Raw genomic sequence first — 72089 nt, forward strand, 5'->3', positions numbered from 1 at the left:
ACTCTAAAGATAGTAAAGACACGTAATCCTTTGTGCACTGGATAAAAAGCAAGATCTAAATCACGTGGCTTCAAAATCAGGAACATTCGGTAGTGTTGTGGTAAACAAGTACGTGATGTCTGTCTGTCTGTCTGTCTGTCTGTCTGTCTGTCTGTCTGTCTGTCTGTCTGAAAACTCTGTAGATTATAGAAAGCTACCAAGATCAAGTTCTGCTTAATGCTACCTCTAAATATATGACTTAAAATGATTTTCTGTACTTTTCAACATGATCTCTATAAGTCAGTATAATAATATCTATAATACACATCCATGTTTGGTCATGAGAATAAATAAAGTGATCTAAGTGTTAAATGACTGGTCTTTACTTGTCATCATTCCATAACAGTTTATTACCTGTACAGTGAACTGACATGTTCTAGCTTTACAGTTTGGAATAAACAGCTTTGTCTAACAGCTATAACTAGTTATTGTTCCTTCCTTTACGCAGTGGGAAAGCCTGCATGTCTGAACAGGACTAGAAATGAAACTTTAAGTGCAGAGCAATGATGAGATATGAGAGGATATACAGAAAATTAGTCATAAGTCTTTAAAAAGATATTAACAGTTTATAAAAAATATACTGAAACAGTGGCACTAAGAACCATTTTATAGTTAAAGTCACTCATGTGATACTTTTCCTATTCTCATCTTTAACTTTTTTTTAAAGCTTTTTCGACTGTATCTGGTTGCCTTTGTTCTTACTGCGCTGCAGATTTCCTGTCTAGTTGCAAGTTAGGAATTTTCATCTGTTAAGAATCAAATAAATAAACAGTGAGTGTTCAAACTGCAGTAAGTTAAAGTGTTTCAAAACTGTGTATAAATGGTGAACATATCACACTATAACACCTCATCAGTATTAACTGACTCTTGCTTTAATCACATCACAAGTATTTCAGGTTCATCCGTATGTCAGCATGAGACCACGAGCAGAGCTGCAGGTGACCTTGTGCTCCAAATCTGTTGCTGGTCTCACAGTAACTTCATGAACGTTTCTCAGTTGCAGGATCACAAGGCTTCATTATCGTGCAGCACTGCAGAACTGAGCAAATAATTGATGGTTGATACTGATAGCCACTGTGGGACTAGCTGACCTTGTGATTTATCAGCTGAACACTGCACCAAACATTCAGTGCCTTACACCTGAGCTTGCAGTACACTCTTACAAACAGCTTGACCTGGCTGTATATAGTCCATTCTAAACCGAGCTGATCACTTGGGACTGTGTAAAGCTCTATGTTCAGGCCAAAGCATTAAACGACACTGTGGTGCTCGGTCTCATGATGAATGGAGCTTAATATAGATAAAGAATGTTCTTTGTTGTACATGCAGCCTTCACAGGTAGGCTTACCAACAGGTTCACAGAAAGTGAGGCTACTTGTTGTATCAGTGTATCTGCCCAGTGGTCTCACTATAGAGAAAACGCATATTCATTTCAATTCAGTTTTATTTCTATAGACCTTTTAACAATGGACATTGTCATTAAACTGTTGTGCAGGAATCAGATATGAAATTTAAATAGAAATAGTAACTAGTAGAATAAAGTTTGGGAGGAGCCAGACTCAAAAGGGGACCTCATCCTCATGTGGGTGGCACCAGATTAATGCCCAGAAAAGTGCCCTAAACCTGTTTAAACTTTAAACATGTTTGTTAATTTTGAGCATGGAATTCCCAACTAGAGCTGAACAGCCACCTGTATTACACCCTGGGAAAGACCATGTCTGATGTCTCAGTAAGGAAATGGCTCAGTGGTTAAGATGCTGTGTCACTGATCAGAAGGTCTGGGGGAAAAAAACAAAAAAAAAAACAACAACTTTGACACCTTTTCATTGTAACTCTGAACAATGTTTTAAACTCATGGTATCTTAATTATGTAACCTAGTGAGCCAGCATTAATGTATTCAGTGATAGAGATTTAAGCGCTTATGTACGTCGCTCTGGATGCTGTCACATGCTGTAAATATAAATGTAAATGTCTGATTCCTGAGCAAGGCCCTTAACCTTACATGCTCCATGGGCTCTGTATCATGGCTGACCCTGTGCCCTGACCACAGCTTCCAAAGCTGGGATATTAAAAAAAGTATTTTATTGTGCTGTAATGTATATGTGACAAACATACTTCTTGACATACATAAATACAAGTGCACTTCTGTTTCTGAACATGCATGACAAAAATGCTGCAGAGCAGCTGCCTACAAAGTCAACCACCCAACACTAAAGAACAAACAGAGAACCATGTGACAGAGGAACAAGAACAGCTCACAGCCTTTACAGGAAAACAAAACCACAGCTATCATACTTTCAGTTCCTCCTGCTCTGACAAACAAACTGCTAGTTTAAGAGTTTGTCTCTGGATTTTTCACAAATTTTTAATCACAAAGTCACAAACCCAGTAAAGTTGCTAATAACATCATATCTGAATATATCATATATTGTTAAAGGAAACATTATCTAATGCCCTGGCAGTTATAGTGTGTAGACATAGAGTCTTTAGACATCGTCTGAAGACTCAGACCAGATCAGAGAAGATCTTTGGTGTGATTTTTATATTATAAAAAGCATCTGACAAACAAATCCATGTAAATCTAGGTCTCAAATTACAGTAATCTTCAACTGCAGAAAAGCCATGAGCTTCACACCTGGATAAACATTGGGAGGATGCTTCAGGAACATGTGTCTAAAACGTGTGTCTATAACATGTGTCTAAAACATGTGGTCTAAAGCATGTGTCTAAAACGTGTCTATAATGTGTCTAAAACATGTGTCTATAACATGTGTCTAAAACATGTGGTCTAAAGCATGTGTCTAAAACGTGTCTATAACGTGTCTAAAACATGTGTCTATAATGTGTCTAAAACATGTGTCTAAAACATGTGGTCTAAAGCATGTGTCTAAAACATGTGTCTATAACGTGTCTAAAACGTGTCTAAAACGTGTGTCTAAAACATGTGCCTAAAACATGTACCTAAAACATGTGTCTAAAACGTGTGTCTAAAACATGTGTCTATAACATGTCTATAACATGTGCCTAAAACATGTGTCTAAAACATGTGTCTATAACATGTGCCTAAAACATGTGTCTATAACGTGTGTCTATAACATGTGCCTAAAACATGTGTCTATAACATGTGTCTATAACATGTGCCTAAAACATGTGTCTATAACATGTGTCTATAACATGTGCCTAAAACATGTGTCTATAACATGTGTCTATAACATGTGCCTAAAACATGTGCCTAAAACATGTGTCTATAACATGTGTCTATAACATGTGCCTAAAACATGTGTCTATAACATGTGTCTATAACATGTGCCTAAAACATGTGTCTATAACATGTGCCTAAAACATGTGTCTATAACATGTGTCTAAAACATGTGTCTATAACGTGTCTAAAACATGTGTCTAAAACATGTGTCTAAAACGTGTCTAAAACATGTGTCTAAAACATGTGTCTAAAACGTGTCTAAAACGTGTGTCTAAAACATGTCTAAAACGTGTCTAAAACATGTGTCTAAAACATGTGTCTAAAACGTGTCTAAAACGTGTGTCTAATCATATACCCAGATTGGATTATCCACTGCTTTGTCCCCAGACAGGAAGCAGCTGAAAGAGCAACATATAACTCCAGACTTTTTAGTGATAAAATTATTAAACTTGATGCATTTTATCACCAACTGTTCATCTTTCTACTAAATATCTTACATGTGGAAATATAAATATAGTGTACAATAAATAAGGTACATTATTGGACCAGTGCGGAACTCATCTACATTTCCAAATTAAAAGTATGACACAGTCACTGAAGTCACAAACCCAGTTAAGTTCCTAATAACATCATATCTGAATAGATCATATATTGTTAAAGGAAACACTATCTAATGCCCTGGCAGTTATAGTGTTTATGTCACAACGCTGTGTCAGATCAGGATTGCACATCAACTAGATTAGTTTTTTATCCTGTATCATCCATCCATCCATCCATCTTCTACCGCTTATCCGGGGCCGGGTCGCGGGGGCAGCAGTCTGAGCAGGGACACCCAGACTTCCCTCTCCCCAGACACTTCCTCCAGCTCCTCCGGGGGAATACCGAGGCTTTCCCAGGCCAGCCGAGAGACATAGTCCCTCCAGCGTGTCCTAGGTCTTCCCCGGGGCCTCCTCCCGGTTGGACATGCCCGGAACACCTCCCCAGGGAGGCGTCCAGAAGGCATCCGGAACAGATGCCCGAGCCACCTCAGCTGACTCCTCTCGATGTGGAGGAGCAGCGGCTCTACTCTGAGCTCCTCCCGAGTGACCGAGCTCCTCACCCTATCTCTAAGGGAGCGCCCAGCCACCCTGCGGAGGAAACTCATTTCGGCCGCCTGTATCCGGGATCTTGTCCTTTCGGTCATGACCCAAAGCTCATGACCATAGGTAAGGGTAGGAACGTAGATCGACTGGTAAATAGAGAGCTTCGCCTTGCGGCTCAGCTCTTTCTTCACCACAACAGACCGGTATATCGACCGCATCACTGCAGAAGATACACCGATCCGCCTGTCGATCTCCCGCTCCATCCTTCCCTCACTCGTGAACAAGACCCCAAGATACTTAAACTCCTCCACTTGAGGCAGGAGCTTTCCACCAACCCGAAGGGGACAAGCCACCCTTTTCCGGCTGAGAACCATGGCCTCGGACTTGGAGGTGCTGATTCTCATCCCTGCCGCTTCACACTCGGCTGCAAACCGTCCCAGTGCACGCTGAAGGTCCTGATTTGAAGAAGCCAACAGGACAACATCATCTGCAAAAAGCAGAGACGAAATCCCGTGGTCCCCAAACCGGACTCCCTCCGGCCCCTGACTGCGCCTAGAAATCCTGTCCATATAAATAATGAACAGGACCGGTGACAAAGGGCAGCCCTGCCGGAGTCCAACATGCACCGGGAACAAGTCTGACTTACTGCCGGCAATGCGAACCAAACTCCTGCTCCGGTCATATAGGGACCGAACAGCCCTTAGCAGAGGGCCCCGGACCCCATACTCCCAGAGCACCCCCCACAGATCACCACGAGGGACACAGTCGAATGCCTTCTCCAGATCCACAAAGCACATGTGGACTGGTTGGGCAAACTCCCATGAACCCTCCAGCAACCTGGTGAGGGTATAGAGATGGTCCAGTGTTCCACGACCGGGACGAAACCCACATTGTTCCTCCTGAATCCGAGGTTCGACTATCGGCCGAATTCTCCTCTCCAGTACCCTGGCATAGACTTTTCCGGGGAGGCTGAGGAGTGTGATCCCCCTGTAGTTGGAACACACCCTCCGGTCCCCCTTCTTAAACAGAGGGACCACCACCCCAGTCTGCCAGTCCAGAGGCACTGTCCCCAGCCGCCACGCGATGTTGCAGAGGCGTGTCAACCAAGACAGCCCCACAACATCCAGAGACTTGAGGTACTCAGGGCGGATCTCATCCACCCCCGGTGCCTTGCCACTGAGGAGCTTCTCAACCACCTCAGTGACCTCAGCTTGGGGGATCGATGAGTCCTCAACTGAGCCCTCTGCCTCTGCTTCCTCAGTGGAAGACATGTCGGTGGGGTTGAGGAGATCCTCGAAGTACTCCTTCCACCGTCCGAGAATGTCCCCAGTCGAAGTCAGCAGATTCCCACTCTCACTGTAAACAGTGTGAGCAGGGCACTGCTTCCCCTTCCTGAGGCGCCGGACGGTTTGCCAGAATTTCTTCGAGGCCAACCTATAGTCCTTCTCCATGGCCTCACCGAACTCTTCCCAGACCCGAGTTTTTGCCTCTGCAACCACCCGGGCTGAAGCTCGCTTGGCCCTCCGGTACCTATCAGCTGCCTCCGGAGTCCCCCGAGCCAACCAGGCTCGATAGGACTCCTTCTTCAGCTTGACGGCATCCCTTACTTCCGGTGTCCACCACCGGGTTCGGGGATTGCCGCCACGACAGGCACCAGAGACCTTACGGCCACAGCTCCGCGCGGCCGCGTCGACAATGGAGGTGGAGAACATGGTCCACTCAGACTCAACGTCTCCAACCTCCCTCGGGATCTGGTTGAAGCTCTGCCGGAGGTGGGAGTTAAAGATCTCTCTGACCGGAGACTCTGCCAAACGTTCCCAGCGGACCCTCACAGTACGTTTGGGTCTGCCAAGTCTGTCCAACTTCCTCCCCGGCCATCGGATCCAACTCACCACCAGGTGGTGATCAGTTGACAGCTCCGCCCCTCTCTTTACCCGAGTGTCCAAGACATACGGCCGGAGGTCAGATGAAACAACCACAAAGTCGATCATCGACCTCCGACCTAGGGTGTCCTGATGCCATGTGTACTGATGGACACCCTTATGCTTGAACATGGTGTTCATTATGGACAAACTGTGACTAGCACAGAAGTCCAATAACAGAACACCACTCGGGTTCAGGTCGGGGGGGCCGTTCCTCCCAATCACGCCCCTCCAGGTGTCACTGTCGCTGCCCACGTGAGCGTTGAAGTCCCCCAGTAGAATGACGGAGTCCCCGGTCGGAGCACTTTCCAGCACCCCTCCCAGAGACTCCAAGAAGGTCGGGTACTCTACACTGCCATTTGGCCCGTAAGCACAAATAACAGTGAGAGGCCTCTCCCCGACCCGAAGGCGTAGGGAAACGACCCTCTCATTCACCGGGGTGAACTCCAACACATGGCTGCTGAGCTGGGGGGCTATGAGCAAGCCCACACCAGCCCGCCGCCTCTCACCGCGGGCAACTCCAGAGTAGTAGAGAGCCCAGAGTCTCTCAAGGAGTTAGCCCAAGCCGTGCGTGGAGGTGAGCCCAACTATATCTAGTCGGTATCTCTCGACCTCCCGCACCAGCTCAGGCTCCTTCCCCCCCAGCGAGGTGACATTCCATGTCCCTAGAGCCAGATTCCGTGTCCGGGGATTGGGTCGCCGAGGCTCCCGCCTTCGACTGCCACCCAATCCACATTGCACCAGCCCCTTACGGTTTCTCCTGCAGGTGGTGGGCCCACAGGAGATCGGCCCCACGTCACTCTTTCGGGCTGTGCCCGGCCGGGCCCCATGGGGTAAGACCCGGCCACCAGGCGCTCGCATGCGAGCCCCAACCCCGGGCCTGGCTCCAGGGTGGGGCCCCGGTTGCGCCATACCGGGCGACGTCACGGACCTTGTTTTATTGTTCTTCATAAAGGGCTCTTATTATTATATAAGATATATGTATCATATCTTATTCATTATTAGACATTTCTGAACAAGATGAAATGAAAATAGAAACCCAGTACACAGGGACTTTCAGAAATGAAGACACGAAACTGTGGCAGAGAACATTGTGGCTATGTGGAGCTGATTTTAACATTTATGCAGAAACGTGGTCATAAATTCCCTCCTCACTTGATCTTTAAGCAGCGATTAGGTGATAGAGTGTTATATAGAGTATATAGAGTATTATATAGAGTGTATAGAGTATTATATAGAGTATATAGAGTATTATATAGAGTATATAGAGTATTATGTAGAGTATATAGAGTATTATATAGAGTATATAGAGTATTATGTAGAGTATATAGAGTATTATGTAGAGTATATAGAGTATTATATAGAGTATGTAGAGTATTATGTAGAGTATATAGAGTATTATATAGAGTATGTAGAGTATTATATAGAGTATATAGAGTGTTATATAGAGTATATAGAGTGTTATATAGAGTATATAGAGTATTATATAGAGTATATAGAGTATTATATAGAGTATGTAGAGTATTATATAGAGTATATAGAGTATTATATAGAGTATATAGAGTATTACATAGAGTATATAGAGTATTATATAGAGTATATAGAGTATTATATAGAGTATGTAGAGTATTATATAGAGTATATAGAGTATTATATAGAGTATATAGAGTATTATATAGAGTATGTAGAGTATTATATAGAGTATTATATAGAGTATATAGAGTATTATATAGAGTATATAGAGTATTATATAGAGTATGTAGAGTATTATATAGAGTATGTAGAGTATTATATAGAGTATATAGAGTATTATATATATAGAGTATTATATAGAGTATATAGAGTATTATATAGAGTATATAGAGTATTATATAGAGTATGTAGAGTATTATATAGAGTATATAGAGTATTATATAGAGTATATAAAGTATTATATAGAGTATATAGAGTATTATCTAAATATAGTGTACAATAAATAAGGTACATCACTGAACCAGTGATTATTATTATTGTGTTTTTGTATTATGTGTTTTTCAGGAAGAGGAAGAACTAAAGATCTGTTATTGCTTCAGGAAGGACGTGTATTCTAACACTAGGTGGCGGTGTTTGGAGAAGTTAGGTTTCGTTTCAGCTTCTGAAGGTCATCAGTTTCTGCGTGTTTTTATGTGCGGTTCGTCTGAGACGTGGATTTTAGTCGGGTCTTTATTCCGCCTTATTGGAGGTAGGAGTCTGTTTGTACATCATATAAATATCAATACAACATGATTTAGTACACTTTAAAATATGTGCTGCTTTTTATTCTAGACTTTTTAATATATATATATATATATATATATATATATATATATATATATATATATATATATATATATATATATATATATATATATATGCTGTGTTAATGTGATCTTTTTAGTTTTAATAATTAGTGGTTTAATAGTTTTTAACACTGGATGTGTATTTATTTATTTGTTTCTTTGTTTGTTTGTTTGTTTATTTATTTAATTATTTTTAAAAAACCACTGGGCTCCTGGTTAAAAGGTGTTATAGTCTCTATAGTAAAGTATTTAGTTTATACTGTGTTTAATTTCACCTTTATTTTTGAGACTATACTGTATTAAAGTCTATAGATTTAATCACTAAACCGCGTTTTTAACTGCTGCGTCATTTGAAGTGGAAATGTTTCAGAGAGTCACGTGGTTTATTTCCTCATACAAAGCAATGGGGTTTATTTTTAAAACCTAAAGCCTGTTTCTGTTGTTTCTACTGTCTACAGTCTAATACAGTTTAACTACAGCCATGGAAAGACAACACATACACAGTAGAAAACAGATCATTAAAAAAGAAATAGTGTTGTTCCTTATAATACACTAAAAACTGTACAAACAGGAAGTAGGTGTTGTTCAGAGGAAACAAAGGCCTGAGTGTTCAGACCTGAAGAAACTCCCTTCAGTTCAGTCAAATCTAAACTAGGGCCTAATTTACACACTAAACCTTCCTGTCTCTTTTTTCTTAAACAGAACTTTTTGAAGAACTTACAGTTGTGTAATTTAGTTTAATAACTCCAGGGTAATAAAGTTCCTCTGTACTGACGGTTAATTGCTGTCGATCTTTAGACCTGGATAAAGTTTACTCTTATAGCAAACGTGTTGTAACCTGTCTGAATATCACACAGCTTCGTGCGCCTGTGGATCACGTTAACTTTTGTGTAGTGTACCGGTCTGGGATAGTGGACGTGTGTCAGGACGAGCTGTTTGTTCTGTTCACATAGTCTACAACATGCATTCATGTTTTACGGCCATGAGCGCATTATAGGCGTCTTACAATACACTTGAATTCGACTCTGTGACATTTAATGTGTTCGGCTGCTTGTTGCAAAGCGGTTCTTAGAGTCTCAGAGATCCAAACACAAGCTAATCATCTGCTTCTGTACTAAAAACAGCACAGTTTAATTGGATAAAGAGTATCTGCAGTATACGTTACATATCCCAGCAGAACTACTGTATCTATGAGCAAGCCACGTTTGTTCAAATGAAACATGAAGGCCTCCTACTGGTCTTGTCTTTCCTGCCTCTCAGCATTCTCGTGTTTCATAACAATTACAAGGGCGTTGTAAAATTTTCTGACACAGGACAGGACATGATTGTGTTTTCTCCGTAAAAATGTTAGAAAATACATAAATAAGTAAATAATATCTAAATAAATAAGTTATTTAGAAAGTGTTTACATTTATCTGTTTTGAACGGATCTTTATAACCAAAATACGTGTGTATATTTTAATTGGATTTCAACATACATAAGACAACAAAGATTCTGTTTGTGTAATGTTTCAGTATCGAACTATCACTAGTCTGCACGTTAGATAAAGATTCCCATAAGAATGCAGATGAGTTCCGCATTGCGAACAATGCGGACTGGAAGGAACGGTAACTGGTAATTAAATACTGCACACGTAGGCTAAAGGTTTTCTTGATAAGAAAAGAGCTGCTTGATTAGAAAACCTTAGGGCTGGATGTTTGGACTCATTTTACACTTGAAACCATTAACACTGGTACTTTAACTTCTGGCTTTGCTTAATTTTTTGGTTGCTTTCTTTGTAGGCAAGGATTTGTGTTGTTTAATCTAGAATTAGTATGTAATTAAACAATATGGTTTGAATTATAATATAATTAAATAGTATAATAAATGTTTATGAGCATTTATGGATATAAAATCTGTAAAGTTTCACTGTATTACACTGTTATATTTAATTTTATACATTTCTCTGTTAAAATCTGCCTTTTATATGTTGTAGGTGTCCTGCACACACTGTAAAGACAATAAGAGAGGCATCATGAGCTCCTTTTTTTACATTTGCATTGTGTGCATCGCCATCTGTATCGGTAAATACCTCAGATTTTAATCAAACAGATAAAAAAATAAGTTTCCTAACATACAAGCGTTGCCTGGAAGGTGTAAAAAATAATCTAGAGTTGAATTTTTCCCTTTCTCAGGCGTCCTCGATGCAGACGTTTTGGTCAGTGTGTCTGGTCTTGAGAAGTCCACAGTTATCCTGCCGTGTAAACTGAGAGTTGCGAGTGAAACGCCGTATATTCGGTGGAGCACCGAGAAGGACGTGTTTGAGCGGAGTGGTAAGGAGTCATTTCAGGGTGAAGGATATGAAGGTCGCGTGGACGTTCCTGAGGACCAGCTGCTTAAAGGGGACTGTTCCTTGAAGTTAAAAAATCTGACGCTTGCAGATATGGGTGTGTACAAGAGCTACCAGGCAGTGAGACGCTTTAAAAGATCTGCTCTTGTGCAAGAGAAATGGGAGCTGCTCAACAGCGTTGAGCTCTCAGTAAATGGTAAGTGCGTTTGTCTCAATAGAACACACAAGAAAGTGTGGAGAGTTAATACAGTTGCTGTATAAGAAAATCTGTGTATATAACAATTTAATGTTGTTTTACAATCTTAGTTGTGTTCTAAACTATGCAGACAATTAAAGGAAATACACGCACAGTTTTTAATTCAGAATGTGTGCTCGGCATGAACGAGGCTCAAAGCAATGAAGCTGCAACCCACTGGGTACAAAGTGGTAAAAGTCTGAATGAACTGAGATACAGAATTCAGATTGTAGGTTACAAAATAACTACATGATTAAAAAATGTGAAGAAAGAAGACTGTTCAGCATCTTTACCTCCTTGGACACTTAAGGAATTTTAAACTGATCTCTAAAGTGCAAAGGAACGTCTGCTTCTGCACCATTGAGAGCATCATGATGGGAAGCATCACAGCCTGGTTTTGGAACAGCAACAAGCAGGACAGGAGGGTGGTGCGAGCAGCTGAGCGCAATGTGTATCTATAGCAAGCAGTGCTGGACCATGGATGGATGGATGGATGGATGGATGAATGAATGGATAGAAAGACATGTATATGAATAGAGCATGATTAATTTTAAAGAAGAAACATGTGGCTTAGGTAATATACAAGAAAGCTTATGTTTAATGCCAAGTGGTGTTTGCTGCATTGGAAACCATGAGGTGAGCTGAAAGATGTAATTCGTAACAGGATGAGAGTCCTGGACTTGTCATAATGTCCACATGTGGCAGGGGGAAATGGAGGCACAAAAGGAGCAACAATGATGGAGGAGGAGGAGGCAGCCTGACCAAAACGTACTCTCCTCACAGGCTGGCTTCCTCCATCCTACATCCTTCCATGAAGGGACACTCCCTACGGATCTGGGGAGCATCTTGTGTGACAAGTTGCTGTGGTAAGTTGGTAGAGACTTTCTTGTTGTTCGAGGATTCATTGTTGTTGCTGCAGCAGATGTTGTCCCACTACCACATCCTCCAAACTGATTGTCGTAAAAATAAGGAGTACATTTAAAAACTGTACAGAAGTTGTAGTAGGAAGACCATAAGAAGAACATACAAAGACGAAGCCACAGTAACATCTTTAAGCACATGTCAGTCAATAGCACTGAAGATACACCACTGTGATGAACTAAATATGGAGGACAGAGAGGAGATTTACAGGATCCTGGTCGTGTATAAAGACCTAAGGACGTATTTCAACACTGAACACCACCTAGCTTCCAGTAACCACAACCTTATACAAACTCCACCTTCTTCTAAACAGATAAACTCCAGACGTTTCATGTTCTTTACTAAACAATGTTTTTGGAAAACAAAATGGTGCAATGGAAAAAAAGAGCAAACCAGATGAACCATGTTTGCTGCCATCTAGTGTAGATCCAGAACTTCCACTGCTTATGGAACACACACACATTCTACTGAGCATCATCATGAAGATTTATATATTCTGATCATTTTCCTGGACGAATATAAAATTCAAATGGGAATAAGCCGAAACATTTATGTAGGCGTTTTCTTCCAGATATAGTATTGTACAATATCACACCAGCTTTAACCACTGCACTGATCACACAGACCTGCACTGAGCTGTTCACACGTGTATTTCCTTTATTTCCTTTTTTTTCACTTTCTGTTTAAATGGTAGTCAATAATTTATGATGTTATTTCTTTTCAAATGATGTGTAATTTATTATATGGTTAAAAGATAAAGGATTATGTTAATAAATTAATCTTTTACTCCATCAATCTACAGAAAAGAAAACAGCTGAAAAAACGTTCCATGAAATATTAGTTCCCACAGGTCAGTCAATACGTAATTACTTGGATATTTAACTTTCTGCAAAACAGTTTTAATTTATTACAAAACCGTTATTTAAATAAGTTAAGGATCATGTTTTTATTCTATTCTTGCTCTTTAAGATCCAAACCAGAATTAACCATTAAATTGTGTTTTTTTTTCCAGATGATGCAGGAATGAACTGGCCTCACTCGCTGGTCCTGGTCCTGTCTCTCCTCTCTTGTTTTCTCTTCTATTAGTCTGAAGATACATGAGTGTGAGCTGGATTTGTTCACAATATCACTAGAATTTCTCGAGGGGTCCAGAGGAACTGTGGAAATTCATTAAAAGCAGTAGCTCTGATGTGATCTAGAAAACTGCATGACTGTCACCATCTGGTCAAAAAGTGAATAGATTTCTCATGACCTTTTAAAGTAAAGCTCTTATGGGGTATAAAATCTAGTGACTGTGTCCCCAAAAGTGCAACACTGGTGACCAATCAAGGCACGTGTTTGATTCCTTTTAGCGCACTTTTTTTATAAAAAAAAATGTATTCATAAAAAATTGACTTTGTGTGCTGAAGAGTCGTGTCTGGTTCACGCAACATCAGGGGATTTCTGTCACATCTTAATGCCCTTACTCAGTACCCTTATATAATAAGGCTAACTGTGCTCTGAGTGGGGTAAATCACCCAGAACCTCTTTCTGGAAGCAGCACCAGGGCTCATTACGGCATGGTGATAGGAGTCGGACGGAACACCAAATTATAAACCATGAATCATTAGTATACTGATACTGTATTATTATATTATTATATTAGTATACTGATGTCTCTGTAAATTGTTGTAACAAACAGATTTGGTGTTTTTATAGACTACATTTTTGTGTAGTTATGATTTGTATAGAACATCTCGCTTACATTATATGATAACAAAATCATACAAAGCGTAAACTCTTCTATCATGAAGAGTTAAAATAAAAATGTTGAAAAAGTGAACAGCCTTATTGCAGACCTTCTTGCACTTATAGTATAACACACAATATCTAAATTCTAAAAAAAAGAAGAGATATGATATTTAGTTCTGGTAAAAGTTTAAAATCATTTCATGCTTTTGACATTTTCACCTGGTTCTGCTGGATCCAAGTTCTGTTTGTACAAATGTTAAACAGCTTTCTGCATTTTACCAGTGGCTCTAACACAATCTGTGTAGTACATCAAGAGGGTGGACATATCTATATGTATCTACTGCAATGGTATTGATCATTTTTTATGTTATGTGTCATGTATATGTAATGCACTTTAGTACGTCTCTCTGAATAATGACGTCTGCTGTATGTTGTAAATGCAATGTAATGTAAATGTTGTAAATGTAAATGTTAATATGTGAGTCAACGAGCATTGTTCAAAGCTCTTTACAAATAAAAACTAATTGAATAATAAATGCATTTTTCTGGACAATTATTAAGGGATAATGTGCACAAGCATGTGACCAGGATTTTATTAAACACCACCTGGAATTAAATGTATAGTATAAAATAACGTTTATACTTTTTCTGTGAAAGAAACTATATTCAAAAACTACAGTACTATATCCTGACTTTATACACAGCCTGGCCAAAAGTATGTGGACACCTGACCATCATCATATAACCCGAAGTTTGGAAACACTTCTAGAGAACGTCTCTGCGTGTAGAATTATACATATTTTCCAGAGAAGACCAGGAGACTTGGATATCCTTGTGCAGTAGTCTTTATTGTAGATACACGATTAAACGAGTCTGCAAGTCAGAGCGTACACTCTTAACCCGAATTAGTTGACATTACTAGAAATTTGCGAGGAAACCGGTTGCACGAAACCATTTTAGTTTTTACACAGGATAAAACTAAACAAATTAAGTTGTTTGAACATAGAATCTCAAGTCATGTGATAGACAAATCAAGTTTACAGTAGTAGTCTTTACTGAAAGTCTTTAGTTCACATTACTAATGTTTTTGAGCATGTTTTATAAAATAACTATTAATGTCTTATAATTTAAATTATACTACTTAAATGAGATTTTATATATTAATTTAATAAGAAATTAAACAATAACACCATTTCATTTTTTTTATTGTTTACAAAAAACAGGTAACACTGCAATGTACTCAAGTTCACAATGTTAACAATACAGTGTTTAGAGGAAAAATACAGTATTCAACAATAAAGCATTAAACTGGATAAAAATAAAGGGAAAAGAGCACATGCACACACTCCTGCATGCACTGGCGACAACTTTTGAGTTGATGATATCAATAGAGCAACAACATGCAGTTTTAACATACAGTACACTATAAGCGCAGAACACTGGTAACTGTTAAGAGCACTTACTGCACTGACTGGACAATCAGAACAAGAATCTGTTCAAAGATTCACACTGTGCATGTTGAGAACAAAAAACAGGCATGGCTTCTGAAGCTAGCTTAGCCCTGATGGTAGTTAACTATAATGTTTTAATAGGTAACCTCGTTTGTCACATATAAATTCACAAAACCTCCACTGCATCTTCAAAAGAACCTGTGAAAACAGCATAAGAAAACGTTTAGATTAGCAAATCACTTTCTCTGTAAAATGTTAATGAACATCTGCTAATAACTACATCTTTTAAACTGTTAAAGTTTCTACTACAAACAAACAAAAAATAAAAGTTTCAAAAGAGACTTTAAGAAACTTTTGAATGGTTATTGTAATACACATACCTGCAAACTCACAAGAGGTGAAAAAGGTGACAAGGTTCGAAATATACACCCCCCCCCCCACACCCCCTTGTCACATCCTGTTTCAGGCCCCGCCTCCCTCTCTCTCCCACTCTCGCTCCATCCCTCTCTCTCTCACTCCTCCTTATTTATTTTTTGTTTAATTTTTTTTTATTTAATTTTTGTATTTTTTTCTGTTGTGCACATGTGATAAATAAAGTAAGCAATGATACTGCTTTAATCGTCCATTCTGTATAGTTTGATAAAACAGAACAGAATGAAACATGGTGGCAGCGGTCGTGAATTCAGCCGAAGCGAATATCGAGCCGTGAAGAGTGAAAAGTGCCGCTAGCTTGTTGTAGTTAGCCTAGCACGCGAGCTCGAGCTAGTGATAACACAGTTACAGACCTCGTTACGGAGTCGACGTCACGATGGATGATCTCAAGCCGCCTCCAATACTTTGTTTGGATTCAACCAACTTAGCGAAAAGTTGGAAGGAGGAGTTTACGTTGTATACGGACCTCACTATGCCCGATGCAGAAGAGACAACTAAAGTTAAGTTGTTTAATTACCTCCTCGGAGAGAGGCAACGCTGACAATCGGTGATACATCTGCGCGGAGGACAGTGAGTACAACGATGACACAGTTTGATAAACATTGCAATCCGCAACTGAATGAGACCGTTGAGCGATATAAGTTTTTTGTTAGAGACCAAGGACAAGACGAAAATATTGACAGATGTCACAGATTTGAGAGTATTGGCCAGCACATGCAATTTTGGTGACATTAAGGACTCACTAATAAGAGACCGTATTGTGTGTGGTACACAGAGCCCTGTGATGAGGGAAAGACTGTTAAGGGAAGAAAACTTAACGCTGGATAAGTGCATGCAAATATGCAGAGCTACTGAACTGTCTAAAGAGAACAGCAAAACCATACAAGGTAAAATGGTGGAAGAAATACATGCAATGAAGAAGAATCCAAGGAGAGACAAAAAGGAGGAGATTAACTGTAACTTTTGTGGCAACATACATGAGAAAAATAAACACAGATGTCCAGCCTATGGAAAGAAGTGTAAGAAATGTGGAAAGGAGAACCACTTTGCTGCAAAATGCAAGTCCAGGTTTGAGAAAAACAAGAAAGGCAGACCGGTACACACAATTTCAGAATCAAGTGAGTCGTGTGAGGACATCATGACAATAACAGATGTCAGTGAAAGCCAAGAGACAATAAATCAAGTGAAAGAAGCACACAGCAAAAGTCAACCTCTCTTTGCAGGTATGTTGTTGGACAAAAAGCTAGTTGACTTTCAGATAGACTGTGGTGCTACTTGTAATGTTATCCCAATGCAACTGTTGAACCCAAATATACAATTGGATAACACAGAGAAAATACTTGTCATGTACAACAAAAGCCGATTACGACCACTTGGAAAATGTAAAGTCAAACTCCGAAATCCGAGAAATGATAAACAATATAGACTTGAGTTTCAAGTGGTGGACCAGGAGGACAGGATCCCGCTACTGGGAAGAAAAGCTAGCGAAGCCATGAAGTTGATCAAAGTACAGTATGAGAACATACTGGCGATTGACAGTATAGTGAAAACACAATATACAGACAAAACAACTGACAACAGTGAGCAGCTGACAAATATGGAGAAAATAAAAACAGAGTTTGGAGATGTTTTCACAGGCGTTGGCTGCCTAGAAGGCGAGTACTACATTGAAATAGACAAAAGTGTACCACCAGTAAAACTGCCTAAATGCAGAGTGCCTGTTGCAATGATGACCCCACTCAAAGAGGAACTAAAGAATCTTGAAAGCCAAGAAATCATAGCACCTGTGGAGCGCAGCACTGACTGGATAAGCAGTATGGTGTCAGTGACAAAACCAAATGGAAAGCCAAGGATCTGTATAGACCCCAAACCACTGAATAGAGCACTAAAAAGGAGCCATTTTCCTCTACCAACCATTGATGATATCCTGCCAGGACTCTCAAAATCCAAGGTATTCACTGTTTGTGATGTAAAGCATGGATTTTGGCATGTCAAACTGGATGAAGAGTCCAGTTACCTCGCCACGTTCGCAACCCCATTTGGACGGTATCGTTGGCTCAGGATGTCAATGGGCATAAGCCCAGCTCCGGAAGTTTTCCAAAGGAAACTCATGCAAGCATTAGAGGGCTTACCAGGTTTGTATATTATTGCGGATGATATACTGATCACGGGGGAGGGTGACACACAAGAGGAAGCAGACAGAGATCATGAGGAAAAACTTGAGATGTTTTCTAATGAGGTGCAGACAAAGAGACATTAAGCTCAATGCAGACAAGTTTAAACTGAGGAGAGAGTCTGTACCCTACATTGGACACTTGCTGACAGCAGAAGGCCTCCGCATTGACCCTGAGAAAGTGCGGGCAGTGCGGGAGTTGCCGAGGCCTACAGATGTTAAGGGGGTACAGAGACTTGTAGGTATGCTGAACTACCTTTCAAAGTTTTGTGATCATCTTTCTGATGACTGTGAAGTTTTGAGACAACTTACACACAAGGAGAACATGTGGGAATGGACTGAGGTGCACGAGACAGCTTTTAAAAGTTTGAAAGACAAAATAAATAATGCACCACTGCTCAAGTACTATGAACAAAATGAGGAGTTAACCCTACAATGTAATGCCTCAGAGACAGGACTAGGAGCAGCCCTGACACAGAAAGGTAAACCTGTGGCATTTGCGAGCAGAGCGCTGACACCCACAGAAAGGGGTTATGCACAGATCGACATTAATGTGATCTATGTGCCTGGGCGAGACATGATACTAGCTGACAAGCAGAGCTTACTTACCTGACAGCAATCAGGGAGACACAGAGGCAGATCTAGAGACTGTCAACATGATTACCTACTTATCAATCTCTGCAGAAAGACTATCAGCTATTCGTGAGGCTACAAGGGAAGACACAAAGTTGCAGGAAGTGATTAAGCTGATTCTTACAGGATGGCCTCAGAACAAAAAAGACATTGAGCAAAACATTCAACACTATTTTGCTTTTCAGGATGAGCTGAGCTTTCAGAATGGCATAGTGTTTAGGGGAGAAAGAGCGGTTATTCCTGACACACTAAGAGCTGACCTGACCAGCCGCATACACTCTACACATCTGGGAGTGGAAGGTTGCCTCAGACGAGCGCGCGATTGTGTGTACTGGCAAGGGATGACTGAGCAAATAAAGACCTTTATTTCCAAATGTGACATCTGCAGGTCAGTTGACCCCAAGCAACAAAAAGAGACATTACATCCCCATGACATTGTTTATAGACCTTGGGCTAAGGTAGGAACTGATTTGTTTTCTTGGCACAATAAAGACTACCTAGTAACCGTGGATTATTATTCAAATTTCTGGGAGGTTGATTATTTACCGGACACCAAAAATACCACAGTGATTCACAAATTGAAAGCATACTTTGCTCGTCAGGGGATTCCAGATGTGCTCATCTCGGATAACGGACCGCAGTACTCTTCACACGACTTTAAAATGTTCAGAAAAAAGTGGGAATTTGTGCACAGAACATCGTCAGCCGGGTACCCACGAAGCAATGGGAAGGCGGAGTCAGCTGTTAAAACAGCAAAACGTCTTATGCAGAAAGCTGCAGCTGCTGGACAGGATCCATACTTAGCCCTGCTGGACCATCGCAACACACTGAGCCAAGGTCTCACCACCAGTCCAGCACAGAGACTTCTCAGCAGGAGGACCCGGACCCTTCTTCCTACTAAAGATACACTGTTGGAGCCTAAAGTGTCAAACAACAAACAGGGACTGATTAACAACAGACAAAGACAGGAGAAATACTGCAACCGCACAGCAAAAGACTTGGACTGTTTCAACAGCTAGAGTGATTAGACCAGTGAGTCTCAGATCTTAGGAGGTTGAATTGGAGTGATCAAAGCACTGTTACTACGAGGTCGGGTCGTCAGGTTAAAAGGCCTACCTATTTGAGGGATTATACTATGTGAGATTATTAATTGACATGTTTCGTCATTTTCTAAGTATGGTTGTGAGTTGCGGTTGCACTGTAAAAGAGAGGGGAAAAGGGTGAATGAAGAATTGATTGCACAGTTAATTTGCAAGGAATATATTGTCAAGAATAAGTTTACAAAATATGCACTTGAAGTTAATGTTCTAAGAGGACATTTCATAAGTTTATTTTTTGTGTTCAGGCAAGATAATTACAGGCATTTTCTGAAGCATTAATGTTTACATCTGAAGGTACAAAGAAAATGTTAATTTTGTTTACAAAGAAAATGTATAACTTGTGAAAGAAAAAAAAGAACAAGAACAAGTGACAAGTAACAAGTAGTGTAACAAGTGGATTGTTAGTTTTCCAGTCATGTTAGTTTTCCAGTCATTCCAAAAATGAATTTTCAGATGGTGCCCTTATAGCAACATGAGCGCAGTGACTCCAACATGACCCTCACAAACACAGTGGCACGCTGCCCTGGTTCAACACATGATTCCTTTATCTTGACACATAGCAGTGTAGGGAACAGACTAAATGCAGGCGCAGTACGTGATGAGTGGCTTCGTGGTGAGTTTAACAATATTAAAAAGTAGAAACTGTAACAATTTTATTTTTAATATAATTATAACCTGTAGGCGACAGTGGCTAGATAACCCCCCCCCCCCGAGACGCTGACTCCTCACCTCATTTTTAACTCATTATAACGAGGTCCACTCTCGTGCCCGCGCAGTGATTTGCATTGACTATTTATGGTTAAAAATGGGCGTGTACAGGGCGGGATTTGAGGCTGGTTCACGTACTCACATCTGTGGGTGATCTGTGATTTATAAAGGGAACATTGTTTACAGGAGTGCGTACGCAGGGTTTTATAAATCGGAATGTTTTTTTGGCGTACGTAAACTTTTAGTAGGGATCCTACGCACAGTTTTATAAATGAGACCCCAGACGATGACCCTCCGTTCCTTATTTAGACGAACCCGATGTTAAACGCTCGGTTAAAAAAAAATAAAAAAACTTTTTTGGGTCAAAAAAATGAACCGATTTTCATTGAAGCTTTGTATCAACGCTTGATTCGTTCTGGTGTGTGTGAAAGCTTCGTTTCACACACACCCACGTGGCTGCTTCTTTATCTGATTCAAAGCTTTAAAATCGCGCACGAAACGCGGCGGCGCGCCCTCGTGTGTTATATTCGAGTATTACATGGAATCTATTACTGTATAACGAGTTTAGGAGAGTTTATTGTGAGATACTAAAAGATCTGAAATGTGGGAACACTTTCATTTGATTTCGCCCAATAATGTGGATATATATATGGTTTTGTTGTGAGGCCTATATTTATAACTTCACTCATCACTGGGCAATTATACGATTCAGTGTAACATTTCATGTTGTATATTTTGTCATTTTATATATATATATATATATATATATATATATATATATATATATATATATATATATATATATTATTATTAGATAGTAGTAATAAGTTGAAAAGTGAAAAGGAATGCAAGAAAAGCCTTTTGTGCACCGCTTAATAACATGATCTTTATTTAAATGGTTGACACTTTATACTTTTGAGACAAAGTCTATCCTTAATCTGTTTTAGGTCCAGTGTTTGATTTGCTCCCAGCAGCTGGTCTATAATAATAATAATAATAATAATAATAATAACAATAATACATCATCCAGGTTGAGGCATTTGACAGAGCCAGATCATCTGTCCAAGACAACAGCCAAGGTTAAAGCCTACTTTTAATTTTATTCACTTGTTTCAGTTTTAATTATTAGAATAATTAAGTGGTTTAAAAGTTCTGCTATTTTATTATTGTCAAAATAGGAACAAAGTCTCTCTCTCTCTCTCTCTCTCTCTCTCTCTCTCTTTCATTTTAAGTGTGCTTTATTGGCATGACAAAAACTACATTTGCTAGCTGTGCTGCATACAAATAGTACAAAAAGTTACATTTAAACAAAGTACATTGTGTATAATTAAAAGTAAAATAGTAAATTATAGAAATACAATAAGAACGTACATTATTGTATTTAATATTGATTAATTTATTTATTAATCTATCCTTAATTAGTCAATCCATTAATTTTTGCTTCTAAAATTAAAACGTTGTTTGGTTGTAGAACATTCTGTGATAGCACTTTCACCAGCAGAGGTCCTCATCGAGCTCTGATTTGAAAAGCTTCGAGTAATGAACCGTTTTCTGATACAATTGGGTTGAAAGCTTCACTGCTTCAAGAAAGCTTCACTTCGCCATCACTACAAAACAGAGAGAAAAAAATATACGTTTTCAAACACAGTAGTGTGGACATGAATGAGTATAATGAAACATGTTGCTTTTGCTTACAACACGTCACCTCACTCCAGCACTCATTTTACACCATACTTTTTGACCATGGCTGGGAGGCAAGGGATACCATACTGATTTTGTTCATTCATTGTGTAAAAACATTGTAACAATCTGTCTCAATAAATCATTAGACCCCTAGATACAATAAAGTTCAGGCGCTCAAATACTGTTTTACTAAATAGGACAAATCTGGTTATGAGGATTAAAAAAAGACACGGCTGAATTACACACAACAGGATTCATGTGCATATATTAGAAGAGTAAATACAAGATTTTCATCACTTAGCTGACTGTCTTTTGTTAGTCCTTAGTTAGTTCCCCACTCAGTCCTTATAGAAATGTGAGTAATCCAGAAAAAGAGATAAATCCCAAGGTTGTCTTTAAAAAATCCAATTGTCTCTTGAAACTCCGCAGCAATTAAATCCACCCTTATTTCAACAAAGAGACATAAATGTTCTGGAAAAAGGGATTCCAAAACTCAGGAAATCCTCCAGAGATACGTTTGTAGGGAAGAACAGCATCCACCCCATTCTAACCATTTCCTACTTTATTTTTTAAATATTTTCTTTCTCCCAAGTGTAATCATTCAAAATTAAAGTTCCTTCCCCTACAATAGGGTTTCAACCTAGAAATCCCCAAAATTAACATAAATTAAGGATTTTTTTATAAAAGGCATACAAACTCAAACACCACCAGCTCAAAGCAAACAATGAACTTAAATTAAGGCCTGAAACAACAAATAAAATCTCATATATACATATATATATATATATATATATATATATATATATATATATATATATATATATATATAGCAAGGTTACAACATAAACTGGACTCTGCCTCTAACAGTGCACGCATGCATAGCGAGGCTGCTCATGAGCACCAGAAAATGTATCATGATGATGGAGTGTGTCACCTGCCTTATACTGTGGGTGCTATGGTGTGGCTCAACATCCCTGTAGAGAGTCGCACGAATCTGGCGCCCCAGTAGAAGAGACCTTATAAATTTGTCATGGGTTCATTGAATTGAATTGAATTGAATTGAATGCCTTTATTGTCATTGTATTTTCCTGCATACAACAAAATTAGGAGCGCTACTCCTGATTGGTGTAAGAAAAACAGACATATAACCACAGACAATAAATTTGACTATAAGACTGTACAGTACACTTTTACACATAAATACACCAAGTGATATTTACATTAAGCAGTATGAATAAAGTCGTGGGGAAGTTGTGGCCTAATGGTTAGAGAGTTTGACTCCTAACCTTAAGGTTGTAGGTTCGAGCCGGCAATACCACAACTGAGGTTCTCTTGAGCAAGGCACCGAACCCCCCAACTGCTCCCAGGCGCCGCAGCATAAATGGCTGCTCACTGCTCCGGGTGTGTGTTCACGGTGTGTGTGTGTGTTCACTGCTGTGTGTGTGTTCACTGCTGTGTGTGCACTTTGGATGGGTTAAATGCAGAGAACAAATTCTGAGTATGGGTCACAATACTTAGCTGTACGTCACGTCACTAAAGTGACCATTAAGTAAAGTGACCGAAGTAAAGTGACCATATATAATATTGCACATTGGCCTTTCCATTGATATGCAGAGTATGTTTATACAAAGGTGTAATTTAAATTAAATGGATACTTGTATAGATTTAGTGCAGATATAATTTAAATTAATAAATAAATAAGTGTGCAAAACAGCGGTATTGCAGGTTGACATGCAGCATATTATACAATATTGTATGTCTTGTATATTGCATGTTGAACAGCAGCAGCATAGACATAAGAGATTTAAGTGAAATAAGTGACTATAGATAGGTTGGAATGGTATTTGAGATTAGTGCATTGAGTTTAAAGTCCTGATAGCAACTGGAAAGAAAAGAAACTGTTCTGTAAGCGGGCGGTTTGTGCTCCTAATGATCTGTACCACCTGCCCGAGGGCAGACGATTAAACAGGTGGTGTCCTGGGTGGGATGTGTTCTTTATGATGTTTTTGGCCCTAGAGAGATAATGGGATTGAGCGATGCTTTCCAGGGAAGGTAGTGGACAGCCAGTGATTTTTTGGGCTGTGTTGACTATTTTTTGAAGGGCTTTCTTGTCTGCTGCAGTGCAGCAGGAGTACCACACCGAAATGCAGTACACCAACACACTCTCTATGGTAGAGCGGTAAAAGGACACCAGCAGCTTACTCTCTAGGTTGTTCTTCCTAAGCACTCTAAGGAAGTGCAGCCGTTGTTGTGCCGTTTTGATGGTTGCTGAGGTGTTAGTAGACCAAGATATGTTGTTGGATATGTGTACTTCTAGGAATTTGAAGGTGTTTACCCTTTTGAAACATTCCCCATTGATGTAGAGTGGGACTGGTTCAGTGTGACACCTCCTGAAGTCCAATATAAGCTCTTTTGTCTTAGAGGTGTTCAGGGACAAGTTATTTACAGAGCACCACTCCTCTAATGATCGGACTTCATCTCTGTAGGCGGATTCGTCATTTCCTGTGATGAATCCAATCACTGTGGTATCATCTGCAAATTTGATGATGGAGTCGGTGGGATGAGTCGGAGTACAGTCATATGTATACAGGGAGTAGAGTAGAGGGCTCAATAAACAGCCATGTGGAGAGCCGGTGCTGAGCGTGATGGTAGGGGAGAGGTGGGAGCCGAGCTTAACAGTTTGAGGGCAATTTGTGAGGAAGTCCTTTATCCATATGCAGATGGAGGGGGAAAGGCCCAGTGCAGATTTAATTTAATTTATTGATTAGAATATCTGGGATGATTGTGTTAAACACTGAACTGTAATCTATGAAGAGCATTCTTGCATAGGTTTCCTGCCGTTCGAGGTGGTTGAGTGCAGTGTGAAGGGCTATGGAGATGACATCATCTGTGGACCCATTTGCTCTGTAAGCAAACTGGTGTGGTTCAAGTGTGGGAGGAAGGCTTGTTTTGGTGTACTGGGAGACCAATCTCTCAAAGCACTTCATGATTACTGGTGTTAGTGCAATTGGTCTGTAATCGTTTAAGCTGCTGATGACTGCTTTTTTAGGAACAGGAATGATAGTGGCTGATTTTAAGCAGGGTGGTACAGTATAATTGCTAATTCCAGCAAGCTGGTTTCCACAGGCTTTGAGTTCTTTGCCAGTTATTCCATCCAGACCAGCGGCCTTCCTTGTGCTTACAGTTTTAAGTACCCTTCTCACCTCGTGTTCCTGTAGGGTGAGATGGTAGGTGCCAGAGGTTGGTGAATGTGCTGAATTTGTTGTGGGTTGCTTAACCTCAAAGCGGGCAAAGAAATGGTTCCTCGGCCAGTGAGGCATCAGCGGTAATAGTGCTGTGGTTATTGTTTTTGTAATTGGTAATGCTCTGAATGCCCTGCCACACTGTTCTTGGATTTTTGTCTGTGAGGTGGTCCTCAATTTTCTTTTCATAGTCTTCTTTGGCGAGTTTGATGCCTCTCTTTAAGTTGGATCTAGCAGTGCTGTACAAGGCTTTGTGACCAGACCTTAAAGCAGAGTCGCGTTCTTTAAGTAATGACGGCACTTCACATGTCATCCAGGGTTTTTGGTTGGGAAACACCAGAATCTTGTTATTGACCGTGACAATTTATGTGCAGTTTTTAATGTAGAACAAAACAGATTCTGTGTATTGTTCCAGGTCCTGATGTTCAAAAACCTCCCAGTCTGTTTGTTCAATGCAGCTGAGAGAGAGAGATGCCTCAGGCCAAGTTTTGATGATCTTTGTGACCGGTTTTGTTCTCCTCCTCAGTGATGTGTATGCTAGGAGAAGAAGCAGTGAACAGTGATCTGACTGTCCCATGTGGGGGAGGGGTGTGAGGCCCTGAAGGCATTCTTAATGTTGGAATACACATGATCCAGTGTATTTTTCCCTCTGGTCGGACATTTAACATGCTGTGTGTGTGTCTGTCTGTCTTTCTCTGTGTGCGTGTGTGTGTGTGATGTATAAGTACCTGCAGTTGTCCAAGCAGGGTGTTGGTTCTCTCATTAGGGAACGTCTGATTTATGCTCACTATGGCAGAAGAGAACTCAGCATAGTGCCGGGTAATCTACACACACACACACACACACCCACGCACACACACACGCGCACACACTTCACCTGAATCGTGTCTGCTTACCACACACCCAAATGAAATAGTGTAGTGACTTTGCTATTACTGTGTGTGATTGTGTGTGTGAGTGTGTGTCAGTGTGTGAGTGTGTGTCTGTGTGTGTCAGTGTGTCTGTCTGTGTGTGTGTGTGTGTGTGTGAGCGTGTGTCAGTGTGTGTGTCAGTGTGTGAGCGTGTGTAAGCGTGTGTCTGTGTGTGTCTGTGTGCGTGTGTGTGCGTGTGTGTGTGAGAAAGAGAGAAATACCAGTAAAGATGCCACTGCGTCATTCACCTGATCACTTGCAGAAAAAGTGGCCAAAGTTTGTTCCTGGCATCTTTGGTGCCTTGGGTTAAGTCTTCAAAAATTCAGACCTTCCTTTCTTTGAGAATGGCAGATGTTCTGGCATCCCTCCAGATTTTTATCTCGGAAGTTGCGTGACAGAAACTGAACGATGATGCGACGGCTCACGTGCTCTTCCTCAGAGCGAGGGCTCAGTCTATGGGCCACATCAAGTGTGTAAACAAGCTGGTCTACAATCTCCAGAGACACTTTGCCGAATAGGTCGATTAGGATTTTCCGAACATCTTCTCCTCTCTAAATACCGGCCACTCGCAGATTCCACCTACTTTGGTAAGCGTCTAATTCCTCGCTTTTGTCACGTAGCACACAGTTTTCTTTCTCGAGTGTTTCCACCCTTTTTTGCTCGATACCTCTTCATTTTGATTGCTCATAAACTCCAGCGCTTCAGTCACGCTGTTTAGCGAACTTGTATTGTCTCTAACCGTTGCCTCCAGAGTTTGTATACGAATCAGAGTTTCTGTTGGCATGTTTTCAACTCTCTGCAAAACCTCCAACAGATGCAGATTCCATCTTGGCCCCACTCTGGATTAAATAAGATGTATTAGTGAATAAAGTGTGTAATAGAGCTGTGTGTTGATCTTTTAGTAATTTTTTTAGTAAAACTTTTTAGTTTTAGTAAAAAAAAATTTAGTCTCTCTCTCTCTCTCTCTCTCTCTCTCTCTCTCTCTCTCACACACACACACACACTCACACCAACTCCAGTGTCATGTTTCTCTCTATATCCCCCCCCCCCCTCTAATTCACACTGAATCACAAGAAATGTTCTTCTGTCTCTGAGGTAAATCTGAGTTTTTAATTTTCTCCCTCAGCAGTTTTATTAAGATCTGTGTGTGACATCAGTCAGCTGTTCTGTCACTTTTATTTATAACGTGTCTCTGTTTGTTTGTTTCAGAAAATCTGCCAACACTCCACAAGAGTCTTCCAGACATCATGTCCCTCCTTTATATTTCCATCTTATGGGTCTGTGCCTGTGTGGGTGAGTGACCAGGTTCTACAACACCAACAAGACAGAAGTGTCCTTCTATTGAATCAAATATCACAACAATGTTTTGTCAAATGTTACAAATCCTGTAGATTGTAATGTTTCTCCCACAGACAGTGCAGAATCTCTGGTTACTGTATCAGCTCCAGTGGGTTCCACAGTCATCCTGCCGTGTAAACTGCCTGAAGACTTCAAACTAACATCATTTATTAGGTGGCAGCTCAATAAAGAAGTTGTGTTTGAGAGAAACAGTGATGTTACAGATTCAGGTTCAGGATATGAAGGACGTGTGGATGTTCCTGTGGACGAGCTGCTTAAAGGAAACTGTTCCCTGGTGTTGAAGAACGTCAGATTTACTGATGACAAAATCTACAAAATCTTTACAATGGTACATGTGGACACTAACACTAAGGAAGCAAAAGAAATTAACAGCGTTAGACTCTCAGTCGATGGTGAGTAAAGTGTTCAGTGTAAAATATTGACTAATTATAGAAGTCACAGTGTCTCAGATAACAGACCTGGAAATAAGGAACAATAAGTACAGTCATACAGTATGTATACAGGGAGTAGGTTAGAGGGCTCAATACACAGCTTTGTGGAGAGCCGGTGCTGAGCGTGATGGTAGGGGAGAGGTGGGAGCCGAGCTTAACAGTTTGTGGTCGATTTGTGAGGAAGTCCTTTATCCATATGCAGATGGAGGGGGAAAGGCCCAGTGCAGATTTAATTTAATTTATTGATTAGAATATCTGGGATGATTGTGTTAAACACTGAACTGTAATCTATGAAGAGCATTCTTGCATAGGTTTCCTGCCGTTCGAGGTGGTTGAGTGCAGTGTGAAGGGCTATGGAGATGACATCATCTGTGGACCCATTTGCTCTGTAAGCAAACTGGTGTGGTTCAAGTGTGGGAGGAAGGCTTGTTTTGGTGTACTGGGAGACCAATCTCTCAAAGCACTTCATGATTACTGGTGTTAGTGCAATTGGTCTGTAATCGTTTAAGCTGCTGATGACTGCTTTTTTAGGAACAGGAATGATAGTGGCTGATTTTAAGCAGGGTGGTACAGTATAATTGCTAATTCCAGCAAGCTGGTTTCCACAGGCTTTGAGTTCTTTGCCAGTTATTCCATCCAGACCAGCGGCCTTCCTTGTGCTTACAGTTTTAAGTACCCTTCTCACCTCGTGTTCCTGTAGGGTGAGATGGTAGGTGCCAGAGGTTGGTGAATGTGCTGAATTTGTTGTGGGTTGCTTAACCTCAAAGCGGGCAAAGAAATGGTTCCTCGGCCAGTGAGGCATCAGCGGTAATAGTGCTGTGGTTATTGTTTTTGTAATTGGTAATGCTCTGAATGCCCTGCCACACTGTTCTTGGATTTTTGTCTGTGAGGTGGTCCTCAATTTTCTTTTCATAGTCTTCTTTGGCGAGTTTGATGCCTCTCTTTAAGTTGGATCTAGCAGTGCTGTACAAGGCTTTGTGACCAGACCTTAAAGCAGAGTCGCGTTCTTTAAGTAATGACGGCACTTCACATGTCATCCAGGGTTTTTGGTTGGGAAACACCAGAATCTTGTTATTGACCGTGACAATTTATGTGCAGTTTTTAATGTAGAACAAAACAGATTCTGTGTATTGTTCCAGGTCCTGATGTTCAAAAACCTCCCAGTCTGTTTGTTCAATGCAGCTGAGAGAGAGAGATGCCTCAGGCCAAGTTTTGATGATCTTTGTGACCGGTTTTGTTCTCCTCCTCAGTGATGTGTATGCTAGGAGAAGAAGCAGTGAACAGTGATCTGACTGTCCCATGTGGGGGAGGGGTGTGAGGCCCTGAAGGCATTCTTAATGTTGGAATACACATGATCCAGTGTATTTTTCCCTCTGGTCGGACATTTAACATGCTGTGTGTGTGTCTGTCTGTCTTTCTCTGTGTGCGTGTGTGTGTGTGATGTATAAGTACCTGCAGTTGTCCAAGCAGGGTGTTGGTTCTCTCATTAGGGAACGTCTGATTTATGCTCACTATGGCAGAAGAGAACTCAGCATAGTGCCGGGTAATCTACACACACACACACACACACCCACGCACACACACACGCGCACACACTTCACCTGAATCGTGTCTGCTTACCACACACCCAAATGAAATAGTGTAGTGACTTTGCTATTACTGTGTGTGATTGTGTGTGTGAGTGTGTGTCAGTGTGTGAGTGTGTGTCTGTGTGTGTCAGTGTGTCTGTGTGTGTGTGTGTGTGTGTGTGTGTGTGTCAGTGTGTGTGTCAGTGTGTGAGCGTGTGTAAGCGTGTGTCTGTGTGCGTGTGTGTGCGTGTGTGTGTGAGAAAGAGAGAAATACCAGTAAAGATGCCACTGCGTCATTCACCTGATCACTTGCAGAAAAAGTGGCCAAAGTTTGTTCCTGGCATCTTTGGTGCCTTGGGTTAAGTCTTCAAAAATTCAGACCTTCCTTTCTTTGAGAATGGCAGATGTTCTGGCATCCCTCCAGATTTTTATCTCGGAAGTTGCGTGACAGAAACTGAACGATGATGCGACGGCTCACGTGCTCTTCCTCAGAGCGAGGGCTCAGTCTATGGGCCACATCAAGTGTGTAAACAAGCTGGTCTACAATCTCCAGAGACACTTTGCCGAATAGGTCGATTAGGATTTTCCGAACATCTTCTCCTCTCTAAATACCGGCCACTCGCAGATTCCACCTACTTTGGTAAGCGTCTAATTCCTCGCTTTTGTCACGTAGCACACAGTTTTCTTTCTCGAGTGTTTCCACCCTTTTTTGCTCGATACCTCTTCATTTTGATTGCTCATAAACTCCAGCGCTTCAGTCACGCTGTTTAGCGAACTTGTATTGTCTCTAACCGTTGCCTCCAGAGTTTGTATACGAATCAGAGTTTCTGTTGGCATGTTTTCAACTCTCTGCAAAACCTCCAACAGATGCAGATTCCATCTTGGCCCCACTCTGGATTAAATAAGATGTATTAGTGAATAAAGTGTGTAATAGAGCTGTGTGTTGATCTTTTAGTAATTTTTTTAGTAAAACTTTTTAGTTTTAGTAAAAAAAATTTAGTCTCTCTCTCTCTCTCTCTCTCTCTCTCTCTCTCACACACACACACACACACACTCACACCAACTCCAGTGTCATGTTTCTCTCTATATCCCCCCCCCCCTCTAATTCACACTGAATCACAGGAAATGTTCTTCTGTCTCTGAGATAAATCTGAGTTTTTAATTTTCTCCCTCAGCAGTTTTATTAAGATCTGTGTGTGACATCAGTCAGCTGTTCTGTCACTTTTATTTATAACGTGTCTCTGTTTGTTTGTTTCAGAAAATCTGCCAACACTCCACAAGAGTCTTCCAGACATCATGTCCCTCCTTTATATTTCCATCTTATGGGTCTGTGCCTGTGTGGGTGAGTGACCAGGTTCTACAACACCAACAAGACAGAAGTGTCCTTCTATTGAATCAAATATCACAACAATGTTTTGTCAAATGTTACAAATCCTGTAGATTGTAATGTTTCTCCCACAGACAGTGCAGAATCTCTGGTTACTGTATCAGCTCCAGTGGGTTCCACAGTCATCCTGCCGTGTAAACTGACTGAAGACTTCAAACTAACATCATTTATTAGGTGGCAGCTCAATAAAGACACTGTGTTTGAGAGAAACAGTGATGTTACAGATTCAGGTTCAGGATATGAAGGACGTGTGGATGTTCCTGTGGACGAGCTGCTTAAAGGAAACTGTTCCCTGGTGTTGAAGAACGTCAGATTTACTGATGACAAAATCTACAAAATCTTTACAATGGTACATGTGGACACTAACACTAAGGAAGCAAAAGAAATTAACAGCGTTAGACTCTCAGTCGATGGTGAGTAAAGTGTTCAGTGTAAAATATTGACTAATTATAGAAGTCACAGTGTCTCAGATAACAGACCTGGAAATAAGGAACAATAACAACATCTATTATAGAGAGGAATCAATACTTTATTTAGTGTTAACAGATGATGTGTTAGAAAAATACACAAATACAGACATAAATAAGACACAGACAATATTTTATTTGATATCTCACGATATCAGTGATATATCAGGCTCCTGATAAGTTACAAGGTTAAATTACTTTAGTTAGGGTTAAACTAGTGTTAAGGAGTTATGTTATTTAGGGAAAACACTACCAACTCGTACCAAGGATACATTTGTGCTGTGTGACTGTCACTACTATTACACTATAATGCTGATGCTGCCACTTTATGACAATAGCTTTACACTTCAGATTATTTAGTCTGTCATCAATGACGGCTCATTGGATGGAAAATTCCCTTTATTTTGTTTGCAGTAATAAATGCTGCTGCCTGCCATCTGCAATCGCCAATAAAATGTTGTTCCATATTTTTTTCTATACTGTCATAAATATCATTATTGCAAATATTCTTGAAATATTGTGATATAATTTGGAGGCTATATCACGCACCCCTTATATAAAGTTCCTAACATCAGATCATTTCCTAAAAGGTTTTTCTGTGTCTCTGAAGGTCTTCAGATATCAGCTCCAGTGGGTTCCACAGTTGCCCTGCCGTGTAATTGGAGTCATCTGTCCATCAAAACACCTGACGTTAAGTGGTTTATTGATTCTGAGACTGTGTTTGAGCGAAAGGGTAAAGATCCATATCAGGGTGAAGGATATGAGGGTCGTGTGGACGTTCCTGAGGACGAGCTGCTTAAAGGAAACTGTTCCCTGGTGATGAAGAACATCAGTGTTAATGATACAAGAATCTACAGCAGCTCCATGTTAATTACAGACACACAGGAATCTGTCTTGGTCCAGAAGGTTAAACTGTCAGTTGTTGGTAAGTGGATTAATCTCAGACGATACTGAGTACGACACATATCAGTACACAAAGTTTAAAATGTCTGGAAAGTTACTGAGTGACTTGAGCAGCATGTTTCCTGTAGATGTCAGTGTTTTTCAGTCCTGGTTGAGAGAGAACTACACAGTTTAATGTTCCCACAGATCATTCTAAAGCTTTTCATGGCTGTGTTAGACTGAGTGAGGAGAACACACACCTCCTGTCCTGTATTTCACTACTGTTTCAGCACACACTCAGTCACTTCCTCTCAATAATCAACACTCAATCCTCATCTAAGAGCCTTGTGATGTGATAAAGTACTGAAATGGTTCTTAACCAATAACTCTGATCTGACATTGATAAAATATCTTCACTTTCCATTTCCAGTTGATTAAAACATTATAAATGTAGAATAAATGAAAGTGATCCAGTGTTTGTGATCCTTTCACTCTGAACAGGGTTTCATGGAAAAAGCAGTACATTAGGATGGAAAAAGGAACCTGGTTAGATTTTAATGACATGACAAGGGGGTGTGTCTAAAGTACAGGGCTTTTCTTAATCTGGTGTGAGCTCCAGTTCTAAACATCTCTTATTGTTCCTGGATAAACTTTAATAAAACACTTCATATTATTATAGCAGCACAACACTGATTATTATTTAAGGATCAGTGATGACATCATCTGCATGTATGGCTGAAAAACACTGAACAATATCAGTAAATGTAGTCTGATGTTTGATAGATTTTCTTTGAGGACACGTTTTCCTCAGCGCTGTACTGATATCTCTGTGTGGTTTAATGTGTGTTTTAGAGGACAGTGTTAATGAGAGAGGATCTTCATCAGAGGATTCAGACTCACACCAGACTGGAGGGAACAACTGGATTATTTTATATGTTGTGATCGTAATCTTCATCATCATCATCATCATCTGTGTGTCTGTGTACTACAGCAGGGTGAAAGGATAAAACTGGTTAAAATTGTAGGTTTAATGTCTGAAAGAATTAACAATGAACAACTTCTCAGGGATTTTAATGAGATCTGGCATCACAGAAAGAGAGAAGATCCTACAGGATGAGGAAAAGAAAGTAATGCAGTGTGGACGATGTTCAATTGTCTTCTTATTTAAAGCCAGTCAGAATTTCATGATATTTATCATCTGTTTCAACATGAAGATCCTCAGCCCATAATTACACCTGACACTAAAATGTGTTTATTCCTCAAACTGTGCCTTTAAAGCTGGAAACACACAATTACATATGATGTGTTTTATGCTGTATGTAGAAGTGATGACTCTGAAATGTTCAGTCCTTTAAATCTGATAACTCTGTTTAGAGAGAAAGGAGAGTTACAGCTACTAACTTTAATGTTAATGAACTTTAAACATGGGAACAGTTCACCTGTGTGTGTGTGTGTGTGTGTGTGTGTGTGTGTGTGAGAGAGAGAGAGAGAGAGTGAGCAAACAGGTAAGAATATGTGTGTGTGTTAAACGCTAATGATACCTAATTTGTGTATAAAGCACATGGTCTTAAAGGGAAAGGCCTACAGGGATCCGTATTAAAGACATGTGCCCTCTAGTGGTGAATCATAAAACTGCGATTAAAGGAATAAACTTTGTGCTACATGGTCACTCAGGCCCTAAACCAGGACAGCACATAGAATGTGTCTAGTTACTTATCTGTCTGAAATGTTTCTATCTGTAGTGTCTTTTCTTATTTGGCTTAATTGTGTTTTAAGGTGGGGGGGCATGGTGGCTTAGTGGTTAGCACGTTCGCCTCACACCTCCAGGGTTTGGGGTTCGATTCCCACCTCCACCTTGTGTGTGTGGAGTTTGCATGTTCTCCCCGTGCCTCGGGGGTTTCCTCCGGGTACTCCGGTTTCCTCCCCCGGTCTAAAGACATGCATGGTAGGTTGATTGGCATCTCTGGAAAATTGTCCGTAGTGTGTGAGTGAATGAGAGTGTGTGTGTGTGTGCCCTGCGATGGGTTGGCACTCCGTCCAGGGTGTATCCTGCCTTGATGCCCGATGACGCCTGAGATAGGCACAGGCTCCCCGTGACCCGAGGTAGTTCGGATAAGTGGTAGAAGATGAGTGAGAGAGAGAGAGTGTTTTAAGGTTTAATGATCACCATGAATAAGTTTAAAAAGGATCAGTGATTGTGTTTATCACACAGAGCAGAACATTAAACTACTGACAGAACAGACCACAGATTTAGATAAATAAAGAGAAGAATTCAAAACTCAGCTTTACTCAGAGACAGAAGAACATTTCCTGTGATTCAGTATGAATGAAATGTCCTGCTGCCATCTGTTTAGTGTCATATTACAACAACGTCTGAGTGCCAGAAGCTTTTAGTGATTTCTGATGCAACACGTCAACAAGCCACAAAGGCACCCAATATTTTAGAATAGCACTAAAACATTAGTCACATATATAAAAGTGACGATCTCTTCTGATTAGTTCACTAAAGTCTCCTTGTTCAAACACAATTCCTAACAATCAGCAGACAGATGTGTAGAAACCTTTCTTATGAACTCACATTATCTTGCGATTAAGAACAACAAGAACTGTCTGATCTGCAGCTACAATGATCTTCTCCTAATCTTGGTCACACACAGAGTTCTTTTGTTCTCTAAAATAACACAGCTTAAAATGTTCCACTACTCACTTCATCTCTAAACCCTGACTTAAGTTCATCGTGTTCTACGTCCTCCAGTAAATGTTTCACAGACAGTTGACTGACTCTCTATTGTGACTCTCTACAAAATATATGTATCTATACCTAAATACTTGTGTAAGTAGAAAAAAAAACAAAACGCAAAAATAGTGATGTTAGCAGTGACACCGAAGCTCTGAGGCGTGTGTCAAAAAAATGAACCGATTTTCATTGAAGCTTTGTATCGAAGCTTGATTCGTTCTGGCAAAATCACGTGACCATGACGTCCGAAGCTTCGTTTCACACACACCCACGTGACTGCTTCGTTATCTGATTCAAAGATTCAAGGTGCGCCCCCTTGTGTTGTATTGGAGTATTACACGGACTCTATTGCTGTATAACGAGTTTAGGAGAGTTTATTGTTGTGAGTTGTCAATGGAGCCTGTTATAAAAAAATCACGTTCTGAAATGTGGGAACACTTTTATTTGATTTCGCCCAATAAGGTGGATATATATGGTTTTGTTGTGAGGCCAATATTTATAACTTCACTCATTATTGGGCAATTATACGATTCAGTGTAACATTTATTCATCTTCTACCGCTTATCCGAACTACCTCGGGTCACGGGGAGCCTGTGCCTATCTCAGGCGTCATCGGGCATCAAGGCAGGATACACCCTGGACGGAGTGCCAACCCATCACAGGGCACACACACACACACTACGGACAATTTTCCAGAGATGCCAATCAACCTACCATGCATGTCTTTGGACCGGGGGAGGAAACCGGAGTGTGTAACATTTAATGTCGTATATTTTGTCATATATATTTATTGGATAGTAGTAATAAGCCTTTTGTGCACCGCTTAATAACATGATCTTTTTTTAAATGGTTGACACTTTATACTTTTGAGACAAGGTCTATCCTTAATCTGTTTAAGGATTTTAGGTCCAGTGTTTGATTTGCTCCCAGCAGCTGGTCTATAATAATAATAATAATAATAATAATAATAATAATAATAATAATTATTATTATTATTATTATTATTATTATTATTATTATTATTATTATTATTATTATTATTATACATCATCCAGGTTGAGGCATGACAGAGCCAGATCATCTGTCTAAGATGTAGCCAACAGCCAAGGTTAAAGCCTACTTTTAAGTTTATTCACTTGTTTCAGTTTTAATTATTAAAATAATTAAGTGGTTTAAAAGTTCTGCTGTTATTTTATTATCAAAATAGGAACACAGTCTCTCTGCTTCAAGAAAGCTTCACTTCACCATCACTACGCAAAAATGCATTTAGAAACAGTTGAGTTTATGCCCATGTCAAGAAGGTTTCCGGTGTTAAACCTGTGCCAAATCTAATATGTGGACCATGTGGTCTGCTGTGGTGACCCCGAACAGTGAACAGCCAAAAGATAAAATAAATAAACAAATTTTATTCCTAATGATCAAGTCTGAGGTGATGGTGGTGAGAAAAAACTCCCTGAGATGATATGAGGAAGAAACCTTAAGAGGAACCAGACTCAGAAGAGAACCTCATCCTCATTTAGGTGACACTGGACAGGAAATAATCTCAATGTAATTAATGTCAATTCTACAACAGTTTATGGTCCAGTGGAAGGTGAAATGCTGCTCAGTTGGTTTCAGGTCTGCTGTCTGACCTGTCAGGTCTAAAACCTTCCACATTTTCCCCCTGATGAAGTCGTGTGTTCAGTGTCTGTGTGTTTTGGATCATTGTCTGTCTGCATGATGAAGTTCCTCCCAATTAGTCTGGACAAATTTCTCTTTAATGATCACACAAATGTTTACAAATAGACGTAAATTCATTCTGCTGCTTCCATCATGAGCTCCATCATCACTAAGGATTAGTGAGAATGTTCCAGAAGCAGCCATGAAGCACAAGCCATGACACCATGTGGAGATGATCTCCGATCACCACATTGACCAGATTATCTCAGTCTAATGAACAAGTAAAATAAAGAAAAATCCAATTCTTTAGACCGGATGAGCACAGAGATGAGGTTTAGAACGTTCTGTCAACCCCACAAACTAATGTGTGGACTAATGACTTCTTGAAATCTCTGAGTCAAAACCTTCCACCATCTTTCTATCTTGGAAAGTTTGGGACGTCCCCCCAGATACAATTACATCCTACTTTTAAATGTTACATTTCTCATTAAAACTCAACTTTAATATAAAAAAAGGACATCTCTTATCCCTCTTATCCCTATTATTATGTTTTTGGGTTTTTAATTTTATTACAAACATTTTTTAAAACATTAATGTTAGTGTTAGTTCATAAGCTACACAAAGCCTATTCAAGATTAACAGATGAGTCTAAACAATTCGTCCTTATTGTCATGTTATACCTTCCTCCATTAAACCAATGACAGAAATGTTGCTCAAAATAACTCATGCTGTTAGCTCATCTTTTACAATTACACAAATTCATATATAAAAATGATCTATTCCACAACTACCACCCCCATGTTTCACAGATGAGCTCATATGTTCATTTCCTGCTCCACACTTTCACCTTTCAGTCATTCAAACAAAATTAATGTTTGTATTCTCCAGATGCAGTAACACAAATTGACCAGCAGATGTCATCGTTTTTAGTTGTGCTTGTTAATTTCATACAAATGTCACCATGTGAGTGTTAATATTGTACTGAAAACAAACAGTTGAAATATATTTGAAATATAATAGATGTTGGTGTAAATATTTTTATAAACAAAAGGTTTGATCTACAAACTCATGGTTAAAGCTGGTTTTATAAGATCCCAAGGTCCAACAGCCTTTTTTAATTTACAGCCTCAAATAAATAAGTGTCTGGAGGAGAAAATATTGATTAGCTCCATACTCCGTATACACACACATTGTAACTGATATTATTGACATTACCTAATAGTTCCAGTGTAATCAGGTCTGAAGGTTAGCTGACATGTCATGTATGACCATAATGTGGTATTAATCAGCTGGAAATGTCTTTCACTACCAGATTTATTACCATTTATTAACTCACTAATCATTGAGTGAGATGATGTGTAATAGAAAGTAATGCCACATACAACACATGACAAGAACGTGACACAAACAATGATGAACAAAGACAGACACACAGGGAGGGGTACCAGGTAAAAGCTCCTTAACTACAGAGTTAGAGGTTGATGAGAAGTGATATAGTGCAGCTTCCTGTTACATGAGCGTAGGTACACATGCAAAAACATGGCACTTGTCTGCAAAAGTACAGTATGTTACATGTGAAGCAGCCAGCAGGAGATTCAGGGCAAAGCGACTGAAGAACTGATCTTTTAGCTAAAATGAAGAGAGCTGCAATAATACCATTTATGTGATATAACAACACAATACACAGTTTATTAAACATTAAGCTTTGGGGTAATGAGGAAGTTTAGTGCCTTGTCCTCTGCACTCAGACATACAATGAACTCTAAAGATAGTAAAGACACATAATCCTTTGTGCACTGGATAAAAAGCAAGATCTAAATCACATGGTTCCAAAATCAGGAACATTCGGTAGTGTTGTGGTAAACAAGCACGTGATGTCTGTCTGTCTGTCTGTCTGTCTGACTTTGTCACAAAATTCTGTAGATTATAGAAAGCTACCAAGATCAAGTTCATTATTCATTTATCCATTCATTCATCTTCTACTACTTCGGGTCAAGGGGAGCCTGTGCCTATCTCGGGCATCAAGTGCCTATCATCGGGCATCAAGGCAGGATACACCCTGGACGGAGTGCCAACCCATCGCAGGGCACACACACTCATTCACTCACGCACTCACCCACTACGGACAATTTTCCAGAGATGCCAATCAACCTACCATGCATGTCTTTGGACCGGGGGAGGAAACCGGAGTACCCAGAGGAAACCCCCGAGGCACGGGGAGAACATGCAAATTCCACACACACAAGGCGGAGGTGGGAATCGAACCCCCAACCCTGGAGGTGTGAGGCGAACGTGCTAACCACTAAGCCACCGTGCCCCCACCTCTAAATATATGACTTAAAATTATTTTCTATACTTTTCAACATGATCTCTATAAGTCAGTATAATAATATCTATAATACACATCCATGTTTGGTCATGAGAATAAATAAAGTGATCTAAGTGTTAAATGACTGGTCTTTACTTGTCGTCATTCTATAACAGTTTATTACCTGTACAGTGAACTGACATGTTCTAGCTTTACAGTTTGGAATAAACAGCTTTGTCTAACAGCTATAACTAGTTATTGTTCCTTCCTTTACGCAGTGGGAAAGCCTGCATGTCTGAACAGGACTAGAAATGAAACTTTAAGTGCAGAGCAATGATGAGATATGAGAGGATATACAGAAAATTAGTCATAAGTCTTTAAAAAGATATTAACAGTTTATAAAAAATATACTGAAACAGTGGCACTAATAACCATTTTATAGTTAAAGTCACTGATGTGATACTTTTCCTATTCTCATCTTTAACTTTTTTTTAAAGCTTTTTCGACTGTATCTGGTTGCCTTTGTTCTTACTGCGCTGCAGATTTCCTGTCTAGTTGCAAGTTAGGAATTTTCATCTGTTAAGAATCAAATAAATAAACAGTGAGTGTTCAAACTGCAGTAAGTTAAAGTGTTTCAAAACAGTGTATAAATGGTGAACATATCACACTATAACACCTCATCAGTATTAACTGACTCTTGCTTTAATCACATCACACGTACAGTATTTCAGGTTCATCTGTATAGCAGCATGAGACCACGAGCAGAGCTGCAGGTGACCTTGTGCTCCAAATCTGTTGCTGGTCTCACAGTAACTTCATGAACATTTCTCAGTTGCAGGATCACAAGGCTTCATTATCGTGCAGCACTGCAGAACTGAGCAAATAATTGATGGTTGATACTGATAGCCACTGTGGGACTAGCTGACCTTGTGATTTATCAGCTGAACACTGCACCAAACATTCAGTGCCTTACACCTGAGCTTGCAGTACACTCTTACAAACAGCTTGACCTGGCTGTATATAGTCCATTCTAAACCGAGCTGATCACTTGGGACTGTGTAAAGCTCTATGTTCAGGCCAAAACATTAAACGACACTGTGGTGCTCGGTCTCATGATGAATGGAGCTTAATATAGATAAAGAATGTTCTTTGTTGTACATGCAGCCTTCACAGGTAGGCTTACCAACAGGTTCACAGAAAGTGATGCTACTTGTTGTATCAGTGTATCTGCCCAGTGGTCTCACTATAGAGAAAACGCATATTCATTTCAATTCAGTTTTATTTCTATAGACCTTTTAACAATGGACATTGTCATTAAACTGTTGTGCAGGAATCAGATATGAAATTTAAATAGAAATAGTAACTAGTAGAATAAAGCTTGGGAGGAAACAGACTCAAAAGGGGACCTCATCCTCATGTGAGTGGCACCAGATTAATGCCCAGAAAAGTGCCCTAAACCTGTTTAAACTTTAAACATGTTTGTTCATTTTGAGCATGGAATTCCCAACTAGAGCTGAACAGCCACCTGTATTACACCCTGGGAAAGACCATGTCTGATGTCTCAGTAAGGAAATGGCTCAGTGGTTAAGATGCTGTGTCACTGATCAGAAGGTCTGGGGGAAAAAAACAAAAAAAAAACAACAACTTTGACACCTTTTCATTGTAACTCTGAACAATGTTTTAAACTCATGGTATCTTAATTATGTAACCTAGTGAGCCAGCATTAATGTATTCAGTGATAGAGATTTAAGCACTTATGTACGTCGCTCTGGATGCTGTCACATGCTGTAAATATAAATGTAAATGTCTGATTGCTGAGCAAGGCCCTTAACCTTACATGCTCCATGGGCTCTGTATCATGGCTGACCCTGTGCCCTGACCACAGCTTCCAAAGCTGGGATATTAAAAAAAGTATTTTATTGTGCTGTAATGTATATGTGACAAACAAAGGCTTCTTCTTCTTGACATACATAAATACAAGTCCACTTCTGTTTCTGAACATGCATGACAAAAATGCTGCAGAGCAGCTGCCTACAAAGTCAACCACCCAACATTAAGAACAAACAGAGAACCATGTGACTTAGAGGAACAAGAACAGCTCACAGCCTTTACAGGAAAACAAAACCACAGCTATCATACTTTCAGTTCCTCCTGCTCTGACAAACAAACTGCTAGTTTAAGAGTTTGTCTCTGGATTTTTCACAAATTTTTAATCACAAAGTCACAAACCCAGTAAAGTTGCTAATAACATCATATCTGAATATATCATATATTGTTAAAGGAAACACTATCTAATGCCCTGGCAGTTATAGTGTTTAGACATAGAGTCTTTAGACATCGTCTGAAGACTCAGACCAGATCAGAGAAGATCTTTGGTGTGATTTTTATATTATAAAAAGCATCTGACAAACAAATCCATGTAAATCTAGGTCAGTAATCTTCAACTGCAAAAAAGCCATGAGCTTCACACCTGGATAAACACTGGGAGGATGCTTCAGGAACATGTGTCTAAATCGTGTCTAAAACGTGTCTATAATGTGTCTAAAACATGTGTCTATAACATGTGTCTAAAACATGTGGTCTAAAGCATGTGTCTAAAACATGTGTCTATAACGTGTCTAAAACGTGTCTAAAACATGTGTCTAAAACATGTGGTCTAAAGCATGTGTCTAAAACGTGTCTATAACATGTGTCTAAAACATGTGTCTATAACATGTGCCTAAAACATGTACCTAAAACATGTGCCTAAAACATGTGTCTAAAACATGTGTCTATAACATGTGTCTATAACATGTGTCTATAACATGTGTCTATAACATGTGTCTATAACATGTGCCTAAAACATGTGTCTAAAACATGTGTCTATAATATGTGTCTATAACATGTGCCTAAAACATGTGCCTAAAACATGTCTATAACATGTGTCTATAACATGTGCCTATAACATGTGTCTATAACATGTGCCTAAAACGTGTGCCTAAAACGTGTGTCTAAAACGTGTGTCTAAAACGTGTGTCTAAAACGTGTGTCTAAAATGTGTGTCTATAATGTGTGTCTAAAACATGTGTCTAAAACGTGTCTAAAACGTGTGTCTAATCATATACCCAGATTGGATTATCCACTGCTTTGTCCCCAGACAGGAAGCAGCTGAAAGAGCAACATATAACTCCAGACTTTTTAGTGATAAAATTATTAAACTTGATGCATTTTATCACCAACTGTTCATCTTTCTACTAAATATCTTACATGTGGAAATATAAATATAGTGTACAATAAATAAGGTACATTATTGGACCAGTGCGGAACTCATCTACATTTCCAAATTAAAAGTATGACACAGTCACTGAAGTCACAAACCCAGTTAAGTTCCTAATAACATCATATCTGAATAGATCATATATTGTTAAAGGAAACACTATCTAATGCCCTGGCAGTTATAGTGTTTATGTCACAACGCTGTGTCAGATCAGGATTGCACATCAACTAGATTAGTTTTTTATCCTGTATCATATATTATTATATAAGATATATGTATAATATCTTATTCATTATTAGACATTTCTGAACAAGATGAAATGAAAATAGAAACCCAGTACACAGGGACTTTCAGAAATGAAGACACGAAACTGTGGCAGAGAACTTCGTGGCTATGTGGAGCTAATTTTAACATTTATGCAGAAACGTGGTCATAAATTCCCTCCTCACTTGATCTTTAAGCAGCGATTAGGTGATAGAGTGTTATATAGAGTATATAGAGTATTATATAGAGTATGTAGAGTATTATATAGAGTATATAGAGTGTTATATAGAGTATATAGAGTATTATATAGAGTATATAGAGTATTATATAGAGTGTATAGAGTATTATATAGAGTATGTAGAGTATTATATAGAGTATATAGAGTATTATATAGAGTATGTAGAGTATTATATAGAGTATGTAGAGTATTATATAGAGTATATAGAGTATTATATAGAGTATGTAGAGTATTATATACAGTATATAGAGTATTATATAGAGTATATAGAGTATTATATAGAGTGTATAGAGTATTATATAGAGTATATAGAGTATTATATAGAGTATATAGAGTATTATATAGAGTGTATAGAGTATTATATAGAGTATGTAGAGTATTATATAGAGTATATAGAGTATTATATAGAGTATGTAGAGTATTATATAGAGTGTATAGAGTATTATATAGAGTATGTAGAGTATTATATAGAGTATATAGAGTATTATATAGAGTATATAGAGTATTATCTAAATATAGTGTACAATAAATAAGGTACATCACTGAACCAGTGATTATTATTATTGTGTTTTTGTATAATGTGTTTTTCAGGAAGAGGAAGAACTAAAGATCTGTTATTGCTTCAGGAAGGACGTGTATTCTAACACTAGGTGGCGGTGTTTGGAGAAGTTAGGTTTCGTTTCATCTTCTGAAGGTCATCAGTTTCTGCGTGTTTTTATGTGCGGTTCGTCTGAGACGTGGATTTTAGTCGGGTCTTTATTCCGCCTTATTGGAGGTAGGAGTCTGTTTGTACATCATATAAATATCAATACAACATGATTTAGTACACTTTAAAATATGTGCTGCTTTTTATTCTAGACTTTTTAATTTATATTTATATAAATAATTTTTAATTTTAATTTATATATATATATATATATAATGTGTGTGCATGCTGTGTTAATGTGATCTTTTTAGTTTTAATAATTAGTGGTTTAATAGTTTTTAACACTTTGGATGTGTATTTATTTATTTGTTTGTTTGTTTATTTATTTATTTATTTAATTATTTTTAAAAAACCACTGGGCTCCTGGTTAAAAGGTGTTATAGTCTCTATAGTAAAGTATTTAGTTTATACTGTGTTTAATTTCACCTTTATTTTTGAGACTATACTGTATTAAAGTCTATAGATTTAATCACTAAACCGCGTTTTTAACTGCTGCGTCATTTGAAGTGGAAATGTTTCAGAGAGTCACGTGGTTTATTTCCTCATACAAAGCAGTGGGGTTTATTTTTAAAACCTAAAGCCTGTTTCTGTTGTTTCTACTGTCTACAGTCTAATACAGTTAAACTACAGCCATGGAAAGACAACACATACACAGTAGAAAACAGATCATTAAAAAAAATTGTGTTGTTTCTTATAATACACTAAAAACTGTACAAACAGGAAGTAGGTGTTGTTCAGAGGAAACAAAGGCCTGAGTGTTCAGACCTGAAGAAACTCCCTTCAGTTCAGTCAAATCTAAACTAGGGCCTAATTTACACACTAAACCTTCCTGTCTCTTTTTTCTTAAACAGAACTTTTTGAAGAACTTACAGTTGTGTAATTTAGTTTAATAACTCCAGGGTAATAAAGTTCCTCTGTACTGACGGTTAATTGCTGTCGATCTTTAGACCTGGATAAAGTTTACTCTTATAGCAAACGTGTTGTAACCTGTCTGAATATCACACAGCTTTGTGCGCCTGTGGATCACGTTAACTTTTGTGTAGTGTACCGGTCTGGGATAGTGGACGTGTGTCAGGACGAGCTGTTTGTTCTGTTCACATAGTCTACAACATGCATTCATGTTTTACGGCCATGAGCGCATTATAGGCGTCTTACAATACACTTGAATTCGACTCTGTGACATTTAATGTGTTCGGCTGCTTGTTGCAAAGCGGTTCTTAGAGTCTCAGAGATCCAAACACAAGCTAATCATCTGCTTCTGTACTAAAAACAGCACAGTTTAATTGGATAAAGAGTATCTGCAGTATACGTTACATATCCCAGCAGAACTACTGTATCTATGAGCAAGCCACGTTTGTTCAAATGAAACATGAAGGCCTCCTACTGGTCTTGTCCTTCCTGCCTCTCAGCATTCTCATGTTTCATAGCAATTACAAGGGCGTTGTAAAATTTTCTGACACAGGACAGGACATGATTGTGTTTTCTCCGTAAAAATGTTAGAAAATACATAAATAAGTAAATAATATCTAAATAAATAAGTTATAGAAAGTGTTTACATTTATCTGTTTTATCAAAATACATGTATTACAGGTCACGGCCAAAAGCCTGTATATTTTAACTGGATTTCAACATACATAAGACAACAAAGATTCTGTTTGTGTAATGTTTCAGTATCGAACTATCACTAGTCTGCACGTTAGATAAAGATTCCCATAAGAATGCGGATGAACGGTAACTGGTAATTAAATATCGCACACGTAGGCTAAAGGTTTTCTTGATAAGAAAAGAGCTTAGAAAACCTTAGAGCTGGATGTTTGGACTCATTTGACACTTGAAACCATTAACACTGGTACTTTAACTTCTGGCTTTGCTTAATTTTTTGGTTGCTTTCTTTGTAGGCAAGGATTTGTGTTGTTTAATCTAGAATTAGTATGTAATTAAACAGTGTGGTTTGAATTATAATATAATTAAATAGTATAATAAATGTTTATGAGCATTTATGGATATAAAATCTGTAAAGTTTCACTGTATTACACTGTACTATATTTAATTTTATACATTTCTCTGTTAAAATCTGCCTTTTATATGTTGTAGGTGTCCTGCACACACTGTAAAGACAATGAGAGGCATCATGAGCTCCTTTTTTTACATTTGCATTGTGTGCATCGCCATCTGTATCGGTAAATACCTCAGATTTTAATCAAACAGATAAAAAAATAAGTTTCCTAACATACAAGCGTTGCCTGGAAGGTGTAAAAAATAATCTAGAGTTGATTTTTTCCCTTTCTCAGGCGTCCTCGATGCAGACGTTTTGGTCAGTGTGTCTGGTCTTGAGAAGTCCACAGTTATCCTGCCGTGTAAACTGAGAGTTGCGAGTGAAACGCCGTATATTCGGTGGAGCACCGAGAAGGACGTGTTTGAGCGGAGTGGTAAGGAGTCATTTCAGGGTGAAGGATATGAAGGTCGCGTGGACGTTCCTGAGGACCAGCTGCTTAAAGGGGACTGTTCCTTGAAGTTAAAAAATCTGACGCTTGCAGATATGGGTGTGTACAAGAGCTACCAGGCAGTGAGACGCTTTAAAAGATCTGCTCTTGTGCAAGAGAAATGGGAGCTGCTCAACAGCGTTGAGCTCTCAGTAAATGGTAAGTGCGTTTGTCTCAATAGAACACACAAGAAAGTGTGGAGAGTTAATACACTTGCTGTATAAGAAAATCTGTGTATATAACAATTTAATGTTGTTTTACAATCTTAGTTGTGTTCTAAACTATGCAGACAATTAAAGGAAATACACGCACAGTTTTTAATTCAGAATGTGTGCTCGGCATGAACGAGGCTCAAAGCAATGAAGCTGCAACCCACTGGGTACAAAGTGGTAAAAGTCTGAATGAACTGAGATACAGAATTCAGATTGTAGGTTACAAAATAACTACATGATTAAAAAATGTGAAGAAAGAAGACTGTTCAGCATCTTTACCTCCTTGGACACTTAAGGAATTTTAAACTGATCTCTAAAGTGCAAAGGAACGTCTGCTTCTACACCATTGAGAGCATCATGATGGGAAGCATCACAGCCTGGTTTTGGAACAGCACCAAGCAGGACAGGAGGGTGGTGCGAGCAGCTGAGCGCAATGTGTATCTATAGCAAGCAGTGCTGGACCATGGATGGATGGATGAATGAATGAATGAATGGATAGAAAGACATGTATATGAATAGAGCATGATTAATTTTAAAGAAGAAACGTGGCTTAGGTAATATACAAGAAAGCTTATGTTTAATGCCAAGTGGTGTTTGCTGCATTGGAAACCATGAGGTGAGCTGAAAGATGTAATTCGTGACAGGATGAGAGTCCTGGACTTGTCATAATGTCCACATGTGGCAGGGGGAAATGGAGGCACAAAAGGAGCAACAATGATGGAGGAGGAGGAGGCAGCCTGACCAAAACGTACTCTCCTCACAGGCTGGCTTCCTCCATCCTACATCTTTCCATGAAGGGACACTCCCTACGGATCTGGGGAGCATCTTGTGTGACAAGTTGCTGTGGTAAGTTGGTAGAGACTTTCTTGTTGTTCGAGGATTCATTGTTGTTGCTGCAGCAGATGTTGTCCCACTACCACATCCTCCAAACTGATTGTCGTAAAAATAAGGAGTACATTTAAAAACCGTACAGAAGTTGTAGTAGGAAGACCATAACAAGAACATACAAAGACGAAGCCACAGTAACATCTTTAAGCACATGTCAGTCAATAGCACTGAAGATACACCACTGTGATGAACTAAATATGGAGGACAGAGAGGAGATTTACAGGATCCTGGTCGTGTATAAAGACCTAAGGACGTATTTCAACACTGAACACCACCTAGCTTCCAGTAACCACAACCTTATACAAACTCCACCTTCTTCTAAACAGATAAACTCCAGACGTTTCATGTTCTTTACTAAACAATGTTTTTGGAAAACAAAATGGTGCAATGGAAAAAAAGAGCAAACCAGATGAACCATGTTTGCTGCCATCTAGCGTAGATCCAGAACGTCCACTGCTTATGGAACACACACACATTCTACTGAGCATCATCATGATGTTTTATATATTCTGATCATTTTCCTGGACGAATATAAAATTCAAACGGGAATAAGCCGAAACATTTATGTAGGCGTTTTCTTCCAGATATAGTATTGTACCATATCACACCAGCTTTAACCACTGCACTGATCACACAGACCTGCACTGAGCTGTTCAGACGTGTATTTCCTTTATTTCCTTTTTTTTTTCACTTTCTGTTTAAATGGTAGTCAATAATATATGATGTTATTTCTTTTCAAATGTTGTGTAATTTATTAAATGGTTAAAAGATAAAGGATTATGTTAATAAATTAATCTTTCACTCCATCAATCTACAGAAAAGAAAACAGCTGAAAAGACGTTCCCTGAAATATTAGTTCCCACAGGTCAGTCAATACGTAATTACTTGGATATTTAACTTTCTGCAAAACAGTTTTAATTTATTACAGAACCGTTATTTAAATAAGTTAAGGATCATGTTTTTATTCTATTCTTGCTCTTTAAGATCCAAACCAGAATTAACCATTAAATTGTGTTTTTTTTCCAGATGATGCAGGAATGAACTGGCCTCACTCACTGGTCCTGGTCCTGTCTCTCCTCTCTTGTTTTCTCTTCTATTAGTCTGAAGATACATGAGTGTGAGCTGGATTTGTTCACAATATCACTAGAATTTCTCGAGGGGTCCAGAGGAACTGTGGAAATTCATTAAAAGCAGTAGCTCTGATGTGATCTAGAAAACTGCATGACTGTCACCATCTGGTCAAAAAGTGAATAGATTTCTCATGACCTTTTAAAGTAAAGCTCTTATGGGGTATAAAATCTAGTGACTGTGTCCCCAAAAGTGCAACACTGGTGACCAATCAAGGCACGTGTTTGATTCCTTTTAGCGCACTTTTTTATAAAAAAAAATTTTATTTGTAAAAAATTGACATCATACTTTGTGTGCTGAAGAGTCGTGTCTGGTTCACGCAACATCAGGGAATTTCTGTCACAGCTTAATGCCCTTACTCAGTACCCTTATATAATAAGGCTAACTGTGCTCTGAGTGGGGTAAATCACCCAGAACCTCTTTCTGGAAGCGGCACCAGGGTTCATTACTGAGCCTCTGGTGACTGGACCACCCACTTAAGTAGCAGGAGAAATGATAGGACTCGGACGGAACACCAAATTATTAACCATCAATAATTATTAATCATTAGTATACTGATACTGTATTATTATATTAGTATACTGATGTCTCTGTAAATTGTTGTAACAAACAGATTCGGTGTTTTTATAGACTACATTTTTGTGTCGTTATGATTTGTATAGAACATCTCGCTTACATTATATGATAACAAAATCATACAAAGCGTAAACTCTTCTATCATGAAGGTGTCAGGAACCTTAAAGTTATACGTGAAAATGTAGTTAAAATAAAAATGTTGAAAAAGTGAACAGCCTTATTGCAGACCTTCTTGCACTCGTAGTATAACACACAATATCTAAATTCTAAAAAAAAAAAAGAACAGATGATATTTAGTTCTGGTAAAAGTTTAAAATCATTTCATGCTTTTGACATTTTCACCTGGTTCTGCTGGATCCCAGTCCTGTTTGTACAAATGTTAAACAGCTTTCTGCATTTTACCAGTGGCTCTAACACAATCTGTGTAGTACATCAAGAGGGTGGACATATCTATATGTATACTGTGTATATATATATATATATTGCAGTGGTATTTGTTATGTACAGTATATGTAATGCACTTTAGTACGTCTCTCTGAATAATGACGTCTGCTGTATGTTGTAAATGTTAATATGTGAGTCAACGAGCATTGTTCAAAGCTCTTTACAAATAAAAACAAATTGAATAATAAATGCATTTTTCTGGACAATTATTAAGGGATAATGTGCACAAGCATGTGACCAGGATTTTATTAAACACCACCTGGAATTAAATGTATAGTATAAAATAACGTTTATACTTTTTCTGTGAAAGAAACTATATTCAAAAACTACAGTACTATATCCTGACTTTATACACAGCCTGGCCAAAAGTATGTGGACACCTGACCATCATCATATAACCCTAAGTTTGGAAACACTTCTAGAGAACGTCTCTGTGTGTAGAATTAATGTCCCTCGACCAGAACTCAGAGACACAAACCCTGCTCCATCATGACAACAGTGGAGAATAAATCTGTAAAGGGATGTTCATGCACATAATGGTGTGACCACAAACATCACTCAGTAATTAAAGAAATTTAATGTGATGGAGTTTTACTCTAAATTCGTTATCATCGTCTCTGTCATTAACATCATCAGTAATAGAAGGTGCAAGAAAATCAGGTCCTGGATCTGTGAGGATCCTTTAAAATTTTTATCTCATGATTGAATACACAAACTCTAAATTACAGAATTGACAGTGATGTCCAATCACTCTTCATACACATATATGTGCACAATTAAGTACCAAATGTAAATAAATAATACTTTAATATAAAATAAATAAATAATACTTTAAATAGAACTTTTCAAATACATCTTTAACGTCCACTCTGACATGGTCAAATACAAAATAATATATTTCCTGCCCATTTCGGTCCCTGTCACATATTCTGAGTGACAAAATGCATCAGTTCTGTTTAAAAATATCCTTCAGTTTGTCTCAGTTTGGCCAAAGCACACATTTTATTGATTTTAAAGTGAAAAGAGGATAAATTGCTGCAGCCATCTATTTTAAAAGTGCAAACTTTATGCCATCAGCTTCTACAGTAACATCTGACCTTCCCACAATAATATTTATTTATTTAGATCATATATATGCTTACATGAGCCTTGTCTATAAACTCACAGGTTTAGAGTGAGGTTTATGTGAATCAGGCTGCATGTGTCGATCGAAGCAGATTCATAAAAATTCCTATAGTGCCACTTTTCATATAACAGAAATGAGCAGCCGAGTGTTTTGCCAGAACTCTGAAACAAACACTGAGCATCTGCAGGTGCTGTTACATAGGAAGTCAGGTGAGGCTCGTTACTCCTGATTGGTCCTGTGCCTCTGTCTGGTGGCTGAGAACGAAACCCCAGGCTCAGATGTTAGGGCCTTTTACTAGTGATGGCGAAGTGAAGTGTAACCCACACAAGGTTACTGGAGTGCAACTCTCTAATCTGCCTGCAGGTGGCGCATACACCCTAGGGAGTTCATAAAACAAAAACAAACAAGGACTGGTATGTGAAATATCCTCTAAAGGATAGAAATTAACAGAAGAATCTTGTACTATATATTGAAATATTGTGTGTCCATTAGGTTAAAAGCTTTGTGAGAGAGAGTTAAGCCGCATGGCCACGAGCTTCTCAAGACACCTCCGGTAAGGATGGTAGTGCTAATGCTAATGAGGGTTATGCTGATTGTGCAAGTTCCATTATGAAGCAAAGTACTGTTCTTTTAAAACCAATCGGAGTTATGAACCTGATTCTTGCTGTTTGTTACCATATAGATACAGATTCAGATTGTTTTGTTATTTAAGATGCTCATAAAAATCGCTAATCGCGCTAGCTGCATGCTAATTGTTAACATTTAACTGCAAGTTCTATTTGGTTTGTTATGCTAGCTCAGCTAAGCTAGACACCACTGTAGAAGATCTTTAATAGTGTTTACACTTCATACTGTTTTGTTGAGTTAAAAGTTAATATACATGTATTTTAAATAAGGGTGATTAAGTTTTTTAATTGTGAATATACATGTTTGATATGTATATGATGAGTAGGAGTTTATCTTAGTTGTTAAAAAGAATAAATATGTTAAGATATGATGATTAAAATGTTAAGATGGAAAAATAGATAAAAAAGGGAAAAAACCTAACTATATGGTTTCAGAACTAGGTTTCTGAGATTCTCTGACTTATTTTGTACTGTGAGATGGAAATAACATGAGTGATTGATTGTTGTTCATTGGAAATGACATGTTATCTGGTGTGATGTGTGCATATTCATTTGCATAGTGATTAGAGTATTTATAACCTTTACAATTGGTTATATTTGATTTGACATTTGAATGAAGAAAAGTTGATTAGATTTGAACAGAAATGAGGCAATCGTAATGAATACATTCTGTACTGTATGTATAGATTGGTTTTAAGAAAGGGATAGACCATCTGGATCTGACCCTAGCGGTCAGTGGCGAGCCAACCGCAGAAGTGAACGGAACAAGAGTCCGGTGTGGCCAGCCGTGGCATCTTTGGAACCAGCATCATCCTGTGCCTTCATTTGCAATACAGATAAGAACACACGTAAATCTACCCGGGTAGTGAAAAGAACATACTCTAGGAACCACACACACACATCCATAACTTCCATGGACTCTTTCTTTATTTGAGGATTTATTTTGATTTTATTGTGCACTGTGCACTCAGGAAGCCGGCTTAGGTAGGCAGGGAATGTAATTAACTGCCCTTCATTTTGTATAATACAATGCTCAAATTTATGTTTTGTGTTGTCTGTTCTTTGATGACCGGTTATTATTTCAGGCTCCACTGTCGTATCTAGAGCTTCTGATACTAGCCCAGCTTTAATTTCTTAATACTTAAACTAGTTAGTAGTTACATTAACCTAAGCAGAGGGTTACAGAAGCTTTCAACCCAATTGTATCAGAAAAAGGTTCATCACTCGAAGATTTTCAAATCAGAGCTTGATGAGGACTTCTGCTGGTGAAAGTGCTATCACAGAAAGTTCTACAACCAAACAACGTATTCATTTTAGAAGAAAAATTAATGGATTGACAAATTAAGGATAGATTAATAAATAAATGAATCAATATATTAAATATATGACCAAAGCATGTTCCATTGCATACGCATGTTAACTCCAAATAAAAATGTAATAAAGAGAACTTTTTGTATGGTGAATGTGGACTTTTTGACTGTTTTTAGAAAAAAAATCAAACTCATGAATGTTGAAGGTACATAAGTGCAGACACTTTTACACGGTTATAAATCTGCCTTACAGACTACTGTACTGTAGGCTAGATGGATGCTTTGTGCTTAATTGTTTTATTAACAATCAGCAGTCAGTAATCAGGTGTCCACCTGTTCAGCATGACTATATACACACAGTCTTATTGGTAGGTGTGAACTTGTGAAATGGACATTGTAAGTGTTCTTGAATGAGTGACATGGATGATGTATTATTATTATTATTATTATTATTATTATAGACCAGCTGCTGGGAGCAAATCAAACACTGGACCTAAAAACAGATTAAGGATAGACCTTGTCTCAAATGTATAAAGTGTTAACCATTTAAAACAGATCATGGTATTAAGCGGTGCACAAAAGGCTTTTCTTGCATTCCTATATTTTTCAACTTATTATTACTATCCATTAAATATATATATGACAAAATATACAACATGAAATATTACACTGAATCGTATAATTGCACAATGCTGAGTGAGATTTAAGTTATAAATATTGGCCTCACAACAAAACCATATATATCCACCTTATTGGGCGAAATCAAATGAAAGTGTTCCCACATTACAGAACGTGATTTTTTTTTTGTAACAGGCTCCATTGACAACTCGCAACAATAAGCTCTCCTAAACTCGTTGTACAGTAATAGATTCTGTGTAATACTCCAATACAAAACACAAGGGCGCGCTGCCGCGTGTCGTGCACGATTTTAAACCTTTGAACCAGACAACGAATCAGTCACGTGGGTGTGTGTGAAATGAAGCTTCGGACATCATTGTTCACGTGATTTTGCCAGAATTTTTTTTATTTTTTATTTTTTTTATTATACCTTTATTTAACCAGGGATAAAATCACATTATGATAAATATCTCATTTACAAGTGAGCCCTGGCCAAGGTAGCAGCACACAATAGACAACATAAAACAAATTAAGTACATAGAACAATAATCACAACACACATTTCCAACAACAATAAAACAAGATTAAGAACAAGTGCAGACAGTTTGGAATGTTCGGTTGAGATACAGTTTAAACTCATTCACTGAGATAATACACTCAAATTCAATGATCTTTGAATCTCATTCCAAGCAGTTGATGCACTATACTGTAAGTAAAAGCAATTGCCAGAACGAATCAAGCTTCGATACAAAGCTTCAATGAAAATCCGTTCATTTTTTTGACACTAGTGATGTGAAGTTCGGTTCTTTTCCGCGAACCGGTTCTTTCGGACAGTTCGTTTTAATGAACCAGTTCAAAAATCCGGTTCACCAGTTCTTTTACGTCCTGACGTCATGACAGATATTAATACAATCAATTTAACACATTAGAAAAGTTCTTTGTAATCATAACTTTAGTTGAATACGTTTCTTACATTTAAGTTTTGCAACTAAAACACCCAGTACAGTCATTGATGTGCAAACGTGGGTGTTTTATGTGTCTTAAAGATATAAAGTTAATAAACTAATCTTCATCAACTTACAAAAACTTACAAAAAAGCATAATTTTGAAATGTTTCTTTCGCTCCATCAGTTGTTTCAAAAACTAATCCAACTGAGTTAAACACTCATACATTGATAAGACATTAAATCATAACCATTTACATTTGTTGCTGTATCAGTTCGGTGATTTACGCATGCGCAGTAACAACAGCTCATCGGTTCTGAGTATGTCGGACGTGTCCGAAGCAAACAGTTCTCAGTTCAGTGTACTGATGATTCGCTGTATCGGTTCAGTGATTCACGCATGCGCAGTAACAACAGCTCATCGGTTCTGAGTATGTCGGACGCGTCCGAAAGAAACAGTTCTCAGTTCAGTGTACAGGAGTTCCATAAACTCCGGGATATTAGTTTATTTAGAGTCGGACCAACTGTCAGGCATGACCGGAAGTGAGTAACTTTAGTAACTTGTGGATCAGCGCTGACTCAAGACGCGAACTGTTTAGAAAGAATCAGTCCGATTTGGTGAACCGGTTCATCCAGTTCACTAAAAAGAACCGGTTCAAAAGAACGATTCGTTCACGAACTGCCCATCACTATTTGACACACGCCTCGGAGTTTCGGTGTCACTGCTAACATCACTACCTTTTACACTTGGGGCCTCCTTTATAAAACTGTGTGTAGGATCCCTACTAAAAGTTTACGTACGCCCAAAAGCCAAAAATGGCGTACGCCAAAAAAAATTCAGATTTATTAAAAATTTTAAAAATGGGTTGAGGAGTCAGAGTCTCAGGGGGTCGCCACTGTCGCCTGCAGGTTATAATTATATTAAAAACAAAATTGTTACAGTTTCTACTTTTTAATATTGTTAAACTCACTAAAGAAGCCACTCATCACGTACTGCATTTAGTCTGTTCCCTACACTGTTATGTGTCAAGATAAAGGAATCATGTGTTGAACCAGACCAGCGTGCCACTGTGTTTGTGAGGGTCATGTTGGAGTCACATATGATTTGCACATTAATAGAATGCACATGCTTTCTATTAACATAAGCAAATTCATTTTCAGATGGTGCCCTTATAGCAACATGAGCGCAGTCAATTGCTGCAAATTGCATTTTAATTTCAGCCTGTTCTCACACAGTGTAGGTGAACCTGATGTATCGACTACCCATATTAAGTTTACCATTCAAAACGACAGATATTATGGCACTCAGGGACGGCTGTGATATAACAGACCTATAGGGTGAGATGATAGATTCCAATAGAATTATTTCATATACAAAAAGGTCTTAGAGACAAAGTTGAGGATTACTTATAGTTTTTTTATATAAATAATTTACCTGTCTGCCAATTTCCGCTGGAAACAGCCGGTTGCCAAGAACCCCAGAGTGGTGAGGACTTGTACTTGGACTGGGATGGCATGGTTCCGGCGTGTTGCCCTCTCTAATACTGGACCCAATACAACACACAGATCTAAGAGCACAGCTCTAGGGAATCTAAATCGGCTTATTAGCCAGTCATCATCATGGTCCCTGAAAACTCGTTCTCTCCTTATTCTGCCATTGGCGTAATCCTCCAACAGTGCCAGCAGTGCCATCATGAAGCATTACATACCCGGGTCACCGGAGGATTTATATGTTTCTACCAATTAGACTGATCGTTAACACCTTGATAAAATCACAGAATTAATTTGTGGGCGAAAATTTAAGACGAAAATGTTATAGTGAACACATGTTTCTTCATGACGTTTTGTAATGAACACCGTAATAGTTAGGACCGATGATGAGTAGCGATTGTGCTTCATGACTGTATTTGCAGACTTTGACATTTTATGATATATGTACATTAAGGAAAATATTTTGTTTTTACACTGTGTTCTGCAGTTCTCTAATAAAAGGGTATTTCATGCTATTCTGTATCACATGTAGTCGCGTCATCTCCTCCTGCGCTCCCGTTGTGGACAATGTGACTGTAAGGCAGCGCTGATTATTCATTCATTCATTCATTCATTCATTCATTCATTCATTCATTCATTCATCTTCTACCGCTTATCCGAACTACTCAGGTCACGGGGAGCCTGTGTCTATCCTCAGGCGTCATTGGGCATCAAGGCAGGATAGAGCCTGGATGGAGTAGCGCTGATTATTATTTATTTATTAATTTTTTAATACAATTTGAATTACGTTTGGATTTTACTAGATGTATATAGCCTAAAACAATCGGCACAAATAACACTGTTGGATTTAATCTTCATGATAATGTGGATATAACGTGTGAAATGGAGTGAAAATTAAATGTCATTAATTCTTATAATCGTTCTTCTCACGTATTTTCTACAATCTAACTTCAGATCACGACCTCACCATCTGTGTCGCCAATTCCCTTTGTCTCCAGAATGTGCGTACGCACGTCTCAAAGTTTGCTTAAAGGTGCGCAAGGTCTCCCGTCAAGTTTGTTTTTTTTCGCCTTACGCCTTTGCGCGAAAACTGGCGTACGCACGTTTCCAGCCCCGTTTTGCGCGTACGCACGCTTTATAAATGAGACCCCTGGTCTTTTTACGGTCGGATAGCTATCTGATCACAGAAAACGCATGAAGTGACCAGGTGTAAAAAACCCTTATGAGGAAGAAACCTTGAGAGGAACCAGATTTAAACAAGACCCCATCCTCATCTGGGCGACACCGGAGAGTGTAAATATAAATCAGAACCTTTCAATAACTGTATATAGTCAAGTGCTTTTTTTTTTATTTTTTCTTTCCTGAACTATTTTTCAGTCCCACATCTGTAGCCTCCCTCAAACCTCAGATATCTAGCAGCTAACCTCCTTCTGTGGCACACCTCAAACAACTGTGTAGCAAGTGTTACACACCCAAAGGTGAGGAGCGGAAGACATCAGCTGTGGGTTCCTGTAGAACAAGCTCAAAGCCTTTAACAGTTCATCTGAGACGTTATTGAGACAGAGTTTATCTGCTCTGTAATGACTTATTATACACTACCAGTCAAACGTTTGGACACACTGGATTATACATTTTATGTTCTTAAAGACATTGTGATAGGTTTTGTAGAGGTTCCTCCAGTAGAAATGAACTAGAATTTCTCACAGTGCACAGACACGGAATGTAAATGGACTTCTCATGTAATCTGTATAGATAAATGAATTATTTTATCTGTTATTAGATTAGTCAGGACACTGTTGGGTTGCTGTGTGTAAAATTGAATGACTCTATATTTAGCTAATTGGTGTCTAGATCTTCCAGAAGAGCAGGTGTGGGTGCAGGTTTTCATTCCAATTAAGCAGAAGCCACACCAGACAGAACAGGTTTGACTTCTGCTTGATTGGAATGAAAACCTGCAACCACATGAGCCCTTTGCAGTTAAAACTGAACACCACGGTTTAGTGCTGATGGGCAGGATGATGAAAAAGGGAGGGATGGGAGAACCCTGCTGAGGAAACCATTTATATCTCCACAATAACACTGGCATGGAAAGAAAATCAAATTATCACATTATAACAATGCCATAATAACATTATATAATATTTAAATCTAGTAGGATTTAGATTTAGATTAAAAATATAAAAAATACTTATTTTTTTATGTAGGTAAATTCAATAATATGATCCATTCACCACTACTATGGAGCGTGACATCCAAAATAAATCCAAGGCTGAATACAGGCTCAAACAAAACAGGCAAAAATTCTATTTTTAGCTTCTGGTATAAGTGTTCATAATGCCAAGGTGTAAATGGCTATGACTCCTGGATGTCCACATGTGATCAGAGTATTCAGGATGGACACTAGATGTGAACATGACCATAGTCACTCAGCAGGCAGGCGTCACATCAAGAGTGTGTTTGTCTCACACCCAGCGTACCTGCAGATGTTGTTGATTATTTTTAAAGGGATGTCATGTCATGCCAAATATCGACTTTGTTTATTTTATTATTCTTTACAGCTATTTATGTATTATCTTCTTCTCTATTACCTTACATATTTTCTTATGTGTTTTTGTTATGTATATAGTCATTTTCTCTATGTGGCGACCCCTAACCGGAAAAAACGCTAATAGAAGAAGATAGTAATTCTCATTTATTCATCAAAACCTGTCTTTCATAAGTGCCTTTTCAAAGCCTAACTATATAAAGTCTTAGTAAACCAGGACAATGTCTGGATGTATGACCCTACAAATTGTAAGGTCATACGTCCAGACATTGTCGGGTTTACTAAGAAACACTTGCCTTGGTAAATAGTTTCCAGCCCCATTATGCAGTTTCACCCTCTTCTGCGGTTTGAAATGGAAATGTGGTGAAGCGTTAATTAGTGGTGCTGCAACATGAAAGGTATCAGACTGAAGAGGAACCAGATACAAAAGCAAACTCATCTTAATCTGGGTAGTGAGATCATAAATAATGACAGTATTATCCGTAAAAGAATAAAGACATCTGTACTAGACAACAGACACCAGGACCATGTTTAGCAGAATATCTTCAAAAACACATAACAGGAAAGAACAGCACCATTTATACAGGTACATACAGTCATTGAGCCAGACAAGCAGCAGCAGCCTTTCCTTGAACCCTCAGGTGGTTACGGTACAAAACCCATACTGTAATCGTCTGGATCTGATGACAGATAAATACAATAGGAACTGATTTTCTTTTACATATTTTTTCAGGCATTACAAATTCTGACTCTGCTGACACTGATTTCACTGCATTTCTCTGAGATTATCAGCCCAATATTTGTCCAAATCAAGTCTTGGTGCTTGTTAATTAATTGTGTATACTGTATGTGATCGAACTGCGTGAGTTTATGAATAAATGCAGGCCAAGCTGTGAATGCAGGCCAACACTTGTGAAGCACAAATGAAGGTGCAATAAGAGGGCTGGGTCTGTACATGCTTTCTGAGAATTAAAATGGGACTAGTCAGCAGCTTATTGGACACCTTGAGAAAAACAGGATGTAGAGGCTTGTGGCTAAATCGGCTAGCAGGAACTTAAAACACAGAGAAAGGAAGAGAGAAATGTTGACCTAACTACATAACTCCAAAAAGCATCACTTGTTTATACTGTAGACCATCAGAACATCTAAGGAAGAAATGTCCCAAATCCTGAGTCTGTTTACACCACAGCTGCTGTTTGGTGAGTTCTAAACCACATCGATGTGAATTATAAAGAACTGTTTCACTGTAGATCTGAGCCTGGATGATATTCAGGACTTTTCGTGGTGTTCAGAGAGTCATTAGTCCTGATAAGGATATATTTAGTAATCCAGAAATGTAACTAAAGACATTTTGCCAAATGACGTTCAAAATCGAATGATGTGATGTACGAAGTAGATGTACTTCAGTAGTTAACTGAAGTAGATGCTTGATATGTTCACACTGATTTACAGGTTAAATGGTTTATAGAGTGATGATGAACCTCTTAACATGCTGTTGGTCTTCCAGGTGTTTTTTGGCCAAGTATCCTTCAGATCACTTCAGCTGATCAGGTATCTGTCCATCCTGGAGAGAACATCACCCTGCCTTGTAACATATCTATTACAACTAATTATACTCAGATACTGTGGTATCGACTGGGATCTGAGGAGGTGAAGCTGCTGATATCTGCTGAACAGGGGAGGCTGATTAAAAAGTTTTTTCCTACTTATAATGTGAACGAGAGTCAATTTGGTATAACAGAAACTTGCAGTTTAGTGATTTTTGACGTTAGACAGACAGACCTGGGATTTCATTACTGTGAAGGTCGAAAGGATAAGACACACATTCAGTTTGGGAAACTCATCAGAGTTACAGGTTAGTGAAAATACTTTCTTCAGTATAAACATTAATACTGTCTTACTACATATTTGTGTATTCGTTCAGCTTAACAATTTAACATATAGTTAAAAAACATTTTCATTTCTGTTTTAATGGATAATCTCAAATGTATTAAACCTTTGTAAAGAAGTTTTATAAAGATTTTAGAATGAAACTGTAGATTTTACAGAACAGTGTAAGTTGTAATTGTTCAGAAAAAATGTTTAAAAATATCAGCGACCTTTAAAGTTAGTGTTAAGATTTGCCAGTGCTGCAAGAACCTTAAATAGAACCACAAAAAAAAAACAACTGCTGTGATTTGCTGTCTTTTTCTAAAAATGTGACAACTACACTCATCTTTTTTTGACAAACAGTTTTATTCAAACAACTAAAAGTAAAATGTTCAAGGAGATTGGGATAAAAAATATTTTAAAAATTAATTAATTTTTTAGTTAATATTTTTAAATTAATTTTAAACTTTTATTGAATGTATTAATTTATTTATTTTTTTTCTTCTTCTTCTTCTTCTTCTTCTTCTTCTTCTTCTTATTATTATTATTATTATTATTATTATTATTATATTTTTTCTCTATTCTGTTTCCATACTTGTTTCCATACTTTCCATGTAAAGCTGCTTTGAGACAATGGGAATTGTTAAAAACGCTATACAAATAAATTGATTCTGAAAATTTTGAATTACATTGAAATTCTGCAAAACCAGTCAACCCATAAGTATTAGCACCCTGCATCAAAAATTCACAACGCTTGCACTGAGTGATATTTATGCCATTTTAAATATGTAGTTTCTTGAATTGAATAATTCTGTAATTCTGTAACTTCGCAGATGTCTAAGACTAGAGACACTTGAAGAGGATCCTGGACTTTATCATTTTTGCTGTGTTTCCTACTTCTTTCTAGAAGGGATTTTCGGACACCACTGTCCCAGTATACGTCCTTTTTAATTAAAGATTTTGTATTTTCAGATATATTATCAGACTTTAACAACCAGTTCATTTTTATGTTGAAATTCCAAAACAAAGGAATTTTATATACTGTATGCACCCTCATTTTGACAACCCAATGAAATGGTATATGATTAAAGGTGATTTTCCTAAAAACTGAGAGCAAGATTAAAACTATAATAAACACCACAAACCACCAGTTTTGATTCAGTGTACATAATATATGTAAATAATATTTTATTCCAAATGTTATTACTTTTATACAAGTTATATTTGTCACACAATAACATTTAGAGTATCATAGTGTGGGATATTGATTTCACTCATTTTAGAAAAAAAGGGCAAATTTTAGTTCACCGCGTGATCAGAATAAACTTCAAGCCCGTGTAGTTTGAGCAGAGGATCTAGCATTACTGTAGGTCACATCAGCTGTAGTGCCGGGAAACAGGAGTGTGTGAAACTAATAGAAGGTGAACTGCCAAAAGAGAAAACGGATTAAAGTTATGATTTTTAACTCTTATACACAGTGTACGGTTTTCCTCAGGTTTCTCTCTGTACTGATTTCTTTGACACTCTGCATTATGTTTTTCAGAAGACCATGACACCTCGTCTAAGCCTCCAGATAATGAGCCGTGTACAAGATCAGAGATGTGGATTACACGGACTGTGTGTCTGATCTCTGCCCTAATAAACCTCATCTGCATGTGTGTGTTCTGTTACAGGTTCAAAGGTGCAGTTTTTTTATCCAGATCATCTTTAATAGTCATCGTTTTCAATAATCTGTAAAATAACTATTTAAATATATTAGTTCCATTTATACATGAAGATGTTGTAAAGTTTCACAATTCAAAATCAACTGCTAATTTAATCATGAACCACAAAATAAATTCATTGTTTCCTGCCTTATTAATATGGACAAAATGCGGAAAAAAGAACCAGCGACAAAAATATGAGTAGAGTATTAAATAATGCATGTATAATTAACAGCAGTCCAGCGGCAGCTCACGGCCGTCTTTAATACTCTAATGACTCACTACTAGCTCATACACATCGTTTGTAGGTCATCTATTATTTAAATTTATCTCAGTAAAAATAGTCTGAAATGTTATTATTATCCAACACTCTGTGGTTAAATTTTGTATGTAGTGTAATTTTTAATTCAAATTCATTTCTTTCAGGAAGGTCAACATCATCATCATCATCATCATCATCATCATACTGTTGCAGTAACAGAAAAGGTTCCACTGAAAAAGTGGATAAGGTACAATTTTATTTTACCTAGATTAGTTTAACTTTTGTTTTTATTTGTTATTCAAAATTATCAATTTGTTTCAAAGTAATATAAACACTTAAAGTAAAAAGTGACAGTTCAACAGATTGCCCTCAGATTTATGGTCACTATTAATGTTACAGATAATTTTCAGGTCATTTATGTCAGATTAAATCTATCCAACTGATATAATCAGATATCAATTTGATACAAATTTAGATGCATTGTTTTAAGAAACAGGTTAAAAGTTGTGAATGTTAAGTTAAAATCTCATTAGAATATGTAAGTCAGTGTTAGACATGTGACAGGCGAAGTGTTACTGCATACATGTACAGCACGTGTCATTTAGTGCGTCCTGTATGCTACATCAATTTACCTGTGGAAAGAAATGGATGTGTACAGTTTAGAAATGTTACATGGAATATGAAGTTCCTTAGATTTAGACTTGGATTTAGCATGCTAATGCTTTTAAATGTTAATTTGAATATTAATGCAAATAATTTTGTAATGCCAATATACAGTATACTGCTAAATATATAGGCATTTGGAGAGACAGAGAGAGAGAGAGAGAGAGAGAGAGAGAGAGAGAGAGAGAGAGAGAGAGATAGTAAAGCATCAGATATATAGATATTTAGATATTTAGCAATAAATATTAATGATGTTGTTCCATGGTGTTTTGTGATGGGTCTCCATCTCTCTCAGCAGGAAGAAAATGTTCATTATGCCAGCATCCAACACAAAAGAAAGCACAGAGCAGCTGCTAAGAAAAAGACATCATCAGATTGGGAAAATGTAACGTACGCAACAGTTACCTTACAGGCTCGGAGACACTGACCTGCAAAAAGTGTTCAAATTTATTACATCATCATAAAAATAATTGTTCTGCTCTGTTCATTTGTTTTGTATAAAGAAGTTAACAATAACTACTGTAAAATAAATACTTATTCTATTTTAAATTACTGCATAAATGTTACAAGGATCAGCTGGTGATTTACATGAATAAATACAACTATTAAGTTTAATGTTGCATAAGAAAATAGTCTGTCTTTGTTACAAATGGGAAAACTTCTCCCTTTACAAACCTCTAGAATACTCCAAATGTAAATTAATAATCATGTACTGCCCAGCGTGATGCTAATGTTAAGTGCTTGATGTTAATGTATATGTGAAAATGTATAAATAAAAAGCAGTGATATGAAAATAACACTTTTTAATTATTTATACACTAGTCTAAATCAGTCCAGAGAAAAAAGACAAAACTAAGAAAAAAAATACAATAAAAATCAGTAATGTTTATGAAAGATAGGCTTGTGGTTTGGGTTGCAGTCTCAGTATTTGAAACACATAATGTTAAAGCTACATCACACAGACACATTTTATAAATGCGCTTCATGAGGCACATATGGGTGTGATGGTCAGATGTCCACACACTTTAGACCATATAATGCATTTATTGTATTAAAATGGTTTCCAAGAACTTTGAAGAACCTTTTTTCCTACTGTAGCTAATGTCAGCCGACGAATGTTTAAGAGACTCAAATCTTGCTCCATCATGACAATGTCACTGTGAACAAAACAGATCTATGAAGACCTGGTGTGGAGGTGAAGGTTGGAGTGAAGAACTGGGGTTTACTACACAGAGCCCTGATTCTGACTCAACCCCATAAACACCATTAGGATGAACTGGAACTGGAGTCTCCTTCACATCCCAACATCAGTGTCTGATCTCACTAATGATCTTGTAGCTAAATAAATGCCCACAAATCCCCACAGCCACAATCCAACATCTAGTGGAAAAACCTTCCAGAAGAGAAGAGTGGAGCTGATCATAACATCATAACAGCAAAGGGGAATAAATGTGAAATGGGATGTTCAACAAGCACATGTGGGTGTGATGGTCAGGGTGCACATACTTATGGCTATATAGAATACTCAACTAAAGGACCTTTAAGTGTTCTAAATTTACTAAAAGTGCTGGGGTTCTTTCTACATCTGCATGGTTTAATGAACAAGAGTCAGGATTTTGTCTGTGGTCATAAGTGTGCTAAACACATTTGTGCACACATTTATAATCTTTAGATGTTTGAACACAGAAAAATAAAGTGGTCTAAACCCCTTCTATGAAGTTCTGTACTAAATCATTGTACCAGTTCTTTTTTTAAACCCATGTGTGGGTTATTTCATGTGCACGATTTGCGGTTATCTAATCTACATGATAGAAGTGTCTTGTTATTTTCTTGTTATTTTTGACAACTCTGTGGTCAAAAGGCTTCACACAATCGGAAAGATACTCTTTCCATTACGCTTCCTGTTATCTGTTCACAGACGTCGAGTTTTAATAGGTTTTATTTTAGATTGCATGTGCAAAAGTTTTTATCTTTCAGCTTGTTTATAGATGATGCCAAGATTAAATACAACGACAGCAAACAGATAGAAATGAGAGGGAAGAAGAACGGACGCTGAACGCTCCTTTGTTCTCATCACTACATCTGAAACATAAAACCACAGTGTATCATGTATGCAGAACAGGAAAAGAGTGAAACTGCACAGGTTGTGGTTAGAAACTGCCATTTCTCAATAAACCCAAAGCGTAAAGCCTGGATCTGGAAAAAAAAAAACTCTTTAATGAAGCACAGGACACTGGGCTATTGTGGTCACCAAACTTTCCACTTATGCAATGATGCTCATCACATTAGATTCCACTTCTGATTGTGTACCTATCTGTAGTGTACCTATCTGTACAGTACCTGTAGTGTACCTATCTGTACAGTATCTGTAATGTACCTATCTGTAGTGTACCTGTAGTGTATCTATCTGTAGTGTACCTATCTGTACAGTACCTACAGTATCTGTACAGTACCTGTAGTGTACCTATCTGTAGTGTACCTATCTGTACAGTATCTGTAGTGTACCTATCTGTAGTGTACCTATCTGTACAGTATCTGTAGTGTACCTATTTGTAGTGTACCTATCTGTACAGTACCTGTAGTGTACCTATCTGTAGTGTACCTATCTGTAGTGTACCTATCTGTACAGTATCTGTAGTGTACCTATCTGTACAGTACCTGTAGTGTACCTATCTGTAGTGTACCTATCTGTACAGTACCTGTAGTGTACCTATCTGTAGTGTACCTATCTGTACAGTATCTGTAGTGTACCTATCTGTACAATACCTGTAGTGTACCTATCTGTAGTGTACCTATCTGTACAGTATCTGTAGTGTACCTATCTGTACAGTATCTGTAGTGTACCTATCTGTAGTGTACCTATCTGTACAGTATCTGTAGTGTACCTATCTGTACAGTATCTGTAGTGTACCTATCTGTAGTGTACCTATCTGTAGTGTACCTATCTGTACAGTATCTGTAGTGTACCTATCTGTAGTGTACCTATCTGTACAGTATCTGTAGTGTACCTATCTGTACAGTATCTGTAGTGTACCTATCTGTAGTGTACCTATCTGTAGTGTACCTATCTGTACAGTATCTGTAGTGTACCTATCTGTACAGTACCTGTAGTGTTGCTTGGAAGGCATTGCTGGTCTAATGCTAATTAGTTCTCCCAGGTGACTAATCAAGAGTAGTTTGTCACCCTTAAGGTGTGGATTGTGGGTAGGGTTTAATAAGATATATTAGATTAGATTAGATTAGATTAGATTAGATTAGATTAGATTAGATTGGATTAGATTAGATTCAACTTTATTGTAATTACACATGTACAAGTACAAGCCAATGAGATGTAGTTTGGCATCTAACCAGAAGTCCAATAACCAGCACGTGCAAGATGTACAGAATTTACAGTATGAACAGGACAATATACAGGTGAACATGCTATTAACAAGATATACAGGTTATAGACATAATATACAGAGCGTTATATATTACATACTGATATTGTTGTTTATGCTGTAGTCCTCAGAAGCATCTTCTCAACACATCGATTTTGACAGAGCATCTCAAGTTTACTAGTGTTTATCTCTTTTTGTCCAATTAAGTGTTACCAGATACAGTATGTATGCAGACATCTGCCTCAAACCTGTCTCTGATGTCACCGTCTCACAAACTCAGAGACTCTAATGAAATAACGAGAAGCCGTACTACCAGTAACCTCATGTACCTTCATCACTTTTCTCAGTCTATAACAGTGGTATAGTGGTGGTAGGTGAGCTCTGGAACTGTCAGTCTGCTGTATCTCAGCTTTAGCCTCCCATAATTATCTTGACTTTCTGGCCCTAACTGAGACCTGGATATCTCCACACAGCTCAGCTACCCTAACTGCTCTATTCTTTTGCTACTGACAGCAACCCAAAGGCACTTTTCTAACTTCCCTTATCTAATGGAACTTCTCTGCCTTCTCTTCTAAACCCAGGAAAATATATTGTGTTGTTCCTTGACAATTGGATGTGTTACGCAGCAACCAGAGAAAATGAAGCACAGAAAAGTAGAAAAAATTGCAATAACAGTTTTTGGATTTTAACGCACTCTCTTGTTCAAATCTTAAGAGATTTCTGCCTCCCTGATTGCTGAAGACTCTGGTATCTTTTATAATGAGAAGATTTAAAAAATCTGCAAGATCTTCACTTCTACCCTAAATTTGACACTGCTTGGGTACAAGGAAAACCAAGACTCTTCTCTGTTCTAGCACTTACGTGGTGGATTGAAATTCCCCTAGACGTCTAAGCAGCTGAGTCACTGCAGTCTTTTAATAACTTCTAAAGACCTACCACTTCCTGTACGTAATTAGCACTTATAAATATTTTACTGACTGTGCTTTTTGTAATATAGTATGGGGAACAACTGTTGGGGAATAACAGAGTTGTTAGACTGACAGTATTCTTAGTCTGAGACCTTTTGAACTACCATCAGGATGAATTTATTGATAGTAATTCTGTAAGTCTCTCAGGATAAAGGGTGTCTGCAAAGTGCTAGAAATTTAAATGAAAGTGGATAAAGGATGAATAAAAGTTTCATTATAACTTAAATAAACACACAGGTTGACACAAAGAGGCATTATTAAAGAGACATTTCAGAACCAGTGACTCATTGTAATTGTAATTTGTGTCTGTACATAAATAGTCAGGGGGTTTCTCAGCTCATGAGATGATGCACTGACTTGGCTGGATACTGCACCATGGGGAACACAAAAGACCTGCTAATGGAGCTGCCTAATACGGTAGCAGAACTTTATAAAGCAGGAAAAGAATATAAAAAGATCTCAACACTTGAAAATGCCAGTCAGTGCTGTTTAAACCCTGATAAAGAGCTGGAAAATAAGAGGTTCTGTTGATACTAAGCCAAGGTCATGTTGACCAAGAAGGATTTCACACACTACTGTGAGAAGAATTGTTCAGAACACAAAGAAAAACCCACAAACAACTTGGAGAGAGATACAGGCTGCTCTGGAAAAGGTGGTGTTGTTGTTTAAAGGAGCACAATAAGGAGGGACCTGAACACAAATGACCTGGATGGTTGAGTTGTAAGGAGGAAGACGTTACTGCTCAAATGCCACAAAAAGACCCTCCTTCAGTACACCAGACAGAACCTAGACAAGACTCACAGCTTCTGGAGCAGAGTCATGTGTAGTGATGAGACTTTATAGTCACGACCATAAGCAGTATGTTTGTAGACGAGTCAACAAGGTCTACGGTAAAAAAGTACACCATCCCAACTGTAAAGCATGGTGGTGGATCTCTGGATGTTTTGGGGCTGTGTGAGCTCCAGTGGCACAGGGCAGTTAGATGGTGGGACCAGTAGAGCAGTGCTGGTAGCTCTGAGGGAGTGAGGTGCAGTGAGGAGTGATGAGGCTTAAACAGGGATCATTTCCTTATTGTCTTTTATCTTTAGTTTGGTGATTGTTCCATTCCGTTAACTTGCATATTAACTTGAATCCTATAAGAAATCAAATATATTAGTTTTGCTTTCTCACTCATGTTTTCTTTAAAAAATGGTTCACATCTTGCAAATTCTCCCAAGGTATTCAAGCTTTTGAGCACAACTGTATCCGCTGTACATAACGTATCCACACGGACTGCCTTTATATCCTTCACTATAAAAATAGTACCATGTAATCGTCTCATCACTCCAAAGTTCAGATATATAGTGACATATATATCAGATATCTAATAATACACACCTCACTCTTCACTCATTCAGGAACATCATACTGACGGTGCTATCAGTTCCAGTGATGATGTCATATAGTCTAACACCATGTGACGAGTTCCAGTCTGTTCTAAAGAAACAGAAGTCAGAAGTGCTTCGAAATGAGCAATTTAAAATGAAACTGATTACACATGAGGACTGAATGAGAAAATTTAAAAGTGGCTGATAAAACAATTCCAATGAAAAGCATATGATCATATACAAAAAAACTGGTCATGTGGGTCATTTGAATTCATTCATTTTCTACCGTTTATCCGAACTACCTCGGGTCACATAAACAGATTCTGGAAAGTGAACTTGTGAACAGAGTTCATCAGGACGTTTACTTTGTACATCCTGGAGCAAAATACACAAAGTGCAGGGTCTGTATGCTTTGATAGGGAATTATAGTGAAAACCTTTACCTTCAAATCAGAAATTTAACACATAAATGTAGTTCTCAGGATCTGATTTGATCAAGCATTGAAACCGCAATGACCCAAAACCCACACATGATAACATATAATAATATACAATAACCCACACCTGTATAGTCCATTAGTAAGTAATCTATTAGGTTAGTTTTATTTTGATTTTTCAGAACTTATCACACAACATCTCACTTAACATTCTCGTCTTGTGTTCAGTGAGGAACAATAACAATGCTTTAGTGTTTAATACGTCTACTATAATTCTATAACTTAGTGGAATTAATGTTTTGTTCTGTTATATCTAGTATCATAATTTGCCATCCAGGGATTAGGAGAAAGATTTAACCCTCCATCAGAATCTGATAACTGATATTTAATCTCTCTTCATAAACAGCTATGAAATAAACCTCAAGACTTCACGTTTTGAGGACAAAGATTGACATACATGACGTGTGTAGAGTGTAAAGTGTGCTTTAGACACTACGTTATTAACGGTCCATTAATGTTTGATGACTAGCTAACTCTGTGACGTTAGCTTAGCTTGTGTTAGCTGGCTAACTGCCCATAACCCATAAACATCGTATATTTAATGGGATTATTATATAAAAATATACATCTGAAGTGCCTTTATTATGTAGCTTTGTAGAAGCCAACATTCTGTTTTCCTATTTAAGCTTAGAAAAAAATTTATCAAGAGTAACTTCTCCAAGGGCTTTCGAGCCACATGCACCAAATTCGGATATGTTGTAGACGCTGGTCTGAAGTTTGTTGTTATTACTTTTCTAAGTGATCCGAATACCGGTACTTCTGGTACCGGATCTCAAATTGGACTTTTTTCCCATAGACTCCCATTATAAACTTTGGAGGTTTATAACTCGGCAAGCTTTAGAACTATCTACACCAAACTCGGCTCCTTTAGGGTGAGACTCTGAACAAAGGTTTAAATTGGTGTACCGACTGGCCTTTCGTTTGTGCCGCAGCCCTGCCCCCAAAATATGCAAAATCAAAAAACTTTTTACAACATGGACATGTGACATATCAAAACACTCAGAACAATGAGGGAAACTTCCTCATGGGTATTCTGATAACGTCACGTGACGTCACGTGAAAATAAAAATTTTGCACAACATAGGCATGTGATATATCAAAACACTCAGCACAATGAGGGAAACTTCCTCACGTGTATTCTGATCAAGTCAGGTGACGTCACGTGATGTCACGTGAAAATCGATAATTAGCACAACATGGAAATGTGACATATCAAAACACTCAGCCCAATGTGGGGAACTTCCTCAAGAGTATTCGGATGACATCACATGCTCGTCTCCACTTACCTCCAAATGTTTTGGCACCCTAGCTTTCTGTCCACTTGGCTTCAAAAGTAACACTGACCCTTATGTCCACTCGCCTCCAAAAAGCACTGGCCTTTGCAAATACTTGCATTGTCAAAGCCAACATCAAAGTTTGTGATGACGAACTTTACAAATCTAGTTTCTTCCTTTTTTTTATTTTTTTATTTATTTATTTATTTATTTTTTTTAATGATTTTCTTACCCTCACCCTGGGTTCATGTTATTCATAAGATGTATTTGCTCGCTATTGCAAACTCGCAACACAAATCAAAATCTCTCTCCCTCTCTCTCTTTCACTCTTTCCCTGTCTCTCTCTTTCTCTCTGTCTTTCTCTTTTTTCTCTCTTGCTCTGTCTCTCTCCCTCTATCTCTCCCACTCTGTTTCTCTCTCTTTCTCTGTCTCTCTCTTTTTCTCGGTCTGTCTCTCTCTCTCTCTCTCTTTCTCTCTCTCCATCTCTCTCTCTGTCTCTCGCTTTCTCTCTCTCTCGCGCTGTTGGTCCTAAAATAATTTACATTTTCTCTAAAACTAGCTTCATTAATCATTCTCTGTTGTACGCAATTATATGGTACCATGTTTCAGACATGAGTAAAAATAAGGGTTTTTTTTTATTTATTCTCTGACGTCACACCTGAATCTCACGTGACGTCTGTAATTCGGATTAAACCGCAAATATTTTTTCCCTCCAATTTTTTTTTATACGTACTGAGAACGTCATCCAATCAGAGTGGGGCAGGATGTTGTGCTGCGTTTTCATTGGTCAGAACTATATGAATCATTTCATGTGTAACAAAATCAACATTAAATCACAGCAATAAATATAATAAAATGAATATTATTAGACTTTTATCTATTTATAAAGCTCTTATCTTTAACCAGACAGGATCTTATGTTCTACAGGGATTTTCTGTTGTTATTCTTCTAATAGACCAAAATTAGTGCTGGGTGACTTTAACCAATCAGACTGTTTTAGAATGATATAAATCTTTTAGAATTTATATTTTTAAAATGAATTAAAATTCAAATTCCTTTAAAGTCAATATAAGACATGAGAGATTTAGTCCACCATTCAGGACAGTGTTTATTGAATCAGTTATGAAATATCAATCTGGTCAAACAGGCATTAATCACTAACACAACAGTAAAGCACTTTATAGGTGAAGATAAATTAAATATTCACAATGTGGCCCATCGTCTGTTCATGTAACACATCAGTAGCTGAGTTCATATACTGAATTATATCTTATTTACATTCTCCAGAACACCAGTTTGGAGAAACAGGGAATAAATGTGAACTTCTCGGCCTCTGTGAGGTGTTTAATCTTCTCAGCTCTGATGTCCATTAAAAGTTTGGTTTGTGTTTCTTCACCTCCACCATGAGGTGGTGCAGGTTGATGAGCTCAGAGCGAACGGCGAAGGTGCGGAACGTCGGCTGGGACAGGATCTTATGGAAGCTGTGGTAGTACTGGATGAGCTGTGTCAGCGCCCCCTGGTGGACACATTATAAATGTTTAAATGATTTCATTATATATGGCGCTGTAAAATAGACAGATTGACCAAAACTGAGGCAGACCTGGATGATGCTGGTGCCGTTTTTAAAGTTGGTGAAAGAACGCATGACGTCCTGACTTAAAGCCTCTACTGACTGCTTCCACGTGCTGGAGAAACCACGCACCAGCTGTGTGATACGAACTGACACGCACACACACATATACACACACATACACACAAACACACACACAAACACACACAGACACGCACACACAGACACGCACAAATACAAACAGACACACACAGACACGCACACACACACACACACACACACGCACACATACACACAGACACACACACACAGACACGCACACATACACACACACATACAAACAGACACACACAGACACGCACACACACACACACACACAAACACACACACATACACACACACGCACACATACACACACACACAGACACGCACACATACACACACACAAACACACACAATGCACAGATTTACTATTAAAACCTTTTTAAATAATGCATTTAATGAACAGAGAACATATAGAGAAGATTGTAAGAGAATTTGTTATAACATTATAATATAGAAATATATATAAATTTATAATATATTAATTTTATGTATATTCATATGTATTGTTATTGGAGTATGTGAAGTAATAATCCAAACAAAATTCTATTTAATTCCAATATTTACTTAAAACTGAAGAAAAAAAAAAGAAAACTTTTAAACTTACATATGTTAGAAGATTGACTGTTAAATGAATTAACTAATTAAACAATTAATCCAGAAGGTTT

General features: G+C 38.3%; 4 protein-coding genes across 5 annotated transcripts in view; 3 read left to right on the forward strand and 1 right to left on the reverse strand.

Moving 5' to 3' along the window:
• Positions 1 to 15806: 15806 nt before the first annotated feature.
• LOC132857322 (uncharacterized) lies at positions 15807 to 28388 on the forward strand. The gene is made up of 4 exons (XM_060887295.1): positions 15807 to 16887; positions 27324 to 27407; positions 27527 to 27865; positions 28216 to 28388. The coding sequence occupies exons 1-4, from the start codon at positions 16284 to 16286 to the stop codon at positions 28386 to 28388; spliced, it is 1200 nt and encodes a 399-aa protein (XP_060743278.1). The 5' UTR covers positions 15807 to 16283.
• A 556-nt stretch (positions 28389 to 28944) lies between these two features.
• LOC132857227 (uncharacterized) lies at positions 28945 to 33644 on the forward strand. The gene is made up of 5 exons (XM_060887241.1): positions 28945 to 30112; positions 30731 to 30814; positions 30934 to 31272; positions 31937 to 32251; positions 33061 to 33644. Exons 2-5 carry the CDS (start codon positions 30769 to 30771, stop codon positions 33213 to 33215), a joined length of 855 nt encoding a protein of 284 aa, XP_060743224.1. The 5' UTR covers positions 28945 to 30112; positions 30731 to 30768; the 3' UTR covers positions 33216 to 33644.
• Positions 33645 to 58833: 25189 nt separating this feature from the next.
• Positions 58834 to 63007, forward strand: LOC132857251 (uncharacterized). 2 transcript variants are annotated; one of them, XM_060887265.1, is made up of 5 exons: positions 58834 to 58966; positions 59275 to 59622; positions 61180 to 61317; positions 61766 to 61848; positions 62560 to 63007. In XM_060887265.1, exons 1-5 carry the CDS (start codon positions 58924 to 58926, stop codon positions 62689 to 62691), a joined length of 744 nt encoding a protein of 247 aa, XP_060743248.1. In that variant the 5' UTR covers positions 58834 to 58923; the 3' UTR covers positions 62692 to 63007. The 2 variants fall into 2 exon arrangements, with proteins under 2 accessions (XP_060743248.1, XP_060743249.1); XM_060887266.1 differs by having other exon boundaries at positions 62563 to 63007.
• Positions 63008 to 70832: 7825 nt separating this feature from the next.
• Positions 70833 to 72089, reverse strand: part of vps52 (VPS52 subunit of GARP complex) — a 12516-nt gene continuing 11259 nt past the window's right edge. Inside the window, exons 19-20 of the mRNA XM_060887249.1 lie at positions 71350 to 71468; positions 70833 to 71265 (exon numbers count right to left, since the gene is read on the reverse strand). Of these exons, the coding sequence (XP_060743232.1) occupies positions 71119 to 71265; positions 71350 to 71468 (266 nt within the window). The 3' untranslated portion in view covers positions 70833 to 71118. The remainder of the gene's footprint in view (positions 71266 to 71349; positions 71469 to 72089) is intronic.

This window comes from Tachysurus vachellii, chromosome 14 (genome assembly GCF_030014155.1).
Source record: "Tachysurus vachellii isolate PV-2020 chromosome 14, HZAU_Pvac_v1, whole genome shotgun sequence".
NCBI lineage: Eukaryota > Metazoa > Chordata > Actinopteri > Siluriformes > Bagridae > Tachysurus > Tachysurus vachellii.

Coding starts and splice junctions, on each gene's coding strand:
- LOC132857251 (XM_060887265.1), top strand. CDS start 58,924: ATGTCCCAAATCCTGAGTCTGTTTACACCACAGCTGCTGTTTG. Junction 61,318..61,765: donor GTTCTGTTACAGGTTCAAAG/GTGCAGTTTTTT, acceptor CATTTCTTTCAG/GAAGGTCAACATCATCATCA. Junction 61,849..62,559: donor CCACTGAAAAAGTGGATAAG/GTACAATTTTAT, acceptor CATCTCTCTCAG/CAGGAAGAAAATGTTCATTA.
- LOC132857227 (XM_060887241.1), top strand. CDS start 30,769: ATGTCCCTCCTTTATATTTCCATCTTATGGGTCTGTGCCTGTGTGG. Junction 30,815..30,933: donor ATGGGTCTGTGCCTGTGTGG/GTGAGTGACCAG, acceptor TTTCTCCCACAG/ACAGTGCAGAATCTCTGGTT. Junction 32,252..33,060: donor GGTTAAACTGTCAGTTGTTG/GTAAGTGGATTA, acceptor TGTGTGTTTTAG/AGGACAGTGTTAATGAGAGA.
- LOC132857322 (XM_060887295.1), top strand. CDS start 16,284: ATGAGACCGTTGAGCGATATAAGTTTTTTGTTAGAGACCAAGGACAAG. Junction 27,408..27,526: donor ATGGGTCTGTGCCTGTGTGG/GTGAGTGACCAG, acceptor TTTCTCCCACAG/ACAGTGCAGAATCTCTGGTT. Junction 27,866..28,215: donor CGTTAGACTCTCAGTCGATG/GTGAGTAAAGTG, acceptor ATTCTTGCATAG/GTTTCCTGCCGTTCGAGGTG.